The 61,774-nt window shown below is 40.9% G+C and overlaps 3 protein-coding genes across 3 annotated transcripts; 2 read left to right on the plus strand and 1 right to left on the minus strand.

Annotated features, from left to right (window-relative positions):
- Window positions 1–3,428: 3,428 nt before the first annotated feature.
- Window positions 3,429–12,082, plus strand: nr2e1 (nuclear receptor subfamily 2, group E, member 1). Its single transcript, XM_030721266.1, has 10 exons — window positions 3,429–3,813; window positions 3,912–4,025; window positions 6,569–6,714; window positions 7,493–7,580; window positions 7,949–8,184; window positions 8,663–8,809; window positions 9,209–9,305; window positions 9,392–9,541; window positions 9,787–9,892; window positions 10,149–12,082. Exons 2-10 carry the CDS (start codon window positions 3,965–3,967, stop codon window positions 10,309–10,311), a joined length of 1,194 nt encoding a protein of 397 aa, XP_030577126.1. The 5' UTR covers window positions 3,429–3,813; window positions 3,912–3,964; the 3' UTR covers window positions 10,312–12,082.
- Window positions 12,083–12,811: 729 nt separating this feature from the next.
- On the minus strand, window positions 12,812–29,259 carry snx3 (sorting nexin 3). Its single transcript, XM_030721267.1, has 4 exons — window positions 29,038–29,259; window positions 16,179–16,274; window positions 15,702–15,826; window positions 12,812–13,061 (listed from the first exon to the last, which is right to left on the minus strand). The coding sequence occupies exons 1-4, from the start codon at window positions 29,197–29,199 to the stop codon at window positions 12,956–12,958; spliced, it is 489 nt and encodes a 162-aa protein (XP_030577127.1). The 5' UTR covers window positions 29,200–29,259; the 3' UTR covers window positions 12,812–12,955.
- Window positions 29,260–30,055: 796 nt separating this feature from the next.
- Window positions 30,056–59,544, plus strand: afg1lb (AFG1 like ATPase b). Its single transcript, XM_030721097.1, has 13 exons — window positions 30,056–30,170; window positions 30,395–30,702; window positions 36,559–36,619; window positions 36,712–36,813; window positions 37,067–37,194; window positions 40,555–40,654; window positions 45,408–45,466; window positions 53,027–53,109; window positions 53,866–53,936; window positions 54,877–54,977; window positions 55,772–55,912; window positions 58,475–58,582; window positions 58,984–59,544. Exons 1-13 carry the CDS (start codon window positions 30,056–30,058, stop codon window positions 59,128–59,130), a joined length of 1,524 nt encoding a protein of 507 aa, XP_030576957.1. The 3' UTR covers window positions 59,131–59,544.
- The last annotated feature ends 2,230 nt before the right edge of the window (window positions 59,545–61,774 follow it).

Below are 61,774 nucleotides of genomic sequence, written 5' to 3' on the forward strand. Positions count from 1 at the left end.
GAACAAGTTTTGAAGTCAAATCTGGTCCAGTATTCAGGTGGAAACCTGAAACCTCCAGGATACATGTGCTGACTTGATGCAGGCATCTCTGGCCCCTTTAAATTTTGAAGAATCGCGCGGACAGGTAACCTGCATCTATTCAGTGAAGCGTCTTGAAGAACTGTCCGTGGTGCTGAAAACAGACTGCATATTCCCCACTTATTTGGGATGTTGAATCATATTTAAGGCCATCGTGCAGTAACAGTACCTGGGAGAGATCTATCAGCCATTTTTTGTGTTTCTTTCTTTTGGATGTGCCAGACAAACCTTTTTGCGATTAAGATACGGAATCACATTTTCCGAAAATAACTGTCATCAGTGTAGCAGATGAAGCGATTCTTCACGACCCAGACAACCACCTCCTCGACTAAACGCGATCAGTGTCTGTAGGCTTTAAGATGACTGAGGATGATCTCCCCGGCCAGTTTTAAAGGATGCCCGGCTGCTGGGGCCTTTGGTCGACTTGAATTCTCCCCATTATTTGCTTTCTGGAGCTTAGTGACTTCTCTCCAAAGCCAATTGGTTTACGCCTGGTCGGTTCGGGGGGCCTCCACGGTGATAGCAGTGCATAAAAGATGGATAAACTGTGGACTTCAGTTGATGATTCCCTAAACAGCAAAACTTTGGATGCTCTAATATGAAAATGAACAAAAACTATGTACAAGCCAAGAATACTCCACCCCCTTTATATATGTGTGATATGTTTTTGCAGGTGTTTTTTTTTTTTTTTTTTCATTGTTAGAAACTCATTCCGACGTTCAGCACACACCACGGTCTCCCAGCATTGTTCTGCATTGACTTCTGTTGGACTCTCACTCCTTTCACGTTGTTAAAGTCTATCCTATAGTATGTCAAGTATCCGCATACTGATGCCGAGCTCCCCCAAAAAACAGATACACAATCAACTGCCCCCTTTGTTGGCCACATTTCATTGACTGCTGGAGGAGAAGAGAGTCACTCATACAAAAAAAGTGAAAGAAGGCAGCCCCGGCAACCATGATGTTGGTTATATTTGTGTAAAGGCTATCAGTGAATGACGAGGATTAGGACGAGTTAAGGAGATTATGTCACACATTCACCATTCACCCACCCCAGCAGCCACCCACACATGCGCGCCCACACAGACATACACGCACACACGCACGCACGCACCACTTCACGTGCATTTGGAAATAAATGAAAACGGTTATTGATCTCTGCTGATGTCTTCGTTAAGAAACGTTTTGGATTTCCTGTCTTTCGGTACGTTAATCGTTTAGGAAATGAATCTCCAGTAAACAATTGTTCGTTACCTGGACAAATAGGAGAGGTCTGGGGGGAAAGTTGTATATAAGTTGCACTGTAGGCTTAATATGTGGACTATTTAGAGGAAATAGTTGAAACGCATACACACATACACAATATGTGTCTATAAACTTCCTACAGAGGGCCTCTCTATGAGTCCCCAAAGGAAAATCAAAGGAATATTAGGGTGATTTTTCCTCAGGCTTGTTAGGCTCCAGCCGCAGCCGTTCAGTTAAAGGGCAGATTGAAAGACACGACAAAAGCTAATTGCAATTAACTACGCCTCTCCGCCTCGCCCCTGTCCGCTTAAATCGACACTTGTGTGCGTCCATATGGCCTTCAGTGTACCGTGGGAATGAACACAATTAAAACAGAATATGGATTTCTAGAGTTACCCGGCGAAAGCGCAGCAAGCTGTCAAGGTCAGGGTGTCAGTGAGCGGGCCCCGGCCAGCCGGCCACGGTCTGCACCTTAGTGTCCAAAACCTGATCACCGATTACAGAGTGCTGGCAGCGACAGTGACATTTAAAAGCAGTTTAACCATTGACAGTAGTGATAGATAGATAGATAGATAGATAGATAGATAGATAGATAGATAGATAGATAGATAGATAGATAGATAGATAGATAGATAGATAGATAGATAGATAGATAGATAGATAGATAGATAGATAGATAGATAGATAGATAGATAGATAGATAGATAGATAGATAGATAGATAGATAGATAGATAGATAGAATATAGTGTAAATTTCTTTTGCTGTAAAAGCAACTAGAAAAGCTAAACTACAAGAGAAGTCAAATAGAAATTTATTAATTAACAGTGAAATTGTAGTGGAGAGCTTTATTCAAATAAAAGCGACATAAAATTGTAAAAATTAATGAAAAAAAAAAGATTTTATGGAGCTCAGTGGGAGGTTTGTTTGGGTCTTCGTGGAAAACCAAAGCAAACAAAATTAAAAGTAAATATATTTCTATGTGTTTATATAATCCACGTACATAACTTTTAAATTTCACATTTTCCTAAGTTTGTATGTAAACATTATTTTTAAGTTAAAAAAATAAGGCTTTATCTTTATTTATTTTTTAAAAGGTTACTTTAAAAAAATCATTACATTAATTTCTAGAAGCCTTGTTTTTGTCTTATAATACAAGGTGCCAAAGTGGAATATCTGCCCACCTAACGAGCTCCAACTTCAGACTGGCCCTATCAAAACGCCTGTATAATAAGCAAGGAAAAAAAGGAAAGATAATGCAGGCTGCTTATGTGGAACAAAACTACCCCAACGCCCCTGAGAAAAAAAAGGGGGGGGGGGGGGCATATTTCTACAACATGACCCTGTAGTAATATTTTGAATTTGTCGTTTCTTAATCACTCTTTGCCATTTATCATGAAAACAAACAAACAAAAACCTGTTAAGCTTTAAGTTCAGTTTGACATTTGTCCTGACTGCTACGTGTTTGGTGGGGCCCAGGCACTTAAACTTAAGGACTGTATGAGGAACCAGACACAAATGTCTTTGTGCTAGTGAAGGAAATGAGGAGCGCTGACTGTTTCAGCCCCCCCCCCCCCCCCACACACACACACACCTTAATACCCTCAGCATACCTCAGCATTCCCGAAAATATTTACAGTGATCAGGTTCTCCGAAGCATCTTCTTAAAGTCAACTCCACTGTCCCAACTTTACCATTTGGAATATTTTTATTCAGTTTATTTATTTATTATTATTATTTTACTTTTATTTTTTAAGGATATGTGATGTAACATTTTTGAATAATAATAATAATAAATTATTATTATTATTAATATTATTACTATTATTATTATTATTTATAGCATATATAACAGTTCTGTACAGCAAAAACTGCAATTCCTACAGGAAACATGCAACATGTGTGTTTTGTTTGCGGTGGATCTGGCTACGCGAGCAAGGCACTTCACAGCACTTGCACACACATTCAAGCATACACACACTCCCTCGCACGCCAGTGACGTCAGGATGGAGTTTGGAGTAGAAAGCCAAGTGGATGAAGGAAGTGGAGATCTCCACCCTCCAGCCTCCCCCTGACACTTCTCATAAATATTACCAAGGCTTATTCGGGAGGCTCCCACCATAAAGTCACATCGTGTCCTGGTTTTAACAAGTTTTGTACCCTAAGAATATCGGAAAATTATCTCTTTTTTTCTTTCTTTCTTTCTTTTTCGCCACCGCGTTGGCAATATCGGATGCGCTCCAGGCAGCGTTTTTCCAACTCGAACTTTACGCACCGGCTACTGCGCCACTAGCTGGAGAGCTGCTGTCGCCGCTTACCGGTTGCTGTCCCGGGGCTCCTGTCCCTGGTTCTCCGGACTCTTTTGTGTCGAGGCCAAAGATCGCTGACACAATGTACAACTGCATGTCTTAATTTGTGGCTCTCGATCGATCGGAAGTTCACTTTCTGTCAAGTTGGGTTCGGGATTTTGACTTGTCTTTCTCGTCGCTGCTGGTAAAAAAAACAAATCAGAAAAAAACAAAAAAAAAAACAAAAAAACGACAAACCACAAGTGCTTCAGTGTCACAAACTTCATTGTTTCTGTCCACAAGAAGAGGAGAAAGAGGACGCTTTTTATTCTGATTCTCTACAAGACCGAGGATCCATGATGAGCAAACCCACCGGCTCAACAAGTGGCTGTTTGGATATTCTGAATGTCAAATCAAGTAAGTTTTGCTCATCTCTTCCCCGATTCATCTGAAGAACACAGCGTAGATAAATAGTCATCAATAGCCATGCGTATATTGAAAGTTGATACAAAGCTGCTACATAGTGACTGCACGGTAACTTGTATGGTATTTCTCACGTTATTAGCGACTGACTCTAACTCACGGTCACAAAGCTGGGAGTCTGGGGACTGGATGTCGGCCGATTTATAAAGCAGTGCGTGAGCATCCCTAAATAATAAGGCGCCTAACTGAAAAAGCATGTTATGTACAGCATATTCTGTAAAGTTGCTGACCTCTGAAAGAGATTTCGATTAAGAAATGGAAAATAACAAGCCGCATTCATGCGCCGAATATTCCTAAATCAAAAGCCTCACTTGTTCCCCTTTGATGACACTTGTTGCCTGTAATTTAATTTTCAGCCCTTAAAGAGTAACAGCACAATATGCAGCGCTTCATTCCATCGATCATCAAGAAAAATCCGATTTTCTCTGTTTTAAATGCGTTTGCGAATTTCGGAATCCCACGTTTGGTTTTCCTGATGTTAATTAACCAATACTAATGACTTTTTTTTTTTTTTTTTTTTTTTAGGAGTTACAGATTTCAAACTGATTTATGCTCTTATATCAAATTATATTCTGATCTTTTTTTCTTAATCCTTGCAATTATCCCTCTGCTAGGCCTCATTATGAATTCAAATTAAGGCAGACTCTGACCATAATATAGGCCTAAAGTGGGCTATTGTTCTCGCTCAAAAGATGGGATGCTTCTGTTGAATTCGCAGTTGTTGCTTCTTTTAGTGCGCCCAAATATGTATTTTTCACGCTAAACCGTCGCTTCTAAAATGTGTGCTCAGCTGCTGTGAATGTGTGTTTTAAAATTAGAATAAAACAACTCACAGCGCCACTGTGATTGAAGGTCATAGCCACGCTATCGGACGGTCAGAGGAAACACCTCTTTCGCTCGCTGAAACTTCGTTACCAGCTTCTTTAGCAGGTTTTCGCCTTGATGGTGATTACGTTAATGGAATATGCCATATATCTTCAAGCAATTACTGAACACAAAGGAGACGCACTGGACCCCCACAGCGGGAAGTTAAATACATTTCCCCCTTTCACAACAAAATTGTATGTCATTTTTATTTAATTGACTCCCAGCGACCACCGTTTAATATTTGTGGAACATTTTTCATCTTGAAAATGTTCGCACTTTCGTTCATCGGCGGTCTAATTAGACTCTAAATTTTTATTTAGGGAGTGTGTTAATAAACTCAAGGTTTGCTTAGCTTTGGTTTTAAAAGTTTTCAAAATAAAATAAAATAACGAATTAATTAAATAACAAGAATAATAAAAAAAAATAACAGCAATAATAATAATACTATGATCAATATGCCTGGAACTTGTTACACATAAATTTCTAAATGTCTAAAGGACATAAATGCCACATTAAAATTATTTATTTGCATCTTACAGCAATTAAATGGCTGTTGCGTGCAGTTAAAAGGCAACAGGGAGTTTTCATTCCTAATAAACAGCCAATTCAAGTCCTATAACTCTCTCCTGAAGTCATTGTTTTTGCTGCTGAGTAGTTATTCCCATGCTACCCTTTTTGACGGGTCACTGGTGAATCAATGAGCAGGTGGCAAAACGTCAGTGTAATTACATAGACGGCTTTTCCCTCCAGAATAAAAAAAAGACTGCCTCATATGCATACAAATATCTTCTTTTTGAAGAGATTTGAATACAAAATCTTCACAAAAAAAAAAAAAAAATCACATTTTTTCATCTACACCGGGGTCGATTTACATACACTTCATTTGAGTTGGTGAAACGAGTTGGTACGCATTATTCTCATGGTGCAGTGTCACTCCCTAATCCTGGGGCCTATAGACCTGTGGGATAAAGCAGCTGTCGAGTCCTATTATGAAGTGGAGTTGGCAGCTTGTCGAGATCCAGGCAGTCAGACGAGGTTCAATGGGGGAAAATCATTAAGTTAACACTTTCCCCTAATGTCTCCATTGTGCGCTTTCGGGCCATTGTCTTAGAGAGCTCAAATATGACGCTTCCCACCGGACTTTATTCTTAAAATGTGCGCAGTGAATTCCCATGGTCATGGTCGGATGGGATGCGGGGCGTTGTCCAGTGTACGTGTAACGTGTGTGTCTGTGTGGAGCTGTGGAGTTGTCGGACAAAAATAAGTCACCGGCAGGACAGTTTGTCCATTGCTTCAGTTCAATGGAGTTCAATTATGACATTTCTAATGTCTTATAGGGTCATTTTGAAGTCACGTAACGGCTTGCCAGCTACTGAACTGCAGCCAAATCAGTGAAGCCAAGTTTTGTGTCAACTTTGAAAACTACTCTGTCAACTTATTCGCATTCTAAACACACTGTCCTATCATATCTATTCATAAATCCTGATATTACGCAGCAATAGTTACAAATTGTCATCAAAAATGTTTTAATTTAAAACTGAACTGGGCGCCCGTGGGTGCTTCATAATTCAGTGGGCATGCTATCTAATTGACATTTGGGCCTCTCCCAGGTCGGATTCTGGACATCCCATGTAAAGTGTGCGGCGACCGCAGCTCAGGGAAACACTACGGTGTTTACGCCTGTGATGGCTGCTCGGGATTCTTCAAGAGGAGCATCCGCAGAAACCGGACCTATGTGTGTAAATCTGGCTCGCAGGTGAGGCCTCCTCGAAGTTTATACAAGCCCTTAACTAAATTTCCCGGCTTTTCACACGGGCCTGAATTGGCTGTGGTTAAGTGCACCTACTATGAGTGTTTTCATATTCGATTATGTCGTTTTACAATTTTTATGGAATTTCAAGCACGGCGGGCAAACAAGCATGCAAAGAAATGATCAAATCAAGTCTAAGTGAGAATTGTGTACGCAATCATTGCCACTTACGCAATTTCTGACATTTACCAAATGAAATTTAGCACCCGGCACAGCATTTGTGTCACCCTTTATATTCTCTGTGTGTCTGGGCTTCATCCATAAAACATTGCAAGCGTCGCACGCGGAATGCGCATTTTACGCGCTGATTTCTGTTTGCTTTTCCTTTTGGCGCTGTGTTAAGTCTCTCTTGATGAGCCTAATTATGTCATGCCTGGACCATTAAGTACTGGGCTAAGTGCCGCGCTGCTGTAATATATCAGGTGTAATCCAATCTAATGTGATGACTCGAAGCCGAGGATTTAGGCGGCAGAGGGCGGGATAGAGTACTTATCCTGCGGGATGAGGCCGCACTGGAGCCGCAGGGGAGCAAGTCCATAACTAAAAGATAATAGCACGATCTTTCACCTGGAGATAGCCCTCCCAGGAGGATAATAGCAAGAAGCTTTTTTCTCTCTCTCTCTGCTGCAAGCTAAGAGAAATTTAACTAGAAGCTGTAACCCCTTTCTCTTTTTTTTTTAACCGCCCCCCTCCCCCCACTCCCTCTCCTTCTTTCTCTGTACAGGGTGGTTGTCCCGTAGACAAAACTCACAGAAACCAGTGCCGAGCGTGTCGTTTGAAAAAGTGTCTGGAAGTGAACATGAATAAAGACGGTAAATGAGCTTAATTGAATTATCACTTTGACCAAAGAAACGGCATGCTGGACAGTATTGGATTCGGAGGGGGGGAAAGGTGTATTAAGTCTGTTAATCAAAGCTGAAAAGAAGTTGATAATTACCTGCTCTCTGCTTGTTTTAAAGGAGATGTTATTTATACTCATTACAGTTAATTACAGTTACAGTTCATTCTTTTTCTTTCGCACAGAACATTTGCGTTCTAAGGAGCAGCTATCGTTCAATAAAATAAAACCGGAGTCACTGTTGGAGAATGGAATTAATAAGTCAGATAAATGATTAATAAGCAATTTGCTCCTGCAGCGAGCTCTCCCTCACACTGATTCCCCTGCTGTCCCGCTTCACAGCCGTTCAGCACGAGAGGGGGCCTCGAACATCTACAATTCGCAAACAGGTCGCTCTGTATTTCCGGGGCCACAAAGAGGTGAATGGTTCCTCGGCACATTTCCCCGGATCCTCGCTGCCCGGTCCTCCCTTTTTCACCACCGTCACCCAGCTGGAGCCTCACAACTTGGAGATGAGCACAGTAGCCACTACACCGGAAAGACAGGCCATCGTGGGTCTAGCGCAGCCAACTCCCAAGGTAGATTTTGGGATACATTTTTGCGGAATTTTTTTTTAAGGTCATGTGATTTAATAGCTACAAGGTGCACTTGCTTCAAGTAGATTTACACTTCCAAGTAAAGAATGAGAGCACAGAAGGCAATGATTTCTTGGCTCTTACTGTCAATACATAGTTTAAAAAGTCATTATTTCCAGATGTACAATTCTTTAATAGTTTGGATATTTGTTATACTCCCGAAATGTTATCACAGGATAACTTTTTTTTTTACACGAGGGTTAGAAGTTGAAATTCCTGTCACGATTTAGAAGCCTCTAAGAGCCACAAATCCGCCAATTAGATTTCTCACTGTAAATCCACCACAAGCAACACTAATCATTAGAAAACCGGGTGCTGGTATTTGGAATTTGACCTTTGTTGTTCACTATTCTCCGAACTGCGTTTCTTTCTGACATAAACTGATGATAATGACAGCATTTTTATTTTTCACCCTCTCCAGTATCCCCATGAGGTCAGTGGCACCCCCATGTATCTGTACGAGGTGGCGACGGAGTCTGTGTGCGAGTCAGCCGCGCGCCTTCTCTTCATGAGCATCAAGTGGGCAAAAAGTGTGCCCGCCTTCTCCACCCTCCCTTTATCTGATCAGGTAGCCACAATTTAGATTGATGCTCCGAAGGAGATGCTTAATAAACAAGGTCCCCAAATAGGCTATTATCACCCTGTGGGGTCTTTAACGGTGAAAATGAACTAATTAATTATTTCGTCAGCAGACAAATGTTTTAAATGAATTAAATGGCATTTGATAGAGTTTCGACTCGTAAAATTGAATGTCAAATAATATCAGGGCCAAGGATTTTCCCCAACCATGCCCTAATTTGGAAAAATATATTAATGCATAAATTACTGCTGTATTGTACTTTTACTATTACTATTAAAAAAAGTTTCAAATACTTTTAGTATTTAAGGTATTTGCCACTTTGAAAGCAAATAGCTGCTTAATTGTTGTGTACTGGGCCCAGTCTAACACTGAAAATACCCCTTACAGCTGATTCTGCTGGAGGATGCTTGGAGGGAATTATTTGTTCTGGGCATCGCGCAGTGGGCCATTCCCGTGGACTCCACCACTCTTCTCGCTGTTTCTGGTATGTACAAAGCGCAGGAGAATTTTAATTGAAGAGTGAGCTGCAGTTATCCTGCATTGTGACACTTTCTTCCCATTTATCAAAAGGGCTGAACACTGAAAACACGGAGAGTCAGCGGATGAACAAGATCATGTCTGAGATTCAAGCACTTCAAGAGGTGGTCACCAGATTCCGACAGATGCGCCTTGACGCGACCGAGTTTGCCTGCTTGAAATGTATCGTAACATTCAAAGCTGGTGAGTACCAGGCATATGGCGCCTGAGTGTGTGACACACTGTAGAGACTCTTCTCGGGAACCATTATGTTTACTAAAGTGCCCTTGAGCAAACTCAACTTTCTCTCCTGCATAAAATCACAAGCAATCTGGAAAGGAACGGGAGAACATAAATGTTTCGATGCGGTGCAGTCAGTGGTACATGCAATTACAGTAATGATATGTCAGCATATTTCTAACAGCTATAATACTGCCGCTGTCTTACAGTTCCTACGCATGGCAGCACAGAATTAAGAAGTTTCCGCAACGCTAGCGCCATTGCTGCTCTCCAAGATGAAGCCCAGCTCACTCTCAACAGTTATATACACACCAGGTAAGACAGATCTATCTAACTATCCCAAAATAAGGCTGTTTTACGCACGTGTCTAGTGGATATAGTCTGCCAGCTTCATTATAAAGTTAATGAGGCAAAAGCCTCCTGTAATTGTGCAGGTGCACCAGATGAAGCTCGTATTCAAGCTAAGTAGGAGCTATTTGTCACAGGTGTGCGGTAATTGGACAGGCTGCGTCAGACAGTCTGCAAATGGAACCGGACAAAAAGGCTGTTTTTGACACCAGTTGTATTTCAGGTACCCGACTCAGCCGTGTCGTTTCGGTAAGCTCCTCCTGCTGCTGCCGGCGCTTCGCTCTGTCAGCCCGTCCACCATAGAGGAGGTGTTCTTCAAAAAGACCATCGGCAACGTTCCCATCACCAGGCTCCTCTCCGACATGTACAAGTCCAGCGATATATGAATTCTCGTCATCTGCCGGGGTGGGGTGGGGCATGGAAAGAGACTCGAGACCCACGAGGAGACCCACTGAACAATCAACACAGACTGTCAAATCATAGCAGGTGTAGCCACGGGCTGAAGCACAAAATCTCTTAGGCTGTTTTAATATAGCCTATTTAGGCATAGGCTCCATTGAACACAGCCGGATCACCACTTAGCCTGTTAACAGTTGCTCTAGTTGAGGATTAGCATGTACCTTTGATTACAGACCTGCCTCTATGATTCTGAAAACTGTAATATCTTGTGGGCAAACAGCCTGCAGCGTTTAAATGTCGCCTTAAGACTGTGGAGAGCACCTGCCAAGCACGATTCACAAAAACATGCTGTACATTAAGACGTTTTTTCAGAGTGTCTACGAGACCAATGAGCTTGACGACCAATTCAATTTTTTTTTTTTTAATTATTGCTGTGTTCAACCCCAAACGGAGGAAACCAAAAAAAAAAAAATCTGATCTGGGAGGGGGGATGTGGGGGGGGGTGGCGAGTCGCTGTTCCACATTCCGGTGCTGAAACCAAAAGCACGGAAAAGGTGCCAGCCCCATGTATGGTGCAGGAGTTTTTAAAGGATGCGCTTGCACTGTCCAACCCCCTGACTGTAAAATTACATTCATCTGAAAAATGGTGTTTGTATTTAAATGGCTGTACTGTTTGTGTTGGTGCGTCCTGTTTAAGGCGCAGCATTTAAAAAAAAACAAAAACAAACAAAAACCCACAACGTTTAGGTCGACTTTTTGAAGTAAGACACTAACACTGGATAAAATCTTACTCAGCACTTGGAAATGTTTTTGTGGCCTGTGATGTTTTTATTCTGTTGTTTTAAAAAAGAAATGCAGTTATAACTATTTAGAGTTGTAACCAATAAAAGACACTGAAGTAAAGAGTTTTCATATAAACTAACATAGGTGCATATAGTAAAACTACCAGCTGCATCCCTGGCCTCATAGCAAACAGTGGTGTTGGTTTCATATCTTTTAATTACAGTAACACTTTATAAGGATGTAGAGTTCACACTAAATTATTAAACACTAATGCATGCATCTTGATTTAATGCAGGATTTATTATGAATCCCTGTAGCTCACATTAATAATCAACTCAGTATCAGTTAATGTGATTTGTTAGTGCTTTACAAAGTAATGAATAATTTAGTCACTTTTTGTGTGTGTGTGTGTGGGGGGGGGGCACCAAATGAACTGGACTTTAGTTACATAAAACTGTTCATTTGGGATTCATGTGTTTGATTAATCTCTCCAAAATCTGAGCAGCACTTCCTCTGGTAGGACATATGCTGCTATCAAATCCTGTGTTCAAATTTAAATTTTTACATGGCGCTGCATGAGCCAAAAGTCCTCATTTCTTATGTGTGCAACACACGGGAGGCACATGTGGTTTTTTTACAAAAAAAAAAAAAAAAAATTATGTACAGACATGTTTGTTACAAAAAGCCTAACAAATAGTCCTGAGGGTAAGATGAAACGGCATTTTAGTTTAACCAGATTCCAGTTATATTGTTGTGACACATAAATACAATACATAAAAAAAAAAGTTCTGTATTTTGCATCCATTAAACGCAGTGACCTGGCCCTTAATACATCCTGTATGTTTAAACTGTCACAAGTCATTTATTGCATCATTTGTATCTTTGGCAGCCTTATTAAATATTCCCCATTAGAAGTAACTCCTGTGTGAGTACACACTCAGGGCTGTATTAATAAGCTCTCTGAATAGCCATAGGCCTTAAACATCTATGTACAGTATTTATTAATAAATGCGATAATAAAGTTAGGATAACTGTGCTGGTCCTGACTGACTATCCAATGTGGGTAGCAAGACAGTTGAACAGTCCAACTCGACAGCAAGTGCACTCATACGTGGAGACGTTTCACCTATTTTATTGGAAAATATTCAAAATAAACAAAAATGGCACAGCAGTATACAAATCTCAAAATGCATATAGCCTGTAGAAATACTGCAGTTCCCTCTGTGTAAATCTCTTGCTAGAAAATTATTGTGATAATTGGGCAGGTGCTGGTCGATATACACATACACACACTTCCTTTTTCAGAGAAGAACATCTAAGTGTGATTTGAAAGTCAAGCCCCATCATTGCATGTGTGTTTTTGTGTTTAGTTGCTAGGTAGGTGAGCAACATGCCATACTGAATGAGAGACACTGTGGGTCATTACAAGAGCTTTGCATATACAGAACACTCATTCAATGTTACTATATAAATGAATATATTTAAGACACAGCTAAATGATAAATACATTAATATATCCATGTTAGTGGCATTTCCAGACAAAGAGAAATTGCTATAAATTACTTTCAACCACAGTTACGTGTCGAACATTCTTGACTCCAGTTTGAAGGTGAAAAACACCGATCAGGATAACTAATTAAACTAAAAGAGTAAGTGGATTACATGTTTTTTTTTGTTTGTTTGGGTTTTTTTTTTTTGGGGGGGGGGGGGGGGGGGGTCATTGCAATGTTTGTTTGAGAGAAACCTGGAGCAGTGAAAAGAGCTTTGGGTTGTTGGGCCAAGCGAGGCTGAGCAGGGCTGAGAGAGAGACCAGGCCAAGCAGAGCCATCCTTTTCTTTTTTTTCTTTTTCAGGCTTGTCTGATTTTGGATGGGGTGTAGTTCTTGTCCACAGACTCCTCCTGTAGAAACATGTGCAGGCATCGCTCGTTCTGAGCTAGAGGGTGACCGGCCACTCTGAAAAACAAAAGCAAAAGGCAGGTCTGACGCCTGAGTGGATATTCAAAGACGAAGCTTGATGAGGTGAATGAAACTTTAAACAGTATTAAGAAATAAGAACCAGCATAAGAAATCCAGAAAAGATTTAGCATGAATGCCTGAAATGGACAAGTGTGGGAATTCTTTTTTATGTAGGTCTAATCTAAGGGATGCCACCTTTTGTATGCATGTTTTTCTTTAAAAGAAAAAAAAAAAAAAGCAACATATCAAACTTTTAATGGGCTATTTAAGGCCTGCACAATAAAGTGGTCATATATTTTATAGCATTTCAAACCAGTGAGACACTCTAGTAACACATAATTGCATATGACTACGATGCTTTTTTAAAAACTGACTTGGAGTGTAATTGTGTTTGAATCAGATAGACGGAGCCAGTCAAAAGTTTGAACACACTCACCCATAGCCACATTAACTTTTATTGTATTTAGTAAATCAGTCATTAGAAGTAGCTTTACATTCAGTGTTCAGTATCTTACTCATGGACACCTGGGAGTGAACTGCAAACACTACAATAAATGGACGAGTGCAATGAGGTGCTCCCAAAGTCACCATATGTGAACAATTGCAACTCTAAAAATTTCTCTTGTGAAAGGATGATGAGTGTCCATCAACAGCAAACCCAAAACTCAAAGGTTTGGGAGCAGCTATAAAGTGAAACGCTACAGCTCAGCTGGGGATTTTGGTTGCAAATTATTCTTCATCTCTGTTTATATACTGTAAAACATACAAATACAATATGCATGTTGACAGATGAGTATTCAAATCAAACGTGCTTAGATTTAGTGTACAGTATGGATTTGAGACCCTTACAGTTAAAGTAGATTACAGTAGATTTCACTAATGGGCAAAGAGTATCAATTATTTGTATTTGCCACATAACTGTGCATTCACTACAACTTAAACCAGTGTGTTGACAGATGTGAGTTAATGTGAATGTCAGTCACAAAAACTGTTCACATAGTAGTAATCTTTCTTCCCCTCTTGACTCAGAAATGAGCAAAGTGTATAACCTAGAATAAAAGTCACAACAAGCTTCTTCTGTATGACCAAATAACAAATTAGCAAAGACTACAAGTCTCTTTCCATTATTTGACAAAATTACTCAAATTCCAGTTTGAGAGGTCAGGCAAGAGGCTCTAGTTTATGTGGTGTTCTCAAAAATATTTATATCCTGGTATGATATACTTAAATGAATCAATATTTTATAACCCCCCTCCCCAATCAGCACTGTAGTTCTTGTGGAAAATACTGCATGTTTGGGGCTGTTTTGCTCTGTTAAAGCCACTCTGACATCGAGTTTCCCTCAATATCCCTTCAGATGACGCAAAGCAGCTTAACGAGAATGAGCCAGTGCACCTGAGACCCTTGAACATCTCTTTTTGTAAACGGCAAACTCATCAGAATGCATCAACATGATGACACTGCACACACTGTATGCATGCATCTTAACCTCGGATGGGAAATATTTCATACAAATTAAGCAGCAATGGGAATAGGTCGCAGGTCAAATACGAGGGCAGTCACTGGAAAGATCACCAACAAATCCTGTTTAGAAGGTTTGGAAATGTTGACATGGAGAAGATGCAGGAGGAGCATGATGACAATCTCATCAAACTGCAGATTTAAGCCCTTTTCTCTTACCTGAAGCCAGAGTTATGTTTGACTAGCCTATCAAAAAAAAAAAAAAAAAAAAAAAAAAAAGAAAAAAGATCGCTCTCTTCTCCTCCTCCTCACTTGTTTCGCAGCGATAATCATGTTTAGCATTCCAAAAGATTTCCTCTTCACAATGCTCTCAATCACAGATTAAACAATGCTGCCAGCCACATCAGCCGGTGTTAAATCTGAACAATAATATGATTAACAGCAGTGTTTCATTCACAGAAAGCAAGGGGGGGAGGGGGGGTCTTAATTACCAACACATTCTTGTCTTCTTTAAAAAAAAAAAAAAAAAAAAAAAAAAAAAAAAAAAAAACATTTATGGATTTTAATTTTCTCAACTGTCTTTGCACACTTAATATTCCAACAGGAAACATTGATGCATTTGCACATGAAACAAAGATAATGGCCAAGTCTGCAATCAAAGCAAATAATTACAATCACACTGTAACTTTTATTGTTCCGCAGCTGAAAACGAGGACATGCTGGATCAAAAATAAGCAGAGGTGCACACACCATCCCATGGAACCACGCGCTGTAATTTGAGCTGCAATTATCATAAATTACACATCAACAACAAAACAAATGTGGGAAAAATTATGTTGTGGGGGTGCCCACTTGAGTCCTCTTTGGTTGTTCTTGTCCTTTGCAAGGTAATTATAAAGGAGAATTAAGGAGGATAGTAAGAAAAAAAGACCTGCTCGTCTCTGAGGGTTCAGTTTGTTAACAATATGAAGAGAAGTGAAAAAGTTGAATCTACTTATTGCACAACCTGTTTCATTGTTCAGAGTTTAAAAAAAAAAAAAATGTTTTAAAACCTAGCTATGGCAGAAGCAGAAAATGACTGCAGCTGCAAAGAAGAAATTGTTCAGAAGAAATTGTTTTAACCTCATGGACGCACTGTGGAAGAATGGATAAAGACTGAGATGTGGACAGGCTTACTTATTGAGAAACTGCTCCAGACCCTGTCTCCGCTCCTCGATGAAAGAGTCATCAAATATGCCATCATCCCCTCGGAAAGGAAGCTGCCGGAAAAGAGCTTTTCCTGGGAGAGGCGGTACAACCACCTGAGATAAGAGGTTTCCCCATTAAAAAAATGAAAGAAAGAAAAGTTAAACAAGCATCATTTTTAAAGAAGTTTTTCATTTTTATAATAAACTAAAAATAAAAAATTTAAAAAAAGAAACGAACAACTCAAACTGTTTAAATATGGTTTTGTCAACACCTGTTTTTGTGTCATTTCTGAGACTGTTTATGGACTGAATCCAGGCAGGAAAAAATGTTCTTTAACAACATAAAGACACAAAAGCTCCTCTTTCTTTCACAGCAAGACACTGCAGACATGGTCAATGTTATACCCTGATTTGATAAGCTAAGTATTCCAGCAGTCTTTGTGTGGAGTTCACATCAATGGCTCACCTTGCTCTCCCTCTCCAGCTCCGCTCTGAGCCACTCAAAGTCGCTGTACCGCCTCCGTACACAAGACTCCTTCAGCTTGAAGATGGGTAGGTTGGTCTGTGGACAAACACAAGCGGCAGGCTGTTATAGGTGTCACTTTTAAGAGCTGCCCCGATTTACAAAGAAACTGTCCTTAAACCCTGGCTGCTGTGATTCAAAGAAATCACTGGTTTTCAAAAAAAAAAAAAAAGCTTCCTATATGCTCAGAAAATTTCAGGTAGGTCAGAATGGTTCAAAGCAAAGCTCAGAAAGTTCAGTTCAAGAAATATCGATTGAACCATTTGGCAAGCGCTAGTCAGTAAAATCAAGTTTGTGTGGATGCTTTTTCACTGTGACCTCTCGTTGCATTTTGCCGATCTGAGTCCACTTGTCCTCTTAGAGGGACAGATCACTGCAAAACCATTAAAAGTCATCCTGTGGGAGAAGTGTCAGCACGACGATGATGATGATGATGTGCCCATTCATAGAACACAGAAGTGGTCACTGAACACACTGATGAGAATGAAGCAAATCCTAATTTTTAGCGTTTGCAGGTACTAGACCTCATAGTAATGGAACACAAATGGGAGATTCTTGACATCATCGTCAAAACACCAAATGAGACAATATATTTTGTTGGTGATTTTAGAGATTTAATCTTATGGTGAATGGTATGGTGGCACATGGTGGTCCCACATACCTTATTAAGACACTTTGTTGTTCCAGTGATTTGATGATGATACCAATTTAAACAACAATGTAAGTAACAATACAGATTTAGTGCAACAGTGTGACAAAATCATGACTGTTTTAGTTTGAAGTGCAGATAAATGGTCAATAAACAGAAAACCAGTTGCTTTTTACTTTTGACTGTTGGACAGATTGAACAAGCAAACACAAGACATTACCCTACATCTTTGCGATGGGCACTACAGTGTGACATTTAATATCCATTCATGTTCTTAATTGCTCTTCCATTTCAGTGTCGCAGGGACTGCATTCTATCCAAGCTGGCTGAGAGGGATACACCCTGGACAAGTCGCCAGCCTACCACAGATTTATGGCCCAATTGTGGCCGCCACATTGGTCGCTTTGCGTGCCAACAGTGACATCGCCACAGCTCTGTATCACTTATACCAGTACTGAGGGTGCGAGTACTTGCTGCAGTATTCTCCTGAATGACAGGTGTCGCCACTAAGACAAAACCTCCCCATCCGGAGACAAAAACATCAAATTTTTAACATTTTTTTGCATAGTCTCAACATTTAAACTGTTTCAACAACACCCTCTGTACAATCTGTGAATCTCTGACCATCTGTACCATCAAGGTGTGCCACCTTGATCAAATTATCAATCAGCTAAGAAAATAACTGGCAGATTAATCAATATTAAAAACAATAATTAGCTGACTTTATTATTTCAAGTGTGCTGGGTAATTCTGATTGATACAACTGGAAAGTATCTGTACTGTTGCAATGGTGGCCCAGGAGTTAATACATACTCACCAAGATTTAAAACTGTTGTTTACTGGAAATGTGTTTTAAGAAAATGTAACAACTATAAACAAAACTAAGATTTGTGGCAATCATATGAATATCAGGAAATGATCTAGCCTGCCCCTTGGTGTCGGTGGAGAGTTTTGCTAGTCGCTATGCTAACATACCAGCTAATTACCAGCTAACATTATTTCTTTGTTCCGGTGTGAAAATTCTTCTGATGGTCAACATCTGACCTTTCTCCCAGGGTGTTAACGCTTAGTCTGATACGATGTTTAAAGTAAGCAGCTTGCTGAATGCTGTCCGCAGCTGTCCTGCTAACTGCAGGATAACTGCAAGAAGCAGGGGTGAATGTAAAGGGGGATGTGGGGTGTACTAGACCATATTTATTTCAATGCTTTAGAATTATTATTTTGTGGATTTAGATTCATATAAAATATTAATATTTTAAAATAAAAGTTTGTTTTCTATGTAGACCAGTAAAAATTCACAAGGGCCTGACCTGGTCCTGTTGAGTTGGAAACTGAATTATTATTAACATAAATTTTTTTAACAAGTACGCCATCAGATCGTCTGTTTTCTGCAGCCGGAAACGTTGCATCAAAGCACAGGAGAAACCTCAAGACTGAGAATGTTGATACTCTCGTTTTTCTTCATGCTCCTTTAAAGGCTTACAGACGCACATAATGACTCATTGACTAGCACATGCAGACACACATGTAAAAAAACAGATACACATGAACACACAACAGATTTACCTCATCCGGGGGTACAATACTGTCAGCAGTCTTTTTTCTTTCCTACTTATGTAAAAAAGCCTTCCAAGAGGACAGAGTAAAGGCCATTTTACTTTATGTCTTAGTTTCGGTTTTATGTATACCTTATTGTATTTGACATTACAATATTTGTGATTATTTTTGCATTTAAGAAAAAAAAATAGGATTTTAATATGGCACAAAAATACTTGGAAGAGGTTTAGTTTTTTTTTTTGTTTTTTTTTGACAGATGTTGCATGCAGTTAAACTAAAAAAACACTGCAATTTCTAAAATGGAAACCAATGAGCAGTTCATTTTTAAAGACCTGTGTTTTGTCTGTTCTGAATATTTATTATTTCTCATTATTAAGACAAAAATATTTCTTATCCGATTACTCGATGGCATAATCAATAGAATGCTCGATTACTAAAATAATCAATAGCTGCAGCCCTGAAATGATCACTTAAAAGCTGTAGGGAGAGCTTGTGTTAACTTGGAAAAAACAGAGGAGGTTTGATTGACCTGGTTTTGGACATAGCCTTATGTTATCTACTCTGACTTTATTAATAGGGAAAAAAGGAGGGGGGAAAAAAATTTATCCTTCAAATCGAACCAAACTGAGCAGAAAATTGAAACTGGGCTCAAGGCGAAAAAATAAATAAATAAATAAAAATCACGTTTTGCTCACCAAGGTCTACCGCATTCAGAATGTTTTGCCATTTTTTGTGCGTACACACAGATGTGTGCATAATTCTAAGTTGCTGTTGACAAGCACTTGAAAGTGAATTTCATTTTAAAAAGAGGAGATGTTTCGACATTGACAGAGAACACTGAAGCAAACAGCACATTACAGCACAATGCCAAAGCTCTTCACTAGTCCTGACAGCACATGGCCATCCCATGACAATGTACAAACAAGGAGGGAGTGAATGAGCATTTCATTGGCAGGCTACATTCACGGAGGGTCAGAATTCATGGAAGAAGGAATCACAAGAGCAAAGCAATTGAGCAAGTAGGTGCAGCATGAATACAGCGTGAGCAGCAGACTGATCGATGAGCAGACGACTGTGACTGTGTGCGGTAAAGGGGATGGAGAGTTAACTAGAAGGCTGAGTAAATGGCTGAACAAAAGAGAAAGGAGGGGGTGTATGTGGTCATAAAGAAGGAGCAGAGAAACTAGAGAGGTTGGAAGCTTTGCCTGCTCAGTGCAAGACTAATTGAAGAGGAGGAAGACCAGGAGTGGTCTTTTCTCTCTCTCATGGTCTCTCCTTTTCAGTCTTTTTCCTTTTTATTTCCCTTGATCTGCAAAAATAAGTCAGATTTTCTGCCCTTGAGACTCCTCTTGTGGTGTTTCAATGGGAAAAACACAGGTATTTGTTTTCCCTCTTTGCTCTGTCCTCTCCTTGGCCTTCAAAATTATGGATCCCCACCAAAATTTGGTGGGAAAGAGCAAACTCATCTGCCCTAACCTTAGCAACTATGAAGAGGGTCGCCCGTCAACCACAACTGGTTTCATGTAAAACTGTAAAATAAACGCTACCTGGGCAGTTTACTGAATCACATACAATAATTTTCTTGAGCTGATGATTGGGTTAGGATCTGGACTCATGGAGACACACTGTCCTTTCATTTGAGCTCCAGTACCCCTTCATCATCAACACATTCCACCATCTTCCAAATGGGGGTTACAGTGCCTCTCATGCATTTGGTCTATTTAGGAAACTTTGTATTCATACTGTCATTTCGAGGCAGAACCAGAATGTTTCCAGCCATATTATATTTATATTACATTTAGCTAAATATACAGTACAAGTCAAAAGTCTGGACACACCAAGTGCATCCAAACTTTTGACTGGTCCTGTATTTCAGTATTTTCCTAATTTATTTATCAAACCTTTCAATGTTATTTTAAAATATTGCCTACCATTTTAACATTACAATAAATCTAGCCAACTATATTGATTGTTTATCCTATAGGTTACTTTCAGCTGACTCTTTCCTACTTTTAGCTTAACCATTTTCTAATTGGTTACACTTCTTTGCCTTTTTTTCTACCCAGTTTTTAGGTCTTTCTTTTCTTTAAAAAAAAAATTAAAAAAAAAAAAATCAACCTGTAATTTCAGTTTTTCACCAAGTCATAACACACCCCATGTACTGCCTGTAGACATTAACTGAACGGAGTTAAAGCATTCATGTTCAATTATATAAATGCAGAAGGATTTATGTTTGAATGTTTAATTTACACAATAGATGGGACAGAGAATTAAATATATTCATATGTAACAAAGAGTATACACTATATTGCCAAATGTTTTCACTCATCCATCCAAATCATTGAATTCAGGTGTTCCAATCACTTCCATGGCCACAAGTGTATAAAACCAACAGTCTGAGGATGGTCCCTTCCTGTTCCAACATGACTGCACACCAGTGCACAGAGCAAGTTCTATAAAGACATCAATGAGCAAGCTTGGTGTGGAAGAACTTGACCTGCCTGCACAGAGTCCTGACCTTAACCCAACAGAACACCTTTGGTTGGAGTGGAGACTACAAGCCAGGCCTTCTCATCCAACATCAGTGTCTGACCTCACAAATGTGCTTCTGGAAGAGTAGTCAAAAATTCCCATAAACACACTCCTAAACCATGTAGAAAACCTTGCCCGAAGAGTTGAAGCTGTTATAGCTGTAAAGAGTGGGCCGACATCACATTAAACCGTATGGACTAAGAATGGGATGCCACTCAAGTTCATATGCGTGTGAAGGCAGACGAACAAATACTTTCGGCAATATCGTGCATATCAAGAAAGAGATACCGTTTGTGTGTATCACAGAGACACTCAAAGTACTGTAAAGGCCACTATAAGTTATTTTCGGCCAACTTTACAAGGCTTACATAGAAATTAAGTGAAGAATGAGAGAACCCCAACTGCATTTTCAGTGGTCACCAAGTCAAAAAAAAAAAATTAATTTGTACATAATCACTAGTTAAATCTGATAAAATGGCTTAAAAAGTTGAATTTGCCTGAAAGTAAGGCTTAAGAAGACTTTTTTCCATGAAGTTTTCCAGTTTCCTGTGTGCTGCTGCTAATTAGACTTTTTTTTAATCAACTTATTTAATCTGACTGATTTTTGCTTTTCATCCTCATTATCTTATCACTTTACTGCCAATACTGAGACAACTCCACCTCAGTCAGCCTAAATGGAAACTCTTGACTCTTAGTCATTCTGCACCACATGCAAGCTTGTGCATGAACTAACCTTGAAACTACCAAGCGTCCTATTACTTTTGTACCACTGCAATTTCAACACTTTGGATCACCCAGTAAGCTGCAAAATGTTCCTCCAGCTGTTTTCCTTTTCCAGCATCTTGTTGCACCGCCCCACCTTTTTTGAGATATCACAACCATCAAATTCAAAGAAAGCAAAGATTTTACATGAAATTGAAAAATTTCTTGAAAAATTTCTCAGTTGAAACATCATATATATATTCTATGTTATATTGTGAATAAACTATGCTTGCAAACCTTTGCATTTTGTTTTTAATCAACATTTTACAAAGGATAACAAGGTTTTTGGAATTGGGGTTTTAAACCTGATCATTTTAAAGCTGGGATTAGCCAGGGTTTTCCCCCCCCCAAAAGGAAATTTGTAAGATTCAAAAAATAAGGCCACATTTATTGTGTTTAAAATATAAAAGGAAGTGAAATAACCTGGCTGAGGTGACATTTGTAGTAATTGTAGGAGTATTTCCTTACACTGGGTACAATATCTGCCACTCCCTCTTTCAACTGTGGGTTTTTTTTTTTGTTTTGTTTTGTTTTTTGTGAGACTCAACCCCCCCTGGAAAACTTCCTTTTTCAATTATTTCAAGTTTTTTCCAGGTGAAGTTGTCAATGATCCCCTCACTCCTCCTCAAACTCAGGTCACAGGAGAAGTGGATTATCTTAGCTTTATCACCCCACTGCTCTAGTATTAACTCTCCTTTCCTCTCACCATGGTCTGTCCCTGCTGCGTCATGTTACCTCACAGCATGGAGCGCCACAAAGTTAATCCCCACCACAACAGATCACAGTTACAGGTAATCTGCCACCGCCGTGACTCTTAATCCCATCACGTGAACACAGAAAACACTTATCCATGTGCGAGCACACACTGACATAGATGAAGTATGCAGGCACAGGTGTTACGCACAGGATTTGACCAGTCGCACATTTAGTAAATATAATAGTCGAAAGCATTCGAGCCTGCTTGTATGCACACTGGAACTGGACCGCTTATCTCAAGACAATGAAGCTAACAGTGTGAGTGGAAGGAAAGAAAGTCACCTGGCCTTTCAGTTCCCTCACCCTCCATAACCCTGTGATTAAGAGATTGGCCTTGCAGGACAAGGGGAGGAACGAAAACGACAGAACAGAAAAATGAGAGGTCTCACTCACGCTTTCTCTCTCTTGCACAAACACATAGAAAGAGGCGGTGCGTGAGAGCTCTACAAGTCAAAGATCAGGTTTCCCCAGCCTCTGTTCTCTTCACGGCTGGTTAGAGGTTAGGACCAGGGTGTCTCAACTTACTAACCCCTGTAGTGATCAGAACATGGGACCAGCCCACACCCAGTCAGGTCTTAGCATTTCATTAATTGAATGGAAAAAAAAAAAGAAAAAAAAAAAAGAAAGAAAGAAAGAAAGAAAAAAAAGAAACCTTCCTGACTTTGTAAAGAACAGATAAAAGAGGAAGACCAGAGAAAATAGCTAAATGTGACATTTCCAAACATACAAAAATATAGAAATGAGAAATTAATGGCCATATTAAAAGCAAAGGTGGAAAAATAGATTTTTAGACATCATTAAAATAGGAGCATAAAGCTACGTGTACCTCCTTCCAAGTGGATCTGCTTGGTTCACTTTCAATTATGAGTGTTCAAGGTGCAATCTACGCTCCATAGGAATAGCATGTGATTCATAATGTGTGGGACACAATACCTTAGGCTCATTGAAAATGGGTTGAAAAGAGGTAGAACCCTTAAAAACAGCGAGAGGGAGAGAGGGGACAAAGATCACTCATCTCCTGAGAGAATAGTTCAAGGCCACCATGCATTAGCTTTTAGCAGGATGGATTAAGTCAAGTTTGAGAGTGCACATCCTAAAGCTCCCCCGTGCCCCCTTCACACCCCTCCCATATAGTCCCCCTTTCAGAATAATAGCATTAAAAATGGCAACATAATACCATCTCATTGCATCATATTCCAAAATGGTAAAAAAAAAAAAAAAACGCAAACAAAAGAGTTGGGGCTATGGGTCTTTTGCTCTCGCCTCTCCATGTACTCTCTCACTCGTTCCCTCGCTTGCCGGCCTCTGCGGCCTGACAGCCTACCCTCTCTCCGACTCGCCTAGCTGGCAAAAAGCTGCTTTGTTGCCATAGTATCAACTCCCACTTTTGATACTGTCATTTCAAGTAGGATATGGTAGCCTTGATACAATATGTTCCCCATTTCCATTAAAATAGTTGTCGAAGAGGATGCTGTAGACTTTGGATTACACTTGACTGTGCCTGACAAGCCTCCCCTCCTCTCCCCCAATACACACACACACACACACACACACACACACACACACACACACTCTCACACACACACACACACACACACACACACACACACCATCTCTCCCCATTTTATTAATGACCAAAAGCCCCCGCCCTCGCCCTGATGCCCAAATGGAAAAGAGAAAGAAAGAGAGGGAGAAGCTATGGGAGAAGAGAAGAGGAGGGGTAAAAGACTGAGTGAGAGTGAGAGACACAGCTATAAGAGCCCTTTTATGTACTCTATCCATAAACAAAGTGAGATCCCAAAGTTCGCTCCCTGAATGTGCTCTCTGGATGAGATGGGAACCAACTAAAAACGAGAAATTGATAATATCCATCATCCATTCCTCCCACCACACATGCATACACCCATCCCAACACTCCAGCTCCAACTCCCTGTTTGCTGAGGGTCCAAACAAATACACTATGCTGCTTGTGGGGTGGGGGGGATAAACCAGCCACAACTTAAAAAAAAAAAAAAGAAAGAAAAAGAAACATTAAGGGGATATGATATGATAGGAAAAACTCTCTCCATTAAAACATGAAAAACTTCTGCAGAAGCAGAAAAAAAACAAAGCAACCATAAGCTATTTCAAAAACTACTCTTAAAATGAAGGGATTTAGATCACAACAGTTATCCATTGTGTCAGCATGACCCTAGACATTACAAGTCTGCTCAGGCAAAAATGAGACATCCGCCCCCCTTTGGAATGAACTTAGCTTCCACTTCGTTAAAAAACCTGACTGAAAGAGGGAGATTGATCCCATTAATTTCAAACACGGGTCCATCTGCCAACAAGTGACGGTGCCTCATAGCCACCATAAACAATCTTTAAACAGTTTGTCTCACCACTAAATTTGTGAGCATCCAAACACCACAAGCCAAACACACAAAACTCACAAGCCAAATGAATAAGCTGACTCATATTTAAGCAGAGTCAGAGCAAACTTCATGATTTCAGTTATCACAGGGACAATGGTGACACAGTATGAACCAGGAAAGTGACTGCACACAGCTGGGAGTGAAATGGGAAAAGTGGGCAATGGGATGAAGTCTGGTGAGGGGGTAGCTTTCTGCCCTCCCATTGGGGGAAGGGGGGGGGGGGGGGGGGGTGAGGATGGGGAGTAAATGCTCCAACTCCCCCACACCCTGGCCTGGTTCAATTCTTCTCTTTTCTCAATGAGGGGATTAGGCAGACTCTCTCTCAGTGCGACCACAAGAGCCCTCTCGATTTTGGGGTGGATAGTGGGACAGCAGTGAGAACAGGGGAAAAGGTTATGAACAGAAACAGTATAGACTAATGAGACGATATATTTCAAGTATACTGAAATATTACAAGAAAGGTGCATGAAGAGGAAAAAAAAAAAAAAAAAAAAAAAAGCAAAGAAAGAGCAAAGCAAACACTACGCATTCCAGGCCTAGGCTTTGTGGCAAACACTCTTTAATGGCTAGAGATGAAGTAAAATGCTTCCAAAGAAAGCTAAAGAAAGGAGAAGGAGAGAAGCAAAGCTAAGTTGACACCACGTTTGTTGAGAAGTGAGGGATGCGCCGCTTCTTCTGTGGTCTTATGCAAAGCAGGGTCACACAGGGCTATGAGGTGCACAATAATGCTGATTACACGCATATGCTAATTATTACACGCTAATCAAGTACAGTAGCCTTATATTCAACGCTAATGCCTGGAGACAGCTTCTCTCCTCTCAACCCGTTTCTTAAAGGTAAAGGAAAACGACCAAATACTTGAGGGCTGGTAACCAATCTAAATACTCCAGGCCAGTAACTACAGGGGTGTCAGTCAACTGAGATGACAATTTATAGATTAGCAGATGAAGCAATCAGATGAGCCTACTGACTGACAGTCGGTGTATTTAAAATCAAACACAAAAGGTCCAAAAATAGTTACATTTATACAAAATTATGTGGCTTGTGTGGCAAAATTGACAAATTGGTTTTAAAACACTTCAAGTTTTGAAAATACTGTATAAAAAAAAAAACAATTATATATATATATATATATATATATATATATATATATATATATATATATATATATATATATATATATATATACACACACAAAGTTTACATCATGTCTAACCCAGCTAACAGGTGGGTTTTTTATGAATCTAATGGTCACCTTGTCGTGCCTAAATGTCACATAATCACTTTTATATCTCTGCATTATCACACAGTCCCTGATGTAGGCATGACAATTCATTCTTGACAAAAGCAGCACTAGCTGAAGCAAACAGTCCGAGGTCCTTTAACTTGCTCGCTGTGCAGTTTACATCCAGATTATGTATTTTTAATCAGCACAGGCAGACTGCTAATTTGTCACTTAGATACAGACGTTCAAACTTTTCATTGTTCTAAGCAACTATTAAAATCATTAGTTTAATGACAACCAAGCAAACTCCACTTTCCATTTAATATGATTTAAAGCTCTAATAAGGGGGTAAGCAACCTTCATTTTATATTGAAATTATTATTTTGTAGGTCAGTAGCAGCTCTGTTCAAAAGTAGGGATTCATTAATAGTAGCATGTTTGGTGTGATTGAAATGTAAACTTTCAGGGGGTTTATAACAAAAGTATTGTATTAACTGTTTAGGAATTATACATAGTCCTCCATTTCCAGAGGCTCAAAAGTAATGAAATCTAGAACCCATGGATATCACCAAATGCTGTGTTTCCCCCCCTGTGATGCTCTGCCAGACCTTTACTGCTACCATTTTACCTTTAGTTCCGTCTTCAGTAAATAAAAAGAATGCACATTATCTGTTTATGCTGTGAAGTGCTGTCTGACCAGTTTTGCAGCATCTGGCTGAATCTGAGCAGAGAGTATAGCCCTGTACACTTCACAATTCATTCTTCTTCTATCAGCAGTCACGTCATCAATAAACACCGGTGACCCGGTTCCACTGGCAGCCATGCATGCCCACACCATGACACACTCTCCACAGTATTTGACAGATGCAGTATGCTTTGTATTACGAGTCGTTTTTCGCCTTCTCCATACTTTCCTCTTCTACCAGAATGACTGAAGTGTAGACAAGTTCATCTTGGTTTCATCTCATCAAATATTTTTTTCAGAACTGTGCAGGCTGTTGTAGATGTTTTCTGACAAAGTCTAATCAGGCCTAATTGTACTTGAGTGCAACCAGTGGTTGCACCTTGTTGTAAACCCTCTGTATTTACATTCCTGAAGGCGTCTCTTGACTGTAGACAATGATACGCCTTCCTCCTTGAGAGTGTTCTTGACTTGGTTAGATGTTGTTTTCCTTAATGATGGAAACATCCACTTTAGTTGTATTCTGTGGTCTTTCAGGCTTTTGGTGTTGCCCAGCACAATCACTGCCATCTCTGATAGCTGTATTTAGGTTTTTCAACCTAATGGCCTCCTTTGCTTGCATCAGCATCTCTTTGTACCTCATATTAAGAGTTCCAGTGAACAGCTAGCAAATACAAGTTCAACCCTAAGAATCAACTCCAGGGCTTTGATCTGCTTAATTTGTAATAGAGTAACAAGGGAACAGGCCTCATCTGGCCATGGCAATGCCTGTAAGTAATTTATCAAATTACTTTTGAGCTTCTGAAAATGGGAACCATGTATAAAAATGTCTGTAATTCCTCAACAACTTAAGTTTGCTCTTTTTTAGTTGTTTTTATATTGCAACAGTTTTAAGAAACAAAAGCATTTCAACTGAAGTTAGTGTTGGAGTTAATGTTGGCACTAAAAATTTAAATGTCTACTGCAAATGTTTGTTGTTTTCAAATATTAATTTTAATTGTTTGATTCTGATTGCTAATAATCTGTATCAGCACCAAAAGGAATCAGCTGACCTCAGCTATTCAAGACTGATTTTCAACTGGCTACAAAGTTGCAATGACAGAAAAATACACAGAATGTGTTTTGCAATCACTGTGACTGTCTAACTGTTACTCTCCTCACCTATTGCTCAACAATACTGTTACATGTCTACATTTTAGCTGCTATCCCAGCAATTCACATTTAAAAACCATTTATACCAACAAATAATATATGATATATATATATCTTTTTCTGAGACAAAAAAAAATTGTTCTTCTTTATACACTGGAGGAAGGAAGTGTATTGTAAGAAGAGGGGGGCTGGACAGGATCAGTCAGCATCCTGCATCCTGTCCTTCCAGCTCCAGAGAAGCTGACTCGATAATGTATGTTCTCCTTTGGCCCATACTGCTTGGCGTGGCTTCTGATGACTTTTCACGTCAGAAAAGCTGCAAACAAAAAATATTAAAACAACCAAAATCCTGTAACAAAAAAAACAAAAAAAAAAAAATTTCGTATGATGTGCCAGCGGAGCATTTGGTCATGGGGCCAGTCTTCACGTCAGGTTGGTCATTAAGTGTGACCAATGTTGTTATCTTCGGTTTGCAGTCAGACAATGGGGTGTGGCTACAGATCAACTGTTCAGAAAGGCACTAACTCTTTCGGAAGGTTTTTAGTTTCGCTTAAACAGAAGTTATATAACTGCAGTTTATTTGTAGGCTGGTTTCAGCCGCGCGGTTACGCTGATGTGGAAAAACACTTGAAACTAATGTAAACACACACACACACACACACACCCCTCTCTCCCGGGACGATGTCGCCGTCAACACAAACAGATGTGCAGTGTCCTTGTTAACATTGTTGTCAAACGCTTTAAATGGCATTGTAATTAGCATGGGGGGGGCAAACTGCTTTATTTATACCACCAACGTTAACCAGATAGCGTATCATCAGGTAACCGTGCGGACAGATAAATGCTGCTAGCCTCCTAGCAAACGTCGATCAATTCGTTTAGAAACGAACACTCTGACACTTCTTATTGGTCCACACATTTAAATACTGACCTTGTGAATGTCTTAGTAACGGCAACAATCGCCGTGTCAAGAAATAACAACTTTCCGTCACTGCAGAAAAGACACGTTAGCGAGCTTAGGCATGTAGCTTAAAAGCTAGCGCCATTAGCAGTTGTTAAGGCAGGCTCACCTTCAGTCTGACTTCATAGGTGGTGTATCTGCCTCTACCCACCCCGACCGTCTCAGGGTTGCTCACATCAATCTCTAGAAAGTTACTCGGAGGTCCATACGCATCATTTAAGTTCTGAGGCTTGGTATAAAGCCTTCTTGTGTCAGCTATGGTTTCAGCCATGTCTCCCTGTCCTTCTAGCAGCTTGGGGATTGTGTGAATTTAGTCAGATTACAAATATGCACGTTGCTTTGCTGGCCTTCAAAATAAGTTTTTGGCGACTGTTTGGTCCGTAAAATGCAAAATTCTGTAAAAATACTCCCCGATTTGATAACGCATCTGTATTTAAAGATTACATAGTTTATGTTTTCAATTTTCATGCATGACTGTTGTCCTTGTTAGAACTAAACGGCAAAATTGTAGCTTTTATTCTGAAAGCAAACCACCTAAATTCTCTGTCGTTAACTATCGCTAGCTTGAAGGGCCGTCGCGCCGAACTTCCGATCAGCTGAGGTTCAGCTGACGCTACTCTGTCACCCTGAGCTAGATTTGTTTACAACTGGCAAGAGGATCGATTATTACATCACAGATACATCACAGACACAGACCTGTTCATTTTACCCCTATAATACAGATGAAGGATATATAAAGTACCCGCTGCTAAAATGTAAACATATGCTATTCCATACTCCAAGCGCTTGAAAGGGAGATAATTTGATTATCAAAATTATTATTATTGCCTTACTTTCACACGATTAGACATAATAATTAACCATCAATGGCACTTTGTAGTCAAAAACAGAAACCGACTTTATACTGGGCAAAATATAAATTACAAACAAATATTCCATAAAAAATTATATTGATCCACTGTTGCAAACTTAAATCGTATATCTATATCTATTTAGATTATAGATCTGAAATATATGTGTATATAACTTTTATTTTAATTTTAACTATTCTGGACTAACTAGTCCGTCTGTCGTGCGACTTGCTCGTGTGAATGAATCTCAATAAAGTTTTAGCATTTTGAACCATCATGGCGACTTACGCGTCTTCTGCCGCTGTCAGGTGCGCTCTGAGATTCCTGCCCAAAGACTCTGCTTTAATTTCACACCAAATTTGTCTTTTGTCGAGCGGTTTTTCTGGAAAAGGTAGGCGTCCCTGCGCCATCATGCGGGAACTGTTTCAGACTGCATTTGGTGTATCTAGATTCAGTGTGTTACAACTACTTTGCTAAAACATGTTTTCCAACTTTACTGCTTTTATATTATAACATCGAGATTACACTGCAGCGCGTTTTTTCCGGGTATGTTTTTTTTTTTTTTTTTTTTTCCTGTTTGCGTAACGCTGACGTCTTCTGATGTAATGTTTCAAGGTTACAGTAGATGGAGGGCATGCAGTTCATTTGCATCGTCCTGCTCCTCGGACTCTCCAGCAGCAGACAGGTCTGGCTCCAGTGAAACTGTTGAACACTATGATCGCCTCATTCAGGGTGGCTTCCTGAGGAGAGATACCCAGCAGAGGCGGGTTCTCCAGCAGCTGGTTCAGCTGCAGCACACCCTGAAGACCTACAGTAACAGCGTCTACTTGAACTCACCCAGGGTAAACCCAACAAAAACCAGCAGGCAACATCAGAGAGGCATTACAGCAGTCGAAAACACAGGTGGTGAACCCACTGAAAAGGTAATGGAGTTATTATAATGACACGATCTGTCAGGTAAGGGATAAATCGCAGGGACGTTGTACTGCATGTGGTTGGAATGAGATTGGCTCTGCAGAGAAGATACAACTTGTCTGTTTTTATTCTCTTAGATAATAGGACTGTTCAGTTACACCAAAAATCACAATCAAGACTGTTTTGGTCAATACTAGGAATATTTACAAATATACACTCACTGGACACTTATTAGGTGCACCTTGCTAGTACTGGGTTGGACCTCCTCTTGCCTTAAGAACTGCCTTCATTCTTCATGGCATAGATTCAAAAATATGCTGGAAACATTCCTCAGAGAGTTTGGTCCATATTGACATGATAACATCACACAGTTGCTGCAGGTTTGTTGGCTGCACAACCATGATGTGAACCTCCTGTTTCAACACATCTCAAAAGTGCTCTATTGGAGACATCACCAATAGGCGGACCCGAACCTAATACCAAAACAGAAATGACCACTTAATTAAAATCTTGTTGAGCCCTTTCGGGTTTACCGGTGCAGCTTTTACAGTCCTTACGGTAGTAGTGAAGCGTCCAAGGAAACCCACTGACCAATTGCACGCGAGTTTGGCTATACCAAGTGATACCACCAAGCTGGTTCCTGCCGGCTGGTAAACTTTGTTACAAACAGGGTTATTATAGTTAACGAAAACGAACTAAATAATGAAAACTGAAAACATTTTCATTAACTGAAATAAATAAAATCTATAATTAAAAGCAAAAAACAGTATTGTGAGTTTACAACTAACAGAAATTATAGATAAAATAACCTTTGTTTAATTAATTTTATTTAAAACCCTTGTGGACTGATATTAAATCATTTTTTTCCCGCTCTAACAGTTTAAGCTGGGAGCGCCATCGGGCACCTGTGTGCATGCGTGTAATGGCAGCGGTCTGCAGAGAAACCGCACTGATCCTGAAATCGAGAAATCGAACTACATGTCGGGTCCACACAGCCCACAAGGTTGTGATTAACCTGTTCAGTCCATGTGCGTTTCTGGCTACTTTTTGCTGCTGTGTTTGAATATATCAGTGAGAGAATAACAATCAGGAATAATAATCAAAGCATCAATATAAGGACTCACAAATGTCAGCAAATTCCTGGAAGGAGACTGCTGAAACTATCGGAATGGATGTGAGGAAATGAAGAAAGTGGAAAAACAGGGACAAATATGTTTGCAGCCGAAAAAACTGAGCACAAAGAGCGAGGACCAAAAAAGTCCCAGCCGGCACCGCATATAAAACACAGCACGCGACCGCAAGGTAATTAACATACACAATCCAGCTACACAAGCATAAATGGTTGGCCACTTAAGAGGCCGCAAAGCTAGCTCTCCGATTTTATTTTTATACCCCTGCTCTATTGTATTGAGACCGGTGACTGTGGAGGCCATTTGAGTCCTATCCTAGCTGTTGTAGGGCGAGAGGCAGGGGTACCTGTCTGGGACAGGTTGTCAGCCTGTCACAGCGCTAACACAGAGAGACAGACACTCACACCTATGCGCAATTTAGAATCACCTATTTACCTAACCCCACTAAGTATATGTCTCTGGACTGTGGGAGGAAACTGGAGTACCCAGAGAAAACCCACACAAACACAGGGAGAACATGAAACCTCCACACAGAAAGGTCTGGGCCAAGGTGGACTTGAACCCAGGACCTTGTTGCTGTGAGGCAGATCTCTCACCAGAGAACTGCAGCTCACTGGATATTTTATCTTTTTTGAACCATTCTCTGTAAACCCTAGAAATAGTTGTGTGGAAAAATCCCAGTAGATCAATTTCTGAAATACTCAGAGCAGCCCATCTGATACCAACAACCATGCCACAAAGTCACTGAAATCACATTTCTTCCCTGTTGATGTTCAGTTTGAACTTCAGCAAGCTGTCTTGGCCATGACTACATGTGTCAGGAAGACAATAATGGCTTTTAAGTCTTTTAGTTCTTTATTACAGCATCATTAAACAGCTACGTGGCACAAAGTTTATGACATTGGTAAAAATCATCTTCTTTCTTATTTTGACAGAGAGACACATTTTTGTAGTTTTGTCTCTGTAAACCACCACAGTAGATTTTCAATCAGACAATCAAGATGATCAAGGCAACTCACAAAAAAAATTTGCAGTAACTATTTAGGCACAGTGGTTAGCCCTGCTGCCTCACAGCAAGAAGGTCCTGGGTTCAAATCCACCATCTGGCCAGGACTTTTCTGTGTGGCCTTTGCACATTCTCCCCATGTCTGCATGGGTTCTCTTGGGCTACTCTGGCTTCCTCCCAGAGTAGGTTAGGTTAGGTTAATTGGGGATTCTAAATTGCACATAGGTATTAATGTGAGTGTGAATGGCTGTCTGTTTCTCTGTGTTAGCCCTGCAACAGACTGGCAACCTGTTTAGGATGTACCCTGCCTCTCGCCCAATAGCAGCTGGGATAAGATCCAGCCCCAAATCATACTGCAAAAGCAACCCAAGAAATATAGAAAGAAATATTTATATTAATATTCTTTAATGGCCGAGTCAGTTTCCTGATCTCAACCATTGGAGTATGCTTTTCAGTTACTGAAGGCAAAGCTGAATGTAGAAAGAGTATCTTCAGTGAGGAAACACAGCATTTGGTGATGCCCATGGGTTCTAGACTTCAGGCAGTCATTGACTGCAAAGTATTAAAAACAATCCCTATATTTAAAATTGTGTTATTTTGTCCAATTAATTTTGAGCTCCTGGAAATGGAGTATTATGTATAAAGATGGCTGTAATTCCTAATCAGTTAATGCAAAATTAACTGTATAAGACTTTGAATTAAGTCTGAAAGTCTGCATTTCTGATTTCAAATCCATTGTGGTGGTGTAAACTGGCAAAAGTACAAAAACAATTGTATTTTTGTGTCTTTCTAATATATTTTACCTCAATAACCTTGCATTTATCAACAAAGCATTTAATTGTTAATTTAACTTTAATCTACTGTATTATTATTGTACCCATAAAATTTAATATTTATTGTTGAAGTGTTGAAAGGTTATCAAACCCTTGATTAATTTTTAAATTGCCTCATATCAGCATTTTTGAGCAAAAGAGTTAAACATAAACACAACCGACCACACTACAGGCCTAACTGCTGTGGCATAATGCAACCAGCTATTTTTAAAGATGTTGAATTTTCTACAAGCAGATGGATGCGCCGTGTGCACAAACATTTAAAACCATCCAAACTCGAGGTTCACTTTGTAGCTTTTTCCAGAGCGTTCAACCACATTTCATCCAGTCTTTGACATCAGGGATGTAGTTTGTTATGCTATTAAAACATACCTGCTTAAAAGCTATTAAAAGCATTAGCATGTTGCATGGCAACAGACTGACAACTGACAACTGAAAAAACTCAATTCACTGATGAAGACCATGCAATACTGTTGAAAGCCCTGGAAAAAAAAAGCTAATGAGACTATCTTGAAGGGTATTTACACTCTTTTTCAGGGTCAAGACCAGTTTTATGTCTTTAAAAAATTCTACATAATAGAAAAAAAACTGCAGCAAAACTGAAAGCATTTGCATTGTTTGGATGACAGTGCGTTACACTGGACATTATTCTGGGCACACTTTAGGATTTATAAGGCAGCATGAATTTGTCTGCATCTGGACTCTCATGGGATAAAAAGCGCCACTGACGTCTAACATATGGACAGACTTCACAGAGTCGACTTTCCTGTTCTCCAGTTGTATCATCGATGGTGGCCATGGGGCTCAGGTCAAAGGGAGGGTAGGGGTCTGGGAAGTTTATTGTGCATGTGAGTTTTGGAACGGCATAATGCAGGGGTTGTTGTTTTTAGGTCAGGGGAGCTGACTGTCTACTATTTGGTGGTGGGAGTTTTTTTGTTGGTTGGCTGGCACAGACACATAGGGTTAGGCAGAGATTTTGGAAGGCAGCAGGGCAGACCTCCCGCTGGGCCCGTCCCGGCACCCCTCTCACTCTCTCACCGTACCCGGGCAGTAATGAGGGGATCCCCATTGTCTCGGCCATTCTTGTCCTTTTTGCTTTTGATTTGGGGCTCTGACAAATACTTTGGTGGTAGGCTATCAACACCAACCACCCCACACACACACCCCTCTCCTTTTGCACCTTATTTCTTGCTCTGTCTGTCTCTCTCACACACACACACACACACACACACACACACACACACACACACACACACACACACACACACACTGACTGGAGTACTTACGCAATTATTCCAGTTTGAATCAGGTCATACCACTGTCCTTTTGGTGTCTGTTCTCTCTGTGAAAGTGCCGCCATTGTCCTCAATAACTGACCAAGTCTGTGAGGAGAGTACACTTGACTTAATATTGACCCAATGTGGCGTGGTTTTGCGGATGGTTAGCTGACAATGGGCCATTGTTCGGTGGGATCCGCCCTCTTCAAGTCAGTCATAGTCCTCCTGTACATGGTAGCCCTCCAGTTGGACAGTTGTATGAGTTAAACCTAACTTGGGCCCTAACAATCACAGCTGACCGTGCCTCTGTGAGACAATTTTGGCTGTGGTCAAAAGCAGTTTTTCCTAAAGCCAAAATGAGCATGTCCTGCATGTGAACTTTCCACTCATGTGCCAGTCTATATCCTGCAGCATGAGGTGAGACAAGACCACAGAACTCAGCTAGACAGAGTGGCTGAGGGACAGCCTTGTCCTTCTCCACTCTGCCGTAGCAGAATGGCTTCCAGCCGCTGACAATTACCCCGCCATGCCAGAGGGCAGCTTGGGAAGTCAGAGAGAAGTCACACACTGTTATGCCAGAGCAGACAGGAAAGGCTTGTTGCTCATCCAGTACTTCACATCCAGCTCAGGACAGGCGGTGGATGGAGGGGTGGGTAGAAAGGAAGGAGGGGGGGCAGGCAGAGAGAGAGAGAGAGAGAGAGAGAGAGGGTGGATAGCAAGCTTGTTTTTTAATTTAGTTTTCAATATGCCATTGTCGACATTTTACCAGAGTCAAGTGCCGCTTGTGTATGGACACTGAGTTCAGTGGACACTGAGTACCATCCTCTAACTAAATTAGATTTAAAGAGGACAATCCCTTTTTTTTTTTTTTTTTTGTTTAGTGAGCGATTAATTCCAAAGCTATTTGGTGTTGCCCCGTTACAGAGATAGACGATCCTGAACCGCAGTGTTTTCAAAGGCAATAAAAAGATCTATAATTTGGCCACGCACAAATATACTTCACATTATCATTACATATGATTAAACTGATGGCACATTCGTTCACATGGCTTGGGTCCTCGTTGGCTTTGCTCGATATTCTCAGCTTGGTCACACAGAAGATTTTTTTTTTTTTTTTGAGGCAAGGACCTTTTGATAATAGGAGGCAGGCAGCACAATGACTTCCAGCAGCACCTCAATGCAACAGTACCGTATCACAATTAGCAGCGCTAAACAGACTGCACAGACAAGTCCACTCCATCTCATATGGAGCCTCATCCAGTCCTCTCCGTTTTGTCTGACAAATCCCTCCATTGTTCCTCTGATGATGCTTTTCTCTCGTGGGAACCCTGGCTTGTCTTGTTGATTAGATCCCCTTTGTCTTCCTCCCCTGCAGTGGGCTAGTCTGGAGATTGTGAAACCTCACACTGTAGTGGTGGCTTAATGCCTTAGCATACTTTGTTTATTAGATGATGTTTCAGACATTTATTGAAATCAATATAAAGAAGTTTATTTAGGTCATCAGCTATAGAGTGGAATTAATGATTGTGCATTAATTTCAGTGACTATGCTGACTGAGATTAATGTAAAACAGTATACTACAATTAGCCTAATTTTCTTGTTTTTTTTTGCCCCAAAGGAGGAACCCATTCCTCCACCACCGCCACCGCCCAAAGGCTTCTATATATATGGAAATGTTGGTAAGACTGCATATAGAAGAAGGTCCTTTTATAATAGAAATTAACATCTGTATGGTTATCATATTCACTTGCTTTGATTTCTCTCTCTTCAGGCACAGGGAAGACCATGCTTATGGATTTGTTTTACTCCAATGTGGAGAACAGTCGCAAAAAGAGAGTCCACTTCAACGGCTTCATGTTGGACATCCACAAACGTTAGTAGCATCCTCCCTCTCATCAGTACTAACAGCCAAATGTTGCCTTGCATGACTCTGTAGAAGTTTTCTGACTCCCTGTGCACTGGAGATCCTATATTTATCCCTCTGTTTGTCCTGAAGCCGTCCCGCTAATTGTCTACCATTATGCATACAGGTGAAATTACTGCTTTATTCAGCACTGTGAGTGGGTTTGGGTTGCCGACGCAGGTGTGCTTTAAGATGTGCCTGACGTTTGTGTGCTGCTTTAAAGGGATCCATCGGAGGAAACAAAGCCTGCCAAAACGGAGGTTAGGGAAAATGTTCACCTATGACCCCATATCACCGGTTGCCATGGAGATCAGCAGCGAGACCTGCCTCTTGTGTTTTGACGAGTTTCAGGTGAGTAGCCATGTTACAGGAACTGCTGTGCAGTAGGACGCTGCACAGTGAGAATTTTAAATACCGTTATGTGTTTTGATATCTGTAACAACTGCACTTACATACTGGCTGAAGCTTCTTTCGGCTGCTCCCTTATTCGCAAGGGATCGCCACAGTGGATGGATCATCTGCATATTTGATGTGGTAGATTTTTAGTCTGGATGCCCTAACAGGGATTTGTGCCTCCTCCCGGTCTCGCACCAGGAACCTTTCACATGTTAGGTGAATGTTATTTTGAAAAATTAAAACAGCAGTTCAGCATTTCATGGATAACAACCTATCAAAAGGCTGGTGTCAGTAGAAACTCACAGATAAGACATCTCGAAATCTTTAAAGAATAAAACATGGTAATAATCTGCTGTTTATTTGTAGTTAGCAGTAATTGCTTTGAGGTTTACCTTATTTTAGTGCAAGACAAGGAACACAGAAAACTTGTTAAATGTTGCACTCCCTGTAGTTTGAGTTCAGAGTTGAGTGTGTCTCCTGTCAAGACAACTGAGTGCTTCTAATCTCAATAAAAAAAACAGGACTGGGGACACCTAGTGGCCTCTTTCAAATACAGCAGAATTGTGAAATGACTTCCAGTAGTATTTTCTCTCTTTATATGGAGTTTAGTTGTAGTTTACTAGGACAGATATGGCTATATTGTGAAATCTCACAACAGTTTGCTCTCAAACCATTACAGCCACTCTGTATTTGCACAACTAAAGAAGCCCTTGAGTCATTAGTGATGCAAAAGTTCTCATTATTAGAGGTGAGAACCACTACTGAAGCTGTCCATTCTCTGTAAGGTTGTTAGTCATCTGCTACAGTAAAGAAAAACACCTGTTTCTGCATTCATCCGTAGCCAACCAAACACATCTGTCAGCAGCACAATGTTGCTCCTTTTACTGATATCATTACAGTTAATGCCAGCAGGTCAAAGGTCACAGAAGGTGCAGTTGCTTCCTCTAATCACTCTCTGTACATCTGCGTGGATCAAGAGCTGCTCCTTTCATCTGGCCGTCTTTCACATTTTAAACCGCGGCGCTGTTTGTGCATTCTCATTGATTTGTTTTGTTTGCTGTCGCCAGCTTTGCTGTTTTCGCTTGTCGACTGTTGCTACCGGTGAATGGCGGGGGAAACAAGTAGACATGTGCGCGTTGTTTGTGATGCATAAACAAGAGGTTGCAAGGTTGGGAGAGTTGGGGGTGCAGGGGTCTATACCAATCAGCATCCTCCACCACTCAGCCATGCAAATGAGGCTCTGGGTATCAGTCGCACTCTCCTGCTTCCTTAAGTGAGTGGAGCTAGAAAGCGACTGGCGGCGGCGGCGGGTCAGATGGATCTTATCCTCTTAAATGCTAATGACATTTCTCCATTCTCTTCATTAGCGCCGTGCCATTATCAGTAATTTGTAGCCCCCCTCCTCTTCCTTCTGCGACCCCCACCCAGCGCCCCTAATGAATACTCGCCATTGAGAGGTCCAAGATGGAAAGATGGGTAGAGAGTGAGAAAGGACGTAGAAGAGTGAGAAGAAAATGCTCGAGCATCATTGTCTCAGGGCCTCAGTCACTGTGCAGCCTCTCTGAAATTGCTCATAGGTTGTGTACATAAAGAGGTGTAACATCAAAAGAGGTTTAATTTGGCACCCGTGTGCCTCGCTGTAAACTGTCAGCCGCTTGAGTAATTGGATGCTCATTTAAATATCGGCAATGGCTGACAGAGATTGCACCATTATTTTTCTGTTCCACAAGTGCTACATCAGTCCCCTCCACCTTTCTCATCCTGTGGGTACCCATTCTCTTTCCCTCTTCCCCTAGTCATTCAGCAATCAATATTGCCCCTCATACTATGCCCATGTGGAGGGCACATGAATAAACAAATCCATGCTGTATAAAAGGTCATTTTTAAATGATTCTTTTGAAATGAAAATAAAATCCTGTGGTCGCAGGAAATGGGGGCCCCTTCAGAGAGACACAGAGCCTTGGCTTTCTGTTGATTCTCATTACGCGCACACACAATCACTCACACACACACGCTAATTTGATGCCCTTAGCCACCTCTCCTTAGCAAAATCAAGGCTTTAACACAAATGTTAATCAAGTATTGGCAAGGGCAGTGGGGCTAATATGCAAAAGCAGAAGACTCTCCAGAGTCTGAAAGGAGACATATGCTGTGGGTATGGCCATCAGAAGTGCTTGTTATATACAGGAAAGTAGGTAAGAGGGAGTAAGAGGAGAGGGCGGGACAGATGCATGACTGCAAAGTCTTTCTTTTATTCGACCCATGTTCTTTTAGGGTTTTTAACTAAGTACTTTAAAGTGTCAGGAATTTAATGTTCATTGGTGTTATAGGACACAGCGGATCTCCCTCAATTTTCATACCGATTTCACTGCAACATTTTTGTTAAGATGGATATTTGTAAGTGGAATTTTACATGTTCTTGGTAGGAAACATTTTTATTTAAGAGAATATAAATGGCAGTTGGCACAAGACTGGTAACTTTAAGTGACAAGAGAGGTTGGAAGTAATTTAGTTTCTTTTGTGCCCAACTTACATCGGTCGATCATCACATTAAATGAATGCCACTTTGACAACCGCCAATCACAGGGTAACATTTCTCCCTTTATGGGTGTTCAAAAGAAACAACATAGATTTGAGAGAGCGAGAGAGACAAATGAGGGAATAAGAACAAAAGTGAGAGCACTGGATTACTAATAGAAAGGTCAGAGCTCTTCATTTAACAGCCAGCAACTCATAAACGTCCTTGCTTTAGTGCTGTCATCGACCTTTGTTCATTGTGGACTCATGGAAATGATGTAGATGAAAAAGGCAGCAGACAGTTGAATTGGATTTATGTATTGTAACTTTGTATAGCCTTGTGTCTAGTACATACAATACACATGCACCCCTTTATATCCCTTTACATGGCCAGCTTTGATAGGAGCTTTGTCTGCCTTCATGACCCCAGTCCTGATTCTCATTGCTTTGTTTTATTATTCTTTCATTCCTCTTGTTTTCATACTTGCGTCCAGTCATTCTCACATCTGCTTCGTTGATTAGCTTAGTTCTGCTGCTTTGCCTCAGCTACTCAGCCGCTGTCCTCAGCAGAAGGCCAGTTCTTGACCATTTGCAGTAAGTTTCAGTTTGTGTGTGTGTGGGTGGCAATGACCATACAAAAAGGACTGAATGAGCACAACTGAATGACACCGATCAACATGGAGTGTTGATGGCATGTTGTGACCTCAAATACACACACACACACACACAGATGTGACAAGAAAAGAAATATGTGGTTCCTGAATGTGCCCCTCGACTTCTCTGATTCTCTTCAATCAGGTGGCTGACATTGCTGACGCTGTGATCTTGAAGCAGCTGTTTGAGACGCTGTTCAAAACTGGAGTGGTGGTGGTGGCGACCTCCAACAGGCCACCTGATGGTATGACCAGATCACATTTAATGTACTTTTTTAGCTATTGCTTATTAATTATATTGTTGTTGGCAGTAGTAATAATAAGATGCTTTAGTGCGTATCTGCCTGGTCAAGTTCTTTTCTTAAAATTCTCCTCTACACGTTTGTTTAAAGCAATGACTTTAAAATCGAGAGAGCTGTAATTTTATAAAAACTCCACAGACTCATTATTTTACAGGTAATGGAGCATCTCAACAGAAAACACTGTCACCACCAACATATAAATGTTGCAGGGAGAAATAATAAGGGAATGTCAAAACACAACAAATTCATCATCTTTTATTGCAGCTTTTATTGAAGCTTTATCATCTTCATGAGTCTGAAAACTGCTCCTTAGGGGAAATTAGCTCAGTTGATAACCTGAAAGTACCAATGAGAAGCTAATATACACTCACAGGCTATTTCATTAAGTATGCCTCTATAGGACTGGGTTGGACTCCCTTTTGCCTTGAGATTAGCCTTAATTCTTTGTGGCATACAGGTAGATACAGTAGATACATACAGTAGATTCACCTTGGTGAATCTACTGTATGTATCTACTGAATCTACTGTATCTACATTGAACTCATTGTCATGTTCAAGAAACTAGTTTGAGATGATCTGAGCTTTGTCACATGGTGCATTATCTTGCTGGAAGCAGCCATCAGAAGATGGGCACACTGTGGTCATACATGTAACAACATGGTCACCAACATTACTCAGGTAGGCTGTGGCAGCTAGGTGATGCTCAGTTGGTACCAAGGGGCCTAAAGTGTGCCAAGAAGATCACCATTACACCACCTGCCTGAACTATTGATACAAGACTGGATGGATCCATGGTTTGATGTTGTTTCCACCAAATTCTGAACCTCCCACTCAAATGTTGCAGCAGAAATCAAGACTCATCAAACCAGGCGACGATTCTCCAGAGCCAGTGGAAATTGTAGCCTCAGTTTACTGTTCATAGCTGACGAGAGGGGCAGCTGATGTGGTCATCTGTTGCCGTAGCCCATCTGCTTCAAGGTTTGACTTATGTGTTCAGAGATGCTCTTCTGCATACCTTAGTTGTAACGAGTGGTTATTTGAGTTACTGTTGCCTTCCTATCAGCTTGGATATTTGCATTAACGAGCAGGTCAACAGGTGTACCTAACAAAGTGGCCGGTGAGTGTACTTACAACCACAGATTACTTTACTTAGATCATTTGCTGGATAGATGTCTCCAAAATACTTGGCACCTGTGAGAACTAAACTTCACAGGAACACACCAACTGCTTCCTGTTCACAGCAATTGACCAAATGAAACACCTCTGTCACCTAGACACGATGCCATCTTTTAACAGGCTTTGATGTTGCATTTACTGCCTGCAGAGCAAGGATGGAGAAGGAATTAGCAAGTGATCAACGTCGAGATAGATGCATGATGTGTTATCTAAGGTCTTCATCTTCTCGGGGTACATGTAATGTTAATGTCTCAAAGCCTTGAGTGGGTACAGAGTGGCTGGCAGCAAGATGGCTCTCATAGACAAAGATGTGCGTCTCTGATATTTGCTAGCTATTAAGAACAAAGCTTGAAACCAGGCAAACTTGATAGAGAGGCTACTTGGTATTAATTACATGGTTAATGGAACTCTGAAAGCCATAAGAGACAACTAGACATGAAAGGCATGCATTTTCTGTGTTTATTGATGTGGAGATGCTGGTATCAAAAAGCCCTAGATATGTTTGGAGGGGGAATTCAGCGATAGGTTTGTGCTAGAACGTTTTGTGCTTTGTTGTTTTATGGGGTTTAATGCAATTGAAGAGGGATAGGGTGGTAAATGGTGGCTTTTTTTTTTTTTTGGAGTGTGGCACCCTCATTATAAAATACATTAACCCATTTAATTCCACTGGTTGCAACATTTTTTAGTTATTAGGCTCTACTTAATAATGTTTCAATGCAATTCCAGTAAATATGTGGAGTGTCACATGTCTCCTTTCTATTTAGTAGAGCTACACCAGTCTGGTCACCTGCTGGTCACCCAGCACACTACCTGGTTTCCTGTCCTCTGTTATCTAGGCTCACACTATTGAGTCTGCATGTGCTATCTTAGCAGTAGATAAACTTCAGCAACTTGAAGTAGCAGCAAATGCAACTTTAATATTACTTTTATCTAAGTATATAGTTAGCAATGGCAGACCAGGGAAACTTGCAGAGTGCAAGTGCAAAATTAAAGTTTTATCCATACACATTATAAAAAATTGGCAGGAGGCTGACAGGTGTACCAGTGAAGGAGTGAGTGGAGAGTATCAGGGGTGATTTGTGACCTGCTATGATGACAGGAGGCCAAGCTGGAGGTGGCAGAGTTGAACATGCTAAGATCTTTATTGGGAGTGACAAGGATGGATGGGACTTGAAATTAGTACATCAGAGGAACAGCTCAGGTTGGAGCCAAAGTTAGAGAGGCGAGGCTGAGATGGTTTGGACATGTGCAGAGGAGAGATCGTGGATATATTGGAGAAAGGATGTTAAATATGGAGCTGCCAGGCAGGAGGAAACAAGGAAGATCAGAGAGAGGATTCATGGATGTAGTGAAGGAGGACATGCAGAGGGTTGGTGTGACAGAAGAGCCATGTGGCAATCCCGAACGGGAGCAGGCAAAACAAGATTATGTTTTAAAATGGATCAGTGGTTTTGGACTCCACATTTTGAAGCCTCAATGTTAGCATTTTTCCCATAGTCGTGTTGGGTGGAGGGTTGTTTTTGTTTGTTTGTTTGTTTTTGAGCAAGAAGTGACCATATTTGGATGAGAGGGTGGATCATTAGACAGCTTTGCTAGTAAGATGCATTCATAAACTCGTGCATTGAACAGACATAGATGTCCTCTAATTAGTGCAGAGTAACTGACAAATAAAATACTAGAATTTCACAGAATTCTTAGATGTCTATACCATATTACTTTTTCAGATAATTAAATTAAAATGCTCCAGAATGCACAGTAGAGAGATTTAGTGCAGTGAGCCCAATTAGCAGAGATGAGGTCTAGCTGTAGTCAGTCTACGCTGACTAACTATAGTTTCCTGTGTTGGGCACCTGTCAGTAATAGCAGCCAATCAGCCTACCTCCTAAAGTTGACCTCGTTTGAGTTGCTATAAAGAAGGAAACTATCCACAGAGGCCATAAACTTCCCAAGTAAAAATCCTCAAATTTACACCAGTAATAAACATGTTTTAAAGGCTCTTACAAAAAGCATTTTTTGTCTCTAGAGCTAACTCCCCTGTATGACTGACAGCTGTATGGGGATGAAGCATCTAGAGCCTCTAGAGCATCTTTTTAAACAACTGAATGGCAAACAAGACATAAAATATCCACGTCACTCATTTTTCTTATCTATCATCTTATCCATCATTCTACAGTGAGAAAGATTATTCACAAGTGGAGAACATTCAAGACAGCTGCTAATATTCCCAGGAGTGGATGTCCCATCCAATTAGATGTGTTGGATCAGGGACACATCTAAAAATTGCAGGACACCGGCCCTCAAGGCCTGGAGTTAAATACCCCTGAGCTAAAGCTTGGTCATGCAACAGGACAATGATCCCAAGCACAGCAGCAAATCTACAACAGAATTGCTAAAAAAAAGAGAAGAATCACGGTGCTGCAGTGACTCAGTAAAAGTCCATACCTCAGCCTGATTTAAAAAAATGCTGTGGCAGGACCTTAAGAGACCTCCACAAGGACGAGAGAGACTCATAAAATCATACAGAAAACAATTACTGCAAGTTACTGCTACAAAAGGTGGTTCTATAAGCTACTGAATCATGTGGAGTACTTAGTTTTTCATACACTTGCTTTTGCATTGTGGCTTTTTGTTAAATAAATAATGACATGTAATGCATTATGTGTTGTTGTTCATCTTGGGTTATATTTACCAAATTTTAAGACCTGGTAAGGACTAGATAATCTTTTCTTATACAATATCTTAATATGTAAAATCTTAGACTTGAGAGAAGGTGGAATTTCTTTTTTAAATTTTCTTACTAATTAAACATTATATGGTATCTCATTAGTATAGAAGCAATCATACTTACTGCATAGCATTGCACTAGACATAGTACTGCAGAGCCATAGTATGGGTGTTTCTGATCTTTTGAAATTATTTGAACCAATAAAAGAAATAGAAAAGTATGTCCGAAAACACCGAACTCTCTTCCTTTAACCTTTGGAATATTCCAGTCTCATACAGCACAGTCCATTACAGTATAGGATTTATTAAGCAAAGGTTATTTGTGTGTCAGGTCCTACTGTAGTAAGCTTAAGTCCAAACATCAACAACAGCCACTTGTTTGCATTCGCAGCTGGAGAGAGCTTGAGCCTCGCTGTGTATGCGCCTTTGTCCCTGTTTGTGTGTGAATCCCTATCTGTTTTATCTGTCTATCAGGGATGCTACTTCAGATGTAATTTGTTCCAGCCGAGCTAATTGAAACCTCTATTCAGCGAGCTGCTGTGGACATTGTCCGTGCTGAAAAGGCGACAGTCCTTTCTCTGGCCACCATTGTTTGGGAATGTAATGAATTTTATGTTGCTGCCGCTGCCGGTAGAGAAATCCATTTTTCTCCCCTGGTCCCAGTCCTTTTGTCGTGCCTCCCCACCCATCCTTCAGTTCATCAATAGCCACTTTATCTGCCAATCTGTGGCGAGGGGATGACATTATTAGAAGGCTAAACAGCAGCTCTAATACAGGCCCTCCCTTTCGCTTTCAGATCTGTACAAAAATGGACTTCAGAGGGACACCTTCCTACCTTTCATCGATGTGCTGAAGGTAGAGACAAAGTCATCCCTCTCTCTTGTCTTTCTAATTTATTCAGTTGTTTATCACATACACACACACACACAAACACACACACACACTTGCATGTATGCCTCAGTGTCTGTCTTTTTGCAAGTTGCTCTTAGTGGTTTGATGTTTTCTGCTTCATGGATGCTTCACACAGTGTCACAAAGCTGTCTTTGATCATACCAGGGCACACTGAAAGACTCAGAGAGAGAGAGAGAAAGGCGGAGAGAGATGGAAAGAGTGTGAGTGGGTACAGGTAATGTGAATGGGAGAGTGGGAGATGGGTGGACTAGCTGTGACTGACCCAGACTGCTTGCATTTCAAAAGTGTGTGTGTGTGGTGGTGGTGGTGGTGTGTGTGTGTGTGTGTGTGTGTGTGTGTGTGTGTGTGTGTGTGTGTGTGTGTGTGTGTGTGTGTGTGTGTGTGTGTTGGGGGGGGGAGCATTTCTAGGGAAAAATCTACTTTGCAATTTAAGCAGGTAGCACTATTATCCTGCCTGCATCCCAGATGATCATTGATGTGTTTGGAGTGATCATGATCATAAATAATTGCATATTAATTTGTTGTCATGCATTTTGCAACAGAGGAGGGCAGCATTCTTGCACCTTTTGTTGGTATTTTGACTACACAGTAAAGACAACCATTGTCGTCACTGCAGTTTCTCATGCAAGGCAAGAATTCAAAGTAAGCAGTTTAGAATTATTAAGAATTCAAAACCAAGATTGTGTGGAGGGGAAACTGCTGCCACGAGAGACAAATCAGATCACCAGCAAAGGTCTCACTTACTGTGCTCACTCCTCCAACACTAAACATACCGTATAAACTCATAATTGAATAATGTGAAGTACTGTAAGCATGAGGCACCAGAGCTGTGTAACTTTCCAGCTTCATATAACCAGTGATGGAATCAACCTGGGCTGGCATTGTTTCTTTTATGTAGGGTAGGTGATATGTTCTAATTTAGCAAAATTAAAAGTTTCCTTAATGCCCCATGCTGACTTTATTAGAGATTATCTATAGAATATTATTAGTTTCAGTTTGAATAGAGACATTTTTACACACACAGTCATATAAGCAGTCCTCAGCTAAGGTCTGGCTCAGCCACACTCATGGTATGAAGTAGTAGTTAAATGCTCTCTTGTGAGAGCTCTGAAAATGACCACTCGTACTGCTACTTGAATTTTGTGGCTTTTTGAATGAAACTGTTATTATTGGTTATGCCTCATTTGTTTTTAATAGAAACCTGTACACAGAATTATACAGACAATATTGAACAACTTATCAGTTATTTTTTTCTTTTGAAATTTTAGTTTTTAAATTATTTCAGAAAACAAATTGCCACTGATATATTAGTTATTGACTATACTATGATGGTGAATTTGTTAAAGAAATATAGAAAAAAAAGTCACTCGAACTAATTTAGAAATAAGATTGTCCAATAAACTTGGTTGTTTACAATAATCTGCATAAAATTACTTAACATGCCATCACAGCTGAGCATATTTAGGTATCTAGGTAAGAATGTTTAGCATGAGCTGAATTTCTTTTTCCATTTTTGACCTTAACGCTCTGGTTTGGCTCTCGCTATAATAAACAATATGTTATATGGACCTAATAATAATCTCTTATGTACAAATATCAAAGTGAATATGTGTGCAAAGCACAGGTGCTTTTTAACCTGTGTTAAACCACTGTAACACACGCATACGCACATGCACGCACACACGCATGCACACACACACACACACACACACATGCAATCAAACACACTAAAAGTTATAGAGTCTTGGAGTCACCCTGCTCCCTACCCGCTAGCCCAGCAGCAGCACCCTTGCCCTCTCTAATCCACCCTCATCAAGGTCCTGAATGCCTGCTGTCCCTCTCTGCCCCATACTGGCTCCTCTCTTTCAGGATCCCATGTTCCCCTTTGTGAGGCCATCTGGTTGTAGGGTTCAGGGGATTTTTTTTTTGGTCGGGGGGGTGTGCTATGGATTCTCTATAGTGATCTGTCCTGTAAAGTGTGCTTTAGCGGGGGTCACTTTGCTAACTAGCTGACCCTTAATAGATCGAATTAATGCTTGCAGGGAGCAGCGGTGCAGGTTCCCCTTACTCGATGCAGATCGCTCCCGCATGTGTGTGCCAGCGATTGTTTCTATGGTGAGTGCAGAAGAGAAAGGGGGTGTTAACATGTAAAAACAGCCTCTGACCTCTTCTCCTCATCACCTGAGTGGGAGTGGTAGGGGTTAATCCGCTGCTTTTGTCCGCCTGGGATGATGTCTTTATCTAACTGTTGACTTCTGATTACTTGGGTCACCTTTCTCGCTATAGCACCCAATCCTCCACAATCAACCAGTTTCTTATTCTTAAAAATAAGAAATCACCACATCAGGTCCAGTGGTTTTAAGGGCTCGCCACACAGAGAACACAGAGAACTTCCTTTAATATAAAAGTCCCTGTCCATTTTTTTCATTGTTCATCATTTAGTTTGTTTACTATTTTTTCATCCACACAGTCATTTGTAATTTCTCATCCTTTGTAGCATCTCTGTAGACTCCATCTGTGAATCTATTCAGTTGTTCAGGCTTCTTTTTCTTTGCAGCCATTGCAAAGCTCAGAGTTTTGTGAAATACGGGATTTTAGTTTTTTTTTTTTTTTAATGGATGCTGCCAGTATTGTAGCGAAGACACTCTTTCTCTCTCGCAAACTGTCCTCGCTCTCCACTCCACTTTTCATTGCCCATCCTCTCTCTCCACCCATCTATCCCCACTCTTTATTCTATCACTATCCTGTTCTGCTCGCTGGCTTTACTCACCCAAGGTCAGGTCTCTGTATTTTGGTAGCAGAATAGTGACTTTATTTTCCCTCCACTTGTTCGATTGCAGTTGCGCACAAAGCTGCCAAGGGGAGGAAAACATGACAACAACCCTGAGGCAACTTTGAGTATCTCTGAGTTTCTATCTGTTTTTAACCCTTCTTTTGATCCACTTTCAATCTCTCTTTTTTTGTGTGTCACTGTCAATACTGGCTATGTGCTGAGCAGTTGATGATGAGAGAAAATAAAATGTATAAATCAAAACAGAATGACAGAGAGAAAAGAAAAATTGAAGAATGAGAGGGATGTGGTCCTCCACTGAAGACCTTGGTAAGAAGGACCATGTATGAAGAGCCGGAAGCCTGAGAGTTCAAATCAAATGGATTTTGATGTTTGATGACACTTATTGTCTTTTCGAACATTTAATGGCAGTGTGCTTCGAGGCCAAAGCTCACTTCTTTCATATCAGTGTCTCTCTCTCTCTCTTCTGAAGCCAGGACAAATCGATTTCTTTTGAACACGAGGAAACAAACCAGGCTCCTAATTGTTACCTAAATTTTAATTATTGCCGTTACCTTGGCTCAGTTTGGGTAAATGATGTTTTCCTGTGTTTTAATCTAAGTGTGTTCAGATGTCAGATGTGTAATATAAGCACACACAGAAATGTCTCTTAATTCTACTTTTATGGGGTGCATTTTTGACTATGTTGGACAGCCACAGAGACAACCAGGAAATGACAGGCAGTAAAAGTCCGGCCGCCTCAGAAAGCCATAAAGTCAAGCTGAGTTGCGATCCCGGTAGGTTAGTTGATCTCGACAGGAGCCCACATCAGCTGGCAAATTTCACATGAAGGTACTATTTAAGCTGATTTAGCCTGCCCAAGTCACTATGCAAACCACATTCACCCCAGCTCATCCTTTTTATGCTGCATCTGACTTCATCAATGTGACATCTTTAGTCACTGATACCTGCTCTGTTCTGCTCTCTTCTTTCTGCTGTTTTCACAGAGCAGCGGGGAGGTCCCAGAACAGAGCTGTACCACCAAATACAAATTACTATAGATGGAAATAACTATTTTTGACTATGGTGGTCCTGACAGAAATGGTATTTTGGGACTATCTTTATAAATATTAATGATCTGAATGCCTTTAATCATTCAAATCAGCCACCATGTTTCTTATTTCTAATAATTTTTGATTGCACGTTTTAATTAAGCATAAGACATTTCTTCTGAATGTTAGAATTTATTTATTTACATCCATGTGAATACACCAGAATGTACAGTTACTCACTAATCAGTATCTTTATAGGCAGCAGCAGGGAAGCTGAGCCTGCACCCAAAACATGATCTAACTTGAGACCTAGGTAATCATCTTACTAATACTTTTATGGACACTTAAATCAAGGCTTGGGATTTATAGTATTATTATTTTAGGAATTTCTGCACATCAAGCTCTTTTCACAGGTGTTGGGGCGTACTAATATACATATATTATATGTTAAAAAGAAGTTTTACCGAGGCAGGTGCACAAAGTCTGAGATGCACTGTGCATAATGTGCACACCAGGTGAAATCTCTTGTTCAGCTGCACTGATCCTTTTTTAACTGTCCACAGAAAGTCCAGCAGTCTTAATTCGTGGAGTACACTTGTAAAGGTCTTGCGGGTTTATATGATAAAGGACGATCAGAGAGATATTTTTGTAATGTTAAGTAGTAGCAGTCTTAAACTCTGTTCCTGTGAAGCGCTTTCATTTGCTCAACTGCTGCAAATAGCCCATGTTTTGCTTCTGTTTGCCACTATCAACATATGGAGCCTCTGTTGGCCAGGTGCAGGTAGGACAGCGCTCCCCGAGTTACGGTTTGGTTCGGTCCTGGGCCAACAAAACTCGAGGGGTTGAGAGCCGGGGGGGGTCCAGTAGGGTCCTGGATCACAAAAGATGGGGCCTCCAACTCAAACGATGTTTCCCCAAGAGGAGCAGCCGAGGCAGGAGAAGGTTGTGAGAATGACCCTGCAGAACAATCCATTGCTGGCCCAAGGCAGTCACACTTTAAGGGAATAGATCATTAGGTGTAATTAGGGTGTTCACATTGTCACGTACCCCCCTCCCTCCCCCCAGACTCCCTAAGAATGAATAAAATCACCAGATACACCCCCAGCCCTCTTGTGCGCGCACACACACACACACACACACACATACACACACTCAGCAGCTCCCCAGTTAGTGAAAACACTTTGATGTCAGAAGAGTCGTCCAAAACTTGCCAGCATAAAGGCACTGTTTTAAGCTTTCTCTCTCTCCCCCCGTCTCTCTCTCTCTCTCGACCCCTCTGTCCCTGCCACCTCCCACTTTTTTTCCCTGTCCCTCCACACAAGGCTGTAAGACACACACGGTTGAATGAACGACAACCTTTCCCCTCCTCCCCTCTTCCCCTCTCTTCCCCCCTCCGTCTCTTTTTCAGCCTTCCCACCCTGCATTTCTTTGAGGCCTGGTCAATTCTCCAGGCCAAACAAAAAAAAAGCATCAAATGTTTTCTGCTGCTGGGTAATGAGGGAGTGGACCTCATCAGGGCCCAATAGTCAGCTATCCTTGGCTTTTGTTGCAGCTCAATGGCACCGCGCTCTTTGAAAAACTCAAAAGCAACTTTTTGAGGAGTAAAGGATAGAGAAAGATATGTCGTGGAGGGAGTGGGCGCACGGGGGGAGTGGAGGGAGCACGGGGGTAAAAAAAAAAAGAAAAAAAGCCACTCTGTTTTTATGCTAAACGGCTGTCCAGTAAGAGCAGCGGACAGCTCGGACAATGACATGATTGGAGCTACATGTGTTTGGATGACTTTCTTCTAAAGAGTCTCTGATTCTCATGTCTGTCATCCCTCTCTTGTGTCTGAGCTGGTGAATGCATTCATGCGAGCAGGGAAACTCTTAATTTGGTCCTTTTCGATGAATTGGCGACACATTTGCCTCGTTTTTGCACCAGCAGTCTAAAAACCTAATATTGTTTCCTGATGTTAATAAACCATAGAGCTGCACTTCTTTTCTTTAATGGTTTAATCTTTCGTGTGTATTTCAGTTAATAGTTAAAATAAAAATGCCAATAACAGTTTCCTATTTATCTTTTAATTCAATTAGCAAGCCACAATCTAAAGATTTGATCATTTTAGAAAATAATTTTTTTTTAAAACGGTCTTCTTGAGAAACTTGAAAGTATTGCAAATAGATAAATTAATCAAATATTAGCCTTCAAAATTACAAAAAAGACGCACACATTCCCTTTTGACAAACAAATGTGTTACAACCTAAATATTTTTCTCCACTTCCAGCCCAGCAAATTGTTTTTTTTATCAGTTTTGCTTAAAACAAATAATCCCTTCATTCATCCACCTGACAATTTGCATGCCACTATTTGCAGATTAAACTGAAGGAGCTGCCTAAGATAAGATTAAAAGTTGCAAAGTAGACTGACTACATTTGTGAGAGGAGTGTGTCGGTGGTGGCGTTGGGGTGCGGGGAGGCTGCGAAACCACAATGTGTAGGCGGATAAAAATCTTAGAGGAGTGAGAACTTGACAATCCCCTCAAGATGGATAATCAAGTAATGACCCGCGGGGCCTCAGCCTCATCTGATTATAAATAACCAATGGAATCATCATCACTGATTGTGTTTCCATTCCTCCTTCTTTTCCCCTCTCTTATTTGTACCTCGCTCCTCCGTCAAGAAACGCAGCAGCCGCCTTTACCGTAGGTAGAGACGAGGTTCATAAAGGGAGGGAGTTGAAGATGGCAGGAGAAAAGACAAACTGAGATACTAATGATGTGGCGGCAATAGTGACAAGTTTTTTTTTTTCTTTTTTTTTCTTTTCTGGAGGGACTATTTACCCGTTGGTGGGGTCACAGTAGGTTGATGAAATGACACCTCCCTTTTGTGCGTGGGGGAGGGCGAGTTTGTCAGGTTGTTATTAAGCCTGATTCAGCCAATTGGCTCAGAGTGGGAACCCCGTTTGTGTGAGCGGACACGGAGATAAAAAGTTGACAGCAGAGAAGAATAGAGTATTTCCGTCCCCTTGCTTTGTGATGATTACTAATTATCCTGCAGCTTAAGGAGGCCAGTGGCAGAAATTCACTGATTTCATAATTTACTGGAGCTGTCGCTGAATACTCAGTCAGCCGATGATGGCTTGGATGGGATGATATGCAGTTCCTCTCTTTTCTTTGATAGAATAGTGGAGATGATGATTATAGTTTGTGCTGTACTCCCTGACATGAATCCTGTTGACGTTTTACTCTATGCGGAAAAGTTTGAACTCTGCATCGCAGGTTCACCCTTGCTGTAACGCACTTGAATAGCTACAGAACAATGGATCAGCTCAGCAAACCAAGAACAGCTGACACGAAATCTCAAAGCTGTCGGAGGATAGTAAGATGCCGGCTGCCTTCTGTGCTGCCCCGTCATTTAATTTGATCATTTAATCTGTATCCATTTTAGTGTGAAAGAAGTGGAGAAACGGGGCACCAATTGTCCACTTTTGACATTACGTATGGGTACATACAGGTTGTAGAGAACTGCAAGCAAAAGACAACAGTCTGCATAAATAACATCAAGCTCATGGACAAATGTTATCCTCAAAAGAAAATGAAAAATAACCTGCACATTTTAAATGAAAGTAGGTTAATTGGATTTAGATATAAACTAAACATTTGTCCTAGTGTATGCTGTGTTTGTGTGTACATGATAACAGGAATACTGCCACATCGTCTGCTTAGACACTGGGATTGACTACAGGAAGCTTGAAAAGGCTGCAGCAGGGAAACTTTACTACCTGTAAGACACACACACACACACACACACTACTTATTTGCTTCCCTGTTTATGGTCCAACTCAGCCCAGAGTTTGTGCAGAGGTCAGGTTGAGTTGACATTAAACTGCATGCCCATCATGCACACAAGCATTTACCATCTCTCACACACACACACACACACACACACACACACACACACACACACACACACACACATGGGAAATGCTTGTGCACATCATGTAGTTTGGACAGAAAGAAAAAGGCAAACCGATGGATAAATGAGGGAGTAGCAGGCTGGGAGGTTTATAAAGACCTGCATTACCTTGAGAGATCCATGAAAGGACTAAAAAGAGGAATCAATAGAATATGAGAAAAGGGCAGAGCTTTAAAAGCTAGTTTTCTATTTTCCTTGTTACATATGCGCTGTTAGGAACTCGCACACGCAGACAAACAAGTGCTTTCGTCTTTTCACTGTATGTAAATAGAGTACATCACACCCTTTTTACCTTGAGTTAAAACACAAACACACACGCAGACACAAACGCACACACACACACTTCACAATCTCATTTTGACGTGCATTCACAGGCTAATGCTTGTGTTTAGAGCCTAACATCCTGTTTTATACCGATGGAGTGAAAAGCTAAGTACCCCTCTCCCTGCTCTCCTTGCTGCCACCGTTTGATGTGGCCACTTCAACATTATTAATTTCATATCCTATTATTTCCTTTCTGTTTCGCTGCCTGTGCGTGTGCGCTGGTGCATGTGTGTTGTGCAGCACAGGGGAGCCTGGTGCAGAGGCCTTCTTGGATGCACTGTTTGAGGAGCTCTCATTAAGACAAAAGAGTGGTAAGGACATTTAAGGAAGACAGTAACTTTAAGAAAAATCTTTTTTTTTTTTTAGTTTTCTCTGTTACATGAGGACACATCAAAATTATACCATATATAAAGAAAAGACCAAAATCAACAATATATTAGTGTCTAAATATCCTATACCTTGCCCCAATCTTTCTTACTCAGTTGTTAAAACATTTGCCTAAAAATGTATCCAAATATTTTTTTTACTACTTTTAATTTTAATATTTTTTTAGATTCCCAAATCACCTGGGTACTGTGACCACCATGATCTTTCAGTCATACAGGATGTTTTAGTGCATCTACAGAAGACTATTTTCACTCCTCATGCTCATGTCACATAAACCCACGAGGTGGCTCACTCACATAGTTTTAATAGTTCTGGTACAACGATGGAAGTCTGTGGCCCAGAGGAATAACATTTATCAGGGTCAAACTACACAGACGATACATGCAATCATAAAGTGTCTTTTTTGGACTATTTGTGATGTTTTTCATGTCATTTATATATTTTAATTCAGCAGGGGAAAAAAAAAGCTACACAATTGTAAAGTAAAACCAAACCCTGGACTTGAATTTAGCTTTTTAAATTACTTTTAGAACTGGACCTTAAAGCTTGTTTGTGCAGTTTTTGTCACACACTGTTAGAATTGAATTACAATGTAGTTAGTAAATTATCTTTTGTATTGTTTTGTTTTTACTTTATATGAAAGTTTAAAAGATCAAAATTTGTCAATATGAAATAAAGCAAACTTCATGAATCTACTGCTTACTTTTAACTTAACAACACAGTGTACATTTATATACTATAGCCATCTGTGTGTGTGTGTGTGTGTGTGTGTGTGTGTGTGTGTGTGTGTGTGTGTGTGTGTGTGTGTGTGTGTGTGTGTGTGTGTGTGTGTGTGTGTGTGTGTGTGTGTGCGTGTTTCTATAGCTACAGGTCCTCGGGTGCTCTCTGTGCTGGGCAGAGATGTGACTCTAGAAAAGACCTGCGGCACCATCGCTGACTGTACTTTTGATGAGCTGTGTGGCAGAGTGAGTACTGTTAAGATCATTTAATTTGCCTCATTGTGAAACAAAACGGACCGTTACATAATTACACTTAACTTCTTTTGGCTTCATAAAACTTCAAGTGCAAAACAAGAAGCGGTTCAAGTCGAGCTTATCTCAGGTTTGTGCTTCAACACAGCATTTACACATTATACCAACAGAGAACCGATTAGGACTGCTTATTGTTCACATGCTACTCCCTGATACACACAAAATCCACTCACTGCTAATCAAAACCGCTCAAATTCGAAGCACTCGTCTTGTCCCTGTATTACCTCTATGCTCCGTTTATTGTTCCAACCTTTGAACTGGATGAGGTATTTTCTGCTCAATGTCAAAAAGAAAGTCTATTGACAATTTTTATGATTAGTTGTGCCAACTGTGCCTCAAAAAGAAAGTGTGTAGTGTGTGCAAAGTCTCAACCCTGATGGACAGCAGCGAGTTTTAGAAGGCATGCGAGCTTCAAGGCTTCCTCTGGCATATGTTGGCGAGTCCTCATTAATTTTAAGAGCAATCAAATTGAATGGCAAAGAACCAAGGACGAGGACGAAAATTACAACAGCAAGAACCTTTTGCACGAGGTGCCCTCACATCACAGTTGCCTTTTTTTCAGGCCATATGTGCAGGGTGAAAAAATTCACAGTGCCTGTGACTCTTTATGAAGCAGCTGTGCACATGTGCACTACTGAAATATTTGCTCTCTCCTCTGTGGTGTGCTATCTGTTTGAAGCTCAGGTCTGACTTTGTTTCGGTGTCTAACCTGCTCTGTTTCTCTCCAGGCTTTGGGTGCCAGCGATTACCTGGAGATGGCGCGGCTCTTTGACACAGTATTCATCCGCCGCGTTCCTGTGCTGACGCTGACGATGAAGGATCAGGCCAGACGCTTCACCACCCTCATAGACAACTTCTATGACAAAAAGGTATCTGTCTGAAAAAATAAGAACAAAAAGGGTGAATTCTGTTACTCTCTTACCTAAGTATTTCTAATATAGTTTTACTTAGAAATATTACTACATCCATAAAATGTGATACACACTTGAAAAGTATATAGACACTGCTCATGAGCATCCTGAACTCTGAAAGGTGGCCTAGGCAGCATCTGATCAGAGCTCTGTGTATATATGAATATGTTGTGGTGATCTTTGATGATCTATGAGGATACTGAAGCCGTATATGAAGCACAACCCTGGTGTCCCAGTCCTTGCCTGGAGAAAGGAGTTATGGGAAGCCTTGAGACCTCATGTCTCTCTCCTGGCCTGATGAACTGGATGAGGTATCAACTGTTTAGCTAGTCATGCCCCCATGTGTGCTCCCTTGGGGCAGCGCAGTCTTGCACACTGACAGGTGATATTGGATGCTCGCACTGGTGATGGTTGATGGAGGTTTTAGGAGCAGTTCAGCCTGTTGCCCTGTGATGAAAGATGAGTCTTGGTTGTGTCATTTTCCACAGTGTGTTTCCATGTTACCCAGTTTCCATGTGAACCATCAGCACTGCTTTGTATTAATCCTGCTCATCCACAAATGTGGCTTTTTGCTTTTTTGCTGGCCCAGAAATTTGGAACTCCTCTCTAGCTGAGCTCTGCTCATCTGCATTACACCTTGCCAACAACCTTGCTAATGTACCTGTCACTTTGTCTGTGTAGATTCTCAGTTATCCAGGTCATAGTAGTCTCTGGAGCTTGAAAAAGGCGACTGGACTTCTTTTTGTTTCTTGAAGACGTTTCACCTCTCATCCGAAAGGCTTCTTCAGTTCTCAACCAAATGGTGGAGAGACCCAGGTATTTAAACCCCTGTGGGCGTAGTCCCCTGGAGGTGGTTATGACCCTCTATTGATCATGTGCGTGAACACATGTGCCCAGGTGTGAAGAGGGCGTGGGTCATATTTAATCAGTGGTTTCAGTTGAAACCAATTTAGGACTCCGCTCCATTGTTTCCTGTGGCCTATTGAGGTCACTGGAACAAAGGTGTGAATGGGGGTTGAGACGTCTGGGAAGGGAGCTCAGGACAGCACTGTAAGCGGGGGAAAGTTGGTGACGTAATCCACCTCCTCTGTTCAATGATGGTTGTTCACAGTGGACATAGATGGCTTCTTTCACTCCTCTTTCAAACCATCTGTTTTCCCTGTCCAAAATGTGAACATTGGCATCCTCAAAAGAGTGCCCTTTTTCCTTCAGATGCAGATGTACTGCTGAATCTTGTCCTGTCGAGGTGGCTCTTCTATGTTGTGCCATTCGTTTGTGAAGAGGCTGTTTGGTTTCACCAATGTAGAGGTCCGAGCACTCTTCACTGCACTGAACAGCATACACTACATCGCTGATCTTGTGTTTGGCGGGTTTGTCCTTGGGATGAACCAGTTTTTGTCTTAGGGTGTGACTTGGTTTGAAGTATACTGAGATGTCATGCTTGGAGAAAATTCTTCTGAGTTTCTCTGACAAGCCTGACACATATGGGATGACAATGTTGTTCCTCTTGTCCTTCCTATTCTCTGTAGTTTGTGTTTGGCCTTCATTCCTGTGCATCTTAGCTGATTTGATGAAGGCCCAGTTGGGGTAACCGCATGTTTTGAGGGCTTTCTTAATGTGTGTGTGTTCCTTATGCTTCCCTTCTGCCTTAGAGGGAACACTTTCCGCACGGTGTTGTAGGGTCCTGATCACCCCAAGTTTGTGTTCCAGAGGGTGGTGGGAGTCAAAGAGGAGATACTGGTCTGTGTGTGTGGGCTTCCGGTAAACTTCAATGTTGAGGCTTCCATCTTCCTCGATAAGCACCGCACAGTCCAGGAATGGTAACTTGTTATCTCTGGTGTCCTCCCTGGTAAAACGTATGTATTTATCCACTGAGTTGATGTGACGAGTGAAGGCTTCTACTTCATGGGTTTTGATTGACGTCTCAACCCCCATTCACACCTTTGTTCCAGTGACCTCAATAGGCCACAGGAAACAATGGAGCGGAGTCCTAAATTGGTTTCAACTGAAACCACTGATTAAATATGACCCACGCCCTCTTCACACCTGGGCACATGTGTTCACGCACATGATCAATAGAGGGTCATAACCACCTCCAGGGGACTACGCCCACAGGGGTTTAAATACCTGGGTCTCTCCACCATTTGGTTGAGAACTGAAGAAGCCTTTCGGATGAGAGGTGAAACGTCTTCAAGAAACAAAAAGAAGTCCAGTCGCCTTTTTCAAGCTCCAGAGACTACCTGTCACTTTCATCCTGTTCAGACAGACTTCTACAAGTCGCAACAGGAAATCAGTGGGCTCATAATAGCTAACTTCATATATACTTTAATTATATGACTTTTATTGTCAAAGAGGAAATCTGATTTGTTTGGGTTTTTTTTAAACACCATCAACGGGACAATAAAACATCCCACACTGGAAATTTAAATTCAATAATTCGAGGCAACAATGAATGTATAAGTTACCAGGAAACAGATACGTAGCCCTTAATGTTATAGAAATATCCCCCCGTTGGCTAAGGTGAGAGTGGTGCTGCTGGCGGATGCGCCTTTAGACCGGCTCTTTGTCCAAACTGGAGGAGAAGATGAGAGGGACCGGCAGCTGCTGGATGACCTGGGCCTCAGCGGGGTAAGACCTCATCTCTATTATTTACGCTGTTGTATCAAATATCACCATATTATTTGCCTTTTTGGTGTAATAACAAGCTGCTTTGCAGTACCCACTCATGGCATGGTGAATCATCACTTTGGTTTTAAAAGTGAGTGGGTGTGAATTTCTTCACAGATGTCTTTTTTTTTTTTTTTTAATTGTTGCTGCTATTGAAGTTGTTCCCTAAATTTCTGTGTTTTCAGGAAAGATCTAGACCCTGTTCACAGAAATGCCATATTCACTTTCACATATTTACAGACTGGGGATAAATTGGTGACTTTATAGTCATAAACCTGTTGATCTAACCTCTCTTCTGCCTCATAATCATCTCTCTTTTGAGTGCATTTGTCGCTAACTCTGGTGGTGGCTCTGTTATTCAGGAGGCAGCAGAGCAGCTTACCCTCTTCACAGCCGAAGAGGAGATCTTTGCCTTCCAGAGGACTGTCTCTAGGCTGATGGAGATGCAGACGGAAGCATACTGGCTGCTGGGAGACCGCAGTCGCAGAAAGAAACACAGTGACACTTAGCACCTGTTCCCAACTGCCACGATAATTGTCTACCTCCAGACAGCACAGAGCCTCACTAAGAGCTAACACTGCAAAGACATGTTTTCAGTTTAGCAGAAAAAGAAAAGACCGAATCCATTTTGGGTAACCAAAAGGGGAAATCCGTATATAAGAAGGCAAAACTAAGCATAGTGCCTGTATGTTGTACCTTTTTTCTATTTGGTCCCTTTCTGTGAGGTGTGCTATTTCCCCATTGTAAACTATTTGTTTTAAATAATGTGGAAACCTTTCTAATGTGTGAACCACAGGCAAACAGGTGCTCACTTGAGAGAGGAGGGGAGTGTATTTCACTGCAGTTGGTTACTGCCCTCTAGTGGTTTGGTGTGAAAAGGGCACGATATTCTTACCTAGTTGGGAAATGTTAGTCTTTGTGCGCTGGCATACTTTAGATTTTTGTTTTTCAGGAATCTCTTCTATTTTTTTTTTTTTTTTTTGCAAACTTTCTATGAAATAGGACAGAAAATAAAGTTAAGTTTGTCATGCTATAATTCTTCGTTTTATTTTTGCACAGTGTGAATTGATCTTTGGATTTCAGTAGCAGGTTTTTATGATTGTTGAGCCAAATTGATATAAGTAACTAAGATCTCATCTTCCAACATGACCACAGGATTAATAGCTCTATAGTACATCTGTGTAGGTACTCAGTCATCTAGGTCACAGTAGTCTCTGGAGTTTGAAAAAGGTGACTGGACTTCTTTAAGTTTCTTGAAAATGTTTCACTTCTCATCCAAAAGGCTGCTTCAGTTCTCAAACCAAATGGTGGAGAGTCCCAGATATTTAAACCCCTAATGGGGTTTGTCCCCTGGAGGTGGTTGTGGACTCGCTATTGTTCATGTGCATAATCACATGCGCCAAGGTGTGAAAAAAGGCATGGGTCATTACAATCAGTGGTTTCGGGTGACATCACTGGGGGTTGAGGCCCCTGGGAAGGGGGCTCAGGACTGCGCTGTAGATGGGGGCAGTTGGAAATGTACGCCACCACCTCTGTACAGTGACGGTGAATCACAGTGGACACTGATGGCTTCTTTTACTCAGTAAAAGAATAGTGGGTCCATATCGACATGAAAGCATCACACAGTTGCTTAAGATTTCTCAGCTGCACATTCATGATGCAAATTGCCTGTTCCACCACATCCCAAAGGTGCTCTATTGGATTGAGATCTGGTGACTGTGGAGGCCATTTGAGTACAGTGAACTCATTATTGTCATCTTCAAGAAACCAGTTGGCGATGATATGAGCTTCGTGACATGGTGCATTATCCTGCTGGAAGCAGCCATCAGAAGATGGGTGCACTTTGGTCGTAAAGGGAAGGACATGGTCAGATATGATGTGGTGTTTAAACCATGTTCAGTTGTTATTAAGGGACCCAAACTGTGCCAAGAAAATATCCTCCCCACCATTACACCACCACTACTAGCCTGAACTGTTGATACAAGGCAGGATGGATCCATGCTTTCATGTTTACACCAAATTCTGACCCTACAATCTAAATGTCACAGCACAAATCAAGACTCATCAGACCAGGCAATGTTTTGCAATCTTCTGTTGATCAATTTTGGTGATTCCATGTAAATTGTAGCTTCAGTTTCCTGTTCTTTGCTAACAGGAGTGTGGTCTTCTGCTGCTGTAGCTTATTAAGAGATACTCTTCCGTATACCTTGGTTATAATGAGCGGTTATTGGAGTTACTGTTCCTATCAGCTTGAAGCAGTCTGGCCATTCTCCTCTGACCTCTGGCATCAACAAGGCATTTTTACCCAGAGAACTGCTGCTCACTTGAGATTTTCTCTTTTTCTGAACATTCTTTGTAAACCCTAGATATAGTGTGTGCAATCAGCAGCTTTTGAAATACTCAGCATGTCTGGAAACAACAACCATGCCATGTTCAAAGTCACTTAAATCGCCTTTCTTCCCCATTCTGATGCTTGGTTTGCACAGTAGGTCGTCTTAACCATGTCTACATGCCTAAATGTTTGCGGCCGTGTGATTGGCTGATTATTTGCATTAACATGCAGCTGAACAGTTTTACCTAACAAACAGTACGGTAAGTGTAATCAAATCTAATTTCTGGTTGAGAAATATAGATATATTTATTGTTCATCATATAAATTTTCGTGGAAATTCAAGGGCAGTCTCTGTTATCCATATTTGTTTGCACGTCCCTCGTTTGAGCCTGTAGGGGGCAGCAGAGGGCTTATCATTTAAGGATAGGGTCATCACAGTGCACAACTCCAGCCCGGACAAGCCCGCTCTGACTACAGATTACATTATCTAAACCAAGACCGTTATGTAACATAGTTTGTTTGTACGAAGTGTCCAACGAGCCAGTATCACGGAACAAGTAGCTTACAAAAACACTGAGGTAAATGTATAATCTCATTAGATTTAAGCGCACAGACATACAGGGTGTGTGCGTACACGTACATGCACGCATCATGTGCGCAAGCAAAACATGTAAAAGTTGTTGAATTGGCAGTAAAGGTTCCAAGTCCACCTACCATACAAATTTTGAATATAAGTTTTTTCTTTTTCTTCAAAATTGATCACTACCCATGCGAAGGCCTCTAATCCAATCAGAGGATTTTGCCATTTGGGGCAAACAAAT

This window comes from Archocentrus centrarchus, chromosome 24, assembly GCF_007364275.1.
Source record: "Archocentrus centrarchus isolate MPI-CPG fArcCen1 chromosome 24, fArcCen1, whole genome shotgun sequence".
In the NCBI taxonomy this organism is placed as follows: Eukaryota; Metazoa; Chordata; class Actinopteri; order Cichliformes; family Cichlidae; genus Archocentrus; species Archocentrus centrarchus.

Coding starts and splice junctions, on each gene's coding strand:
- afg1lb (XM_030721097.1), top strand. CDS start 30,056: ATGGCGACTTACGCGTCTTCTGCCGCTGTCAGGTGCGCTCTGAGATTC. Junction 40,655..45,407: donor CTCCAACAGGCCACCTGATG/GTATGACCAGAT, acceptor TTTCGCTTTCAG/ATCTGTACAAAAATGGACTT. Junction 55,913..58,474: donor ACAACTTCTATGACAAAAAG/GTATCTGTCTGA, acceptor CCGTTGGCTAAG/GTGAGAGTGGTGCTGCTGGC.
- snx3 (XM_030721267.1), bottom strand. CDS start 29,199: ATGGCTGAAACCATAGCTGACACAAGAAGGCTTTATACCAAGCCTCAG. Junction 15,827..16,178: donor AGCTGGAGAGGGAGAGCAAG/GTGAGCCATTGA, acceptor CTCTTATCTCAG/GTGGTTGTACCGCCTCTCCC. Junction 13,062..15,701: donor CTGGAGCAGTTTCTCAATAA/GTAAGCCTGTCC, acceptor TTTGTTTTTCAG/AGTGGCCGGTCACCCTCTAG.
- nr2e1 (XM_030721266.1), top strand. CDS start 3,965: ATGATGAGCAAACCCACCGGCTCAACAAGTGGCTGTTTGGATATTCTG. Junction 4,026..6,568: donor TATTCTGAATGTCAAATCAA/GTAAGTTTTGCT, acceptor GGCCTCTCCCAG/GTCGGATTCTGGACATCCCA. Junction 9,893..10,148: donor AACAGTTATATACACACCAG/GTAAGACAGATC, acceptor GTTGTATTTCAG/GTACCCGACTCAGCCGTGTC.